The following is a 72,089-nucleotide window of genomic DNA, read 5'->3' on the forward strand; positions in this document are numbered from 1 at the left end:
AACAAACTAAGATGAAATGAAATAAATGCAAAAAAAGATAGTAAAAAATGTAAAAAAGAATGTAAAAAAAAGGAAGAAAAAATAACTAAAAATGAAAGTAAAATGGGGGGCTGTCATGCTCTGAAATTATTGAACTCAATGTTCAGTCCGGCAGGCTGTAGTGTGCCTAATCGGTAGATGAGATGCTGTTCCTCGAGCTTGCGTTGATGTTCACTGGAACACTGCAGCAATCCCAGGACAGAGATGTGAGCATGAGAGCAGGGGGGAGTGTTGAAATGGCAAGCAACCGGAAGCTCAGGGTCCTGCTTGCGGACTGAGCGGAGATGTTCCGCAAAGCGGTCACCCAGTCTGCGCTTGGTCTCCCCAATGTAGAGGAGACCACACTGTGAGCAGCGAATACAGTATACTACATTGAAAGAAGTACAAGTAAATCGCTGCTTCACCTGAAAGGAGTGTTTGGGGCCTGGGATAGTGAGGAGAGGGGAGGTAAATGGGCAGGCCTGGGAAATAATTCATTACCAGTCGTGAATATTGGTCTATGGCCTATAGTTTGAGTGCAATGGGATTATTATCACTATATATTAAAATTCTTTGTTACTAATCCTGATTGTGAAATTCGTGCCTATTGTAGATATATAATGGTAATTTCGAGTGTAGATTTTCACATTCAGCGATGGAGGATCAGCTGCATGATTTTCATCTCTTGCCCACCTGCAGATGCTTGATCTATCCATGTATATGCAGATTGTTAGCATGTTTGCAAATAACCTTGGACTGAAGGGTCAAAAGTCCTTTGTTCATACTTTTGGTGGAGGCCTACCATCTTCCTACAGGGAATGGGGTGGGGTTGGAAACCTCCCTCCTGGAGGTTCTCATACAACTCCCAGCAGCTCGATGAAGAGCTGATTTGGGGCAAACCTGAAAGGAAGTCGGAGCCTGAGAGGGAAAATGAGGTGAAAGCAGTAAAACAAGAGAAGATAAAATCAGCTAAAAAGAAAAGTAAAAAGTGCAGCAATGTGAAGGACTTGATCTGCACTGCTACAAAATGGTCCCACACTCAACAGGCTCTTTACTCTTGTCTCTGCAGGATTTTTGCAGCCAAGTGCAGTGGCTGCCTGGAGGCCATCCCCCCCACCGAGTTCGTCATGCGGGCACAGAAGAGCGTGTACCACCTGCATTGCTTCTGCTGCTGCGTGTGTGAGAGGCAGCTCCAGAAAGGAGACGAGTTTGTGCTGAAAGAGGGGCAACTGCTTTGCAAGAGCGACTACGAGAAGGAGCGGGAGCTGCTGAGCCTGGTCAGTCCAGCCGCCTCAGACTCAGGTAACCAAAATCCACCATCGGCCGCAATGCTCCAATCTTGGCTAACCCGTTTTTTGACAGTACAGCGAAGGGGTAGGGGGTGGAGGGGTAGGGGGTGGGGGTGGCAGTGGGCCTAATTGGATAGCTTTTTCAGAGAGCCAAAACCAACACAATGGACCGAATGGCCTCCTTCTGCGCTATGTGATTCTGTAAGTATGATATATTGATGAAGGAGGTTGCTGCACAGTTTAGGATTTGTGTCGGGGAGACGATATTGTCTGCAGGATGAAGTATAATTCTGAGCTCGACATTACTAACTGGGTAAGGTTATCTTTTTGTCTTACTCCCTCACTCAGCAATGACTGAAAATGTTGGTCCCAATCAGTCTGGGCCCATTATATTTGTGGGACCTTGCTGTGCATAAATTTTCTGCCATGTTTCCTACACTACAGTCGTACTACTACAGTTGATAAGTACTTCATTGGCTGTAAAGCGCTTTGGGACGTCCTGAGGTTGTGAAAGGTGCTATCGAAATACAAGTCCTCCTTTTCTACCTTTCTTTCTTGCGAGAGCTGCAGGTACTGTCAGAGGTACTTATAGGCAGGCATTGATCCACCTATTTTAGATGTGTTCAAATAACACTGCAGGAATTTGGTTCCTTGGAGTGCTGGCCCAAACAAATTGTGTGTTTGGAAATTCCCCTTAACATCTTTCTCCTGGCACGCTCATCCCTCAGTTCGACAAAGGGCAAGCCTCATCCCTTTAAAAAAAACACAATTCAGTCCGTGGTAGGATCGAGGAAACATAAATGTTGGCAGGAATGTACAGGAAGGGTACCCTGGCAGTGATTGAAAAGAATTGGCATTTTTTAATTTTGTGGTGACTTTGAAAAAAATCATTCCTTGAAGTATTGATTTATGAGACGGTGGAGTTTCCTACACACTGCATCCGAGTCCAAGAACAGTCTTGAACCCACTGTAGCAGCTTGGCTTCATGCGGCTTTATCACAATGCACTCTTGTCCAGCCTCCCATCTTGCACCCTCCGTAAACTTAAGCTCAACCAAAACTCAGCTGCCCGCACCCTAACTCGCACCAAGCCCTGTTCACCCATCATTACCAGTACTCACTGATCCACATGGGCTCCCAGTCCAGCAACGCCTCAATTTTAAAATTCCCATTCTTGTTTTCAGATCCTTCCAAGGCCTCACCCTCCCTATCCCTGTAAATTCCTCCAGCCCGACAACCCTCCAAAATCTCTGCACTACTCCAATTTTGACCTCTTAAGCATCTCCAATTTTACTTGCTCTACCATTAACGGCCGTGACTTTAGCTGCCAAGCTACCAAGTTCTGGAATTCCCTCCCTAAATCTTTTCACCTTGCTACCTCTCTATCCTCCTTTAAAATCTACCTCTTTGACCAAATGTTTGGTCACCTACGCTAATATCTCCTTATGTGTCTAGCTGTCAATTTTGTTTGACAATGCTCTTGTGAAGCACCTTGGGACGTTTTACTATGTTAAATGCACTACATAAATACAAGTTATTGTTATAAGGAGAGTTAAAGGGTTTGAACGAGTCTCTAAGCATCAGTGTGAAATAAGATAGAGCATTTCCACCCTTGGCGAGACCTGCAGTTTGATATCGCTGGATCCCTAGACCTCCTCTTGGGATGTGGAGCTGCCAACTCCATCTGACGGAAATGCTCTTGGTAAAGTATACAGAGCACCCAGCGCTAGCATGTCTTCCTTCACGTTGCCAACCCTCCAGGATTGGTATCTGGTATCTCCAGGAATTGAATGTTAATCTCCAAGACACTACTGGGCGCAAAAAACCTGAGGAAAACTCATAGGGGGCTTTAAAGAAATGGACTTTTTCACATTCTTTGAATACTTTTGTTGATTAGTTATTGGGGGAAAAAGGCTGTTTGACTCCACAGTGCTGTTGAGGTGAGCGGTCATGTGATGAAACTCTCAGAATTACATCCAATTGGAGTTGGCAACCTTGGTCTTCCTGGCGTTGGAGAGCTCCAAATTGGGTCCAGACACTACTCTTCGCAGTGACTCAGGGAATATGCTGTTTGATAAAGATAGCAGCACATTACCTTCTTGTGTGGAATGCATTGTTCAGTTGCTAAGATTAACCTGCACTAACCTGATGTGCCCCTTTTAAGTTTTAAGACTGCCAAATCTAATTGCTATAATTTCCTGAAGTCAGATATAGACTAATTGCTCTGAGGAAAATCCTGAGGTCCAACCAAAGGCTAAAAAAGCAACAGGAGATAACTGGCTTGCTTCCGCTACCCCCTCCCACACCCGCCCACACCCCCATCCCGCTCCCCCCCCGCTGCCAATCCAACACATCCTCCTTCCCCCAGTGTTATTTTGTAAGCCATTGTCCACAGCTACTCTGACACTTCTGTTCATAAAAAATATATATTTTGTTGGTGGGGGGAGTTTCTTTGTATGTTCGACCTGTCTGGTTTTCCTTTTTACTTTTTTGTCAAAGATTGTTGGGGAAATGTGCGCGAGCTAATCGAATGGGATAAATGGGCCTACGTGTGAGGGGATGGACAGAAAGCATATGCACAGATACCATTTGTGTCATATGATTTTTTTTAATTTTTATTTCTTGAACACAGCTGATTGCCAAGTCCTTTTTTTGTACTGAGGTCTCCCTAGACTTTCCCTTCCCTTTAACGAAAATTAATTTTACCTTATCAGCGACTCTGGCCCGATCTAGATGCCTGCACTCAGTGTTAAAGAAAGAATCTGCACTTTCATGACCTTCGGCCTTCCCGAAGCACTTCAGCTTTGAAGTGTAGCCACTGTTGTAATGTAGGAAATGCAGCAGCCAATTTGTACACAACAAGCGCCCACAAACACAATGAGCAGATCATCTGTTTTAGGTATTAGTTGAGGGATAAATACTGACCAAAGCACCAGGGAGAACTCCCCTGCCTCTTCTCCAAATAGTGCCAGGGAACCTTTTACATCCAGCTGAGAGGACAGACAAGGCCCCGGTTTAATGTCTTATCCAAAGAACAGCACCTCCAGTAGTGCTGCACTGAAGTCTCAGCCTGTATTATGTGCTCAGGCCTCTGGAGTGGAACTTGAACCCATAACCTTCCTCCACAGAGGCAAGAGTGCTACCCACTGAGCCACAGCTGGCACTTATTGTGTGACGGGCACTCGGATGATGCTGTTTAAATGAATAGCCTGATTGATGTCGGCATATTGCAGACTTTATTCCAGCGGGAGTCACGTACCAAAAGGGCAATCTGAGCATGAAAGGATCTCGCACATAGTGGTACTCGACACCATGTGCTTCACAGCCGAGCTGAGGGCCTTTCACGCCCCTCCGCTAAAAGCCAAATTAAGACCCACATGTTTTTGTTTAATTCTTTTCCCTCCGTCCTGCTCTCTTTTCTGATTTAAACTAAGCAGAATATCAAAGAAGGTTTAAAAGTGCGCGAGACTGCACCTCAAAGCCACTTTTTATGAGAATGTAAGAGATGAGAGGTGGCTCTCTGGTGGCCCATATGTTGCCTCTAATCCTGGCAGTCTAAGATTTAATCATTGCTTTCACCCAGTATGAAGAGACAATCCTAGGTAAACAAAGGCCTACCAGGAGGAGTACAATTTCCAATTAAAGATCACTAATGCCCCCCCTCTCCCTCTTAGTGATGTCTGTGAACCAGGTCTTTATTAATTTTTGGTGGGTGGTGGGGGGGGGTGCGAGAGTTAATCAATGGCTTCTTGTACTGGCCTCAGCCCTTTTTTATGGAGGATTGACTAAACAGGCAAGCGTATCAATGGCCTCTTTCCCCTCAGCGCTGTAGAATGGGGGGCTTCCAAAGACAACTTAATTAATGTTTGCGTTCTTTTGCATTGATAGAATAAATGTTATACGCACAGCTGGTCCCCTGTTTAGCTAAATGCAAGGCCTGTCACACACAAGGAGTAATCCTAGCTCTGTTTACCTGCCTTTGGAAATGAAACTTCTAAACCCTCTCCCCCGCAACCTACCCACCCCCCCCACCACCATTGATACAGTGAAGCTGCCCCGGCCTGTTTGGGTCTCTGTGTGTTGTCAATCTATTGCAGAAAATAAAAACAAATTGCCCTCTACATTAACAAGATTCGTCAAAGTCTAATATTGATAAGGGCTATAGAATGAATTCAAAACTCAAGGTGTGCCAAGTTGGCAGGAAGTGTTTATTTAATTTTCCTTTGCCCTCTCCCTTAATTTCCTGAAGCTGGTGACTCCTCGCTTGGACATAGTAGCATAGGTATCAGGATCCTCCAGTATCTTACCCATAATAGTGTCTGTTATTCATGCTTCAGCCTTGACAATGTGTGTTGGCTGGTCATTCAATCCTATAGGCAGGCTCTTTTTAAAGGCCTTTGTGTTCTTCCTACATCAAGAGCCACAGATGAATTTTTCCCCAACCATGAACAAGTTAACCTGACTGGAACTGCATGTGATTTACCATCTGCTGTTTATGGTTCTCTCACTAATGAAGAAACCATGTCAAGCATCTTCCCATTGCACTATTTGCTTACAGTCGAAGGAGGTTATTATAACTGTCTCACTTATTGGCGAGACCACATTTGGAATGCCATGCTCAGTTTTCGTCACCCTTTGGTGGGGTGCTCTCTCAAACCTCTGCTGTAACTGCAGCAGAAATACAATTTATGTAAACAACTGGGATTCCTCCCATCTTCCACTGAAGTTATAGGGTGAGGGTGGTGATTAGGCAACCAGGAGAACTCCCCCAGAAATTCAAACAACAAATAGTGAATGCAAGAGAACAGATAAAAAGAATTCTGAGGATAATTCCCAAAGTTAAAACTCTCAAGCTTAATTCTAAACTGAAGATGTCAACCATGTAAGATGCCAGTTGTTGCTTAGTGATAGCACCTTATCTCTGTATCAGTCCCAGTCCAGGGTGTGATGAAAACCCCACATGCCAGATGGAAAATATTAATTTCCTCATCTGGAACTTTGCCTGGGACTTTTGCTGGAAATTGTTACAAATAACTTTTTTGAACAGAAAAGCTAGCAGCTAACATGATGGCCATGACAATTTGCATATGAATCAGCAACAGAGCACACTGGAGACAAACCTGATTGACTCAGCCTGGCCAGAACAATGGGGTGCTCTCTGCTTCAGTTATCTGAATTAGCCTTGTCAATATGTGATCATCAAAAGCTATCGACACCCATTCACTTTGAAAGAGCCAACGCGCCCCACCAAGTATGTCTGGGCCGTCTGAGGCAGGAACCTTGAATTTCAGAGGAAATACCAGATGAACTGCATTAAAATGCAAAGAAGTGGTCATGTCATGTGACCACTTGTGCGCCTCTCGGAGATTGTGAATTTTTAAAAATTTGTTCATGGGATGAGGGCATTGCTGGCCAGGCCAGCATTTATTGCCCATCCCTAATTGCCCTTGAGAAGGTGGTGGTGAGATGCCTTTTTGAACTGCTGCAGTCCATATGGGGTAGGTACACCCACAGTGCTGTTAAGGGAGTTCCAGGATTTTGTACCCAGCGACAGTGAAGGAACGCGATATAGTTCCAAGTCAGGATGGTGTGTGGCTTGGAGGGGAACTTGCAGGTGGTGGTGTTCCCATGCAACTGCTGCCCTTGTCCTTCTAGAGGACAAGAGGTAGAGGTCGCGGGTTTGGAAGGTGCTGTCTAAGGAGCCTTGGTGCATTGCTGCAGTTCATCTTGTAGATGGTACACACTGATGCCACTGTGCGTGGGTGGTGGAGGGAGTGAATGTTTGTGGATGGGCTACTTTGTCCTGGATGGTGTTGAGCTCTTGAATGTTGTTGGAGCTGCACTCATCCAGGGAAGTGGAGAGTATTCCATCACACTCCTGACTTGTGCCTTGTAGATGGTGGATGGGCTTCGGGGAGTCAGGAGGTGAGTTACTCGCCGCAGGCCTCCTAGCCTGACCTGCTCTTGTAGCCACGGTATTTATAAGGCTACTCCAATTCAGTTTCTGGTCAATGGTAACCCCCAGGATGTTGATAGTGGGAGATTCAGCAATCATAATGCCATTGAATGTCAAGGGGAGATAGTTAGATTTTCCCTTGTTGGAGATGGTCATTGCCTGGCACTTGTGTGGCACAAATGTTACATGCCACTTATCAGCCCAAGCCTGGATATTGTCCAGGTCTTGCTGCATTTCTACATGGATTGCTTCAGTATCTAAGGAGTTGAGAATGGTGACGAACATTGTGCAATCATCGGCAAACATCCCCACTTCTGACCTTATGATTGAAGCAAGGTCATTGATGAAGCAGCTGAATTGTGACCCAGAAGACAGGCAGTAACTGAAATCCAACAAGGGAGCATCTGTCTCCTCTCTCCAGTAAAGTCCCAGGGAAGCCTTGGCTGCTACTACTAAGCCTCAAACCTACAGCCCAGCACAGTCAGCAACTAGGGGACAAGGATAAAGCTCTCCTTCTTCCGGAACCTGAGAAGCAATCCCAATCCATGCATGTGGCCCTGCGAGGACTTCAGGACTACAATTTCAACTAAGAACTCTGGAACCGAGATTCAGTATTTAAATATCATTTATTACAGACTCTATTCCAACCTCCCAACTCTGTTTTTCCTTCTGTAATCTATTTGTGTGTGTGTGTGTGTGGCTCTTGTGTGAATGTGGGGCATGGATGCATAGCGTATTTTAGTAATTTTAACCAGTTTGGAGTGATAAGGTTAATAAACTTACATCTTTCTTGTTTAAGCTCAAGAAAACCTGTCTGATTGGTTCATTTGCAATTATATTAGAGGAAGAGGAGCAAGTGCTCACGGAGGTGGTAAGTTAAAAAAGATAAACCCTGTTGCGGTCAAACTAGAGAAGGGGCGAAAGGGGAGCCTGAGATCCCCTCCTCATCTGCTTGCAGCAAGGGGCTTGAGTGCAAAATCCAGGCAGTGTAGTATTGAGGGAGGGCTGCACTGTTGGAGGTGCTGTTTTTCACTTGAGATGCTAAACTAAGGCCCATCCGCCCTCTCAGGCGGACTGACAAGGTCCCATGGCCATACTTGAAGAAGACCAATGGAGTTCTCCCCAATCTCCTGGCCAACATTTATCCCATTATTTAGTGACTATCACATTTATGGCCCTTAGTTTTGTTCTCCTCCACAAGTGGTAACATCTTCTCTAAATTTGCCCTATCAAAATCACTTCAGAATTCAGCTTTTTCTTTTGCAGAGAAAAGAGCCCCAGTTTGTTAACTGTTTCCTGACAGTTGTACCCTTTCAGTCCTGGTATCATCCCTGTAAATCCTTTTATGCCTTCTCCAGTGCATCTATACTCTTTTGTAATATGAAGACAAGAACTGTTCACAGTACCCTAAGCGTGGTTGAACCAAGGTTCCATACAAGTATAACACAAATTCTTTGATTCTCAATTCCATCCCTCTAGAAATAAACCCCAGAGCTTTGTTTCCTTTTTCATGGCCTTAATAATCTGTGTTGCTACTTTTAGAGATTTGTGAATCTGTTCCCCTTAATCCCTTTACTTCTCTACCCCATTGAAACTCTTATTATCCAAGGGCGGCGCAGAGGTTAGCACTGCAGCCTCACAGCTCCAGTGACTCGGGTTCAATTCTGGGTACAGCCTGTGCGGAATTTGCAAGTTCTCCCTGTGACCGCGTGGGTTTCTGCCGGGTGCTCCGGTTTCCTCCCACAGCCAAAGACTTGCAGGTTGATAGGTAAATTGGCCATTATAAATTTCCCCTAGTATAGGTAGGTGATAGGGGAATTGAGGGGATGTGGTAGGAATATGGGATTCGTGTAGGATTCGTATAAATGGGTGGTTGATGGTCGGCATAGACTCGGTGGGCCGAAGGGCCTGTTTCAGTGCTGTATCTCTAAAAAGAATAAATATTAAACACTTCTTATTCATACCTCACACCTATATATATGTCGAAATTAATTTGCCAGCTGTATGTCCATTCTGCAAGTGTATTCATGTAGTCTTATTTTTTGTTGCAATGCTCCTCAGTATTAATGACACAACCCAATTAGGTGCTGCAAATTCTTCTAATTTTTCTAATTTTACTTCTGATTCCTGAGTCCAAATCATTTATGTAAATGCTGATTAACAACGGTCCCAGCACTGATCCTTGTGGAGCATGACTTCTCACCAATTGCCAATCTGAGTAACTCTGTTCACCTCTACTCACTGTTTTCTGTTTGGTAGCCAGCTTGTATCCATTTTGTTATTTGTCCCCTAACTGCACATGTCCTGACCTTAGTTATGAACCTACTTTGCGTTACTTTATCAAAGGCTTTTTGAAAATTCAAATATATTACGTTTACTCCACTGGTTGGAGTCGTACCTTGCGCAAAGGAAGATGGTTGTGGTTGTTGGAGGTCAATCATCTCATTCCCAGGACATCACTGCAGGAGTTCCTCAGGATAGTGTCCTAGGCCCAACCATCTTCAGCTGTTTCGTCAATGACCTTCCTTCGATCATAAGTTCAGATGTGGGGATGTTCGCTGATTGCACAGTGCTCAGCACCTTCTCAAGTGTAATTAGGGATGGGCAATAAATGCTGTCCTAGCCAGCGATGTCCACATCCCATGAATGAATTTAAAAAAAGCTTGCTTACCCTTTCTGTTGCTTCTTCGAAGAATTCAATGAGGTTGGTCAAGCATGACATTCCCTTTTGAAATCTGTGCTATTCTTTGCATATTTTCCATTTCTGGATATTTTTCTATTACATTTCTCAGTGAGGATTCCACTACATTTCCTACCACCGATGTTAAGAAAACTGTTCTCTAGTTCTCTGGACACATTCTATCTCCCTTTATAAATATAGATAAAACATAAGGTGTCCAGTGCCTAGTCCTCTGGCACCATTCCCTTTTTTATTGAATTTTTATATATGTATATAATAGCGCCTCTGCTCTCTCTCCCCTAATATTCTGTAAATTTGCATGGATGCAAAGGATTCAAAGCAGGAGAATTATCCTTTCTAAGTTTGATTAGTTTAGCAATTATTTTGCGCTACCTTAAATGTCTTTATATATTTTGATCAATTTTTAATGTCTTATCCACTTTTTTAGAACCCCTGTTAAATACTGAGGCAAAGTAATCTCTGCTATTTCACTATTATTACCCATGAGTTGATCTAGTGCATTCCCTACTGGCCCAATCCCTATCCTGATTTTTGTTTTGTTACTCATGTGCCTATCGAATACTTTATTATTTAGTCGTTTGGTAGTACAGAACTTGAGTATTGCTGAAAATAGAGACATGTTGTCGAAGCTTTTCATCTTGCACTCATCAGGACAATCTGCAAGAATACCAATGTAAGGGAAAACAAGACCGGTTTTGGTGGCGTGAGGGGTGATATAATCAGGCGAGCTTTTCTTTCAGATTTCCAATGGTGGCATTTTTAGCAAAATTAAGTCAGCAGTGTGTTCTCGGCAGTCCAGTGTTCCCCCTCACACTGTGGCGGATTGCAGCTTTGCATTCATTACCATACCATGAATACTCATTACTACACCTAGTTCAAATTCAATCCTACCTGCCAGATTAAGTGAACGGCAAGCGCTATTCTCATGCCACCCGGTTCACGTTTGTTTGAACGTGACGTGCAACAGTCGGATTTGTGCAGTTGTGTCTGAGGTCAATGGTCTCCTTTCTTGAACTCATTGGCAAAATTAACGCGAATATTGTTTTGGATGTTTGGCTCCAGGCTTGGCACCAGCAAGGGCTCTTCTTAGGGGAAGGTGGCGAAGGCATGGGGGTGCATACGTGGAGTAGCAGGGGAGGGTACTCAGTTAGGACATAGTGGGGTTACCATGTGCATGGAGGAGACGCAGAGGGAGGAGGGGAGGATAAAGGGTGGTGTGATCGGGTGCATGGAGGAGCAGGGAAGGGAGAAGGGGAGTATCCAGGGTGTGCAGTGGTTGTTATTGTTGCTGAAGCTGGATGTAGGCAGCTGCGGGGGTGGTGGGTTAATCTGAGTATTACAGTCAACAGATGGTCATGAGGGGCCTAAAGGGAGGGATGAGTGCTGTCAATGTCAGGGACCTTTGTGATCATTCCCTCTGCCAGCCAGTACCCTCAATTCAACCCAGTCAATCGGGGCAAATGGATTATGTAGGGGGGAGGTCAAGACTTAGGGTTGGGAATTCTATGGCATCATAGGGAGAAGAATGGGATTTGGTAATTTTCAGGTGGATTTCAGGAGAATCAAGGGTCAGAGTGGGCATTTCGATAGTAGTGGGAGTAGGAATAGCGGGGAGTGATGGCATGAATAAATTCACAGAATCACAATTATTACAGCGCAGAAGAAGGTCATTTGGCCCATTGTGTCCACACCAGTTCTCCGAATGAGCAATTCACCAAGTGCCTTCTCCCTGTAACCTTGCATATTCTTCCTTTTCATATAACTGTCTAATATCCTTTTGCATGCTTCAGTTGAACCTGCCTCCCCCACACTCTCAGGCAATGCATTCCAGACCTTAACCACTCGCTGCGTGGAAAAGTTTTTCCTCATGTCGCTTTTGCTTCTCTTACCCATTACTTTAAATCTCTGCCCTTATTTTTGATCCTTTCACAAGTGGGAACAGTTTCTCTCTATCTACTCTGTCCAAACCCCTCATGATATTGAATATATCTATCAAATCACCTCTCAGCCTTTGCTTCTCCAAGTAAAACAGTCCTAACTTCTCCAATCTATTTTCATAACTGAAGTTCCTCATCCCTGGAACCAATGACATCACATCTTTCCTAAAGCATGGTGCCCAGAACTGGATGCAATACTCCAGCTGAGGCCGCACTAGTGTGTTATATCAGTTCAACATAACTTCCTTGCTCTTGTACCCTATGCCCAAATTAATAAAGCCCAGGATACTGTATGCTTTATTAACCGCTCTCTCAACCTGTCCTGCCACCTTCAATGACTTATGCACATATACACCCAGATCCCTCTGCTCCTGCACCTGCTTTAGAATTGTACTCTTTATTTTATGTTGTCTCTCCATGTTCTTCCTACCAAAATTAATCATTTCACATTTCTCTGCATTGAACTTCATCTGCCACCTGTCTGCCCATTCCACCAACTTGTCTATGTCCTTTTGGAGTTCCGCACTATCCTCCCTAGATCATTAATATATATCAGGAAAAGCAAGGGTCCCAACACTGACCCCTGGGGGACTCCACTACAAATCTTCCTCCAGCCCAAAAAACATCCATTAACCACTACTCTCTGTTTCCTGTCACTCAGACAATTCCGTATCCATTTGCTACTGTCCCTTTTATTCAATGGGCTATAACTTTGTTCACAAGTCTGTTGTGTGGCACTGTATCAAACACCTTTTGAAAGTCCATGTACACAACATCAACAGCATTACCCTCATCGACCCTCTCTGTTACCTCCTCAAAAAACTTCAAGTTAGTTAAACATGATTTTCCATTAAGAAATCCACGCTGGCTTTCTTTAATTAACTCATATTTGTCTATGTGACAAGCAATTTTGTCCAGAATTATTCTTTCTAGAAGCTTCCCCACCACCAAAGTTAAACTGACTAGTCTGTAGTTGCTGGGCTTTTCTCCACACCGTTTTTTTGAACAAGGGTGCAACATTTGCAATTCTCCAGTCCTCTGACACCACCCCCGAGTCTAAGGAAGACTGAAAAATGATGGCCAGTGCCTCTGCGATTTCCACCCTCACTTCCCTCAGTATCTGTGGATGCATCGTATCCAGTCCAGGTGCTTTATCCAGTTTAAGTACAGACAGCCTATATAATATGTCCTCCTCATCAATTTTAAACTCTTCTAGTGTCTGAAGTACCCCCTCTTCCACCATTGCCTGGGTTGCATCTTCTTCCTTGATAAAGATAGAAGCAAAGTATTCATTTAATACCTCACCAATGCCCTCTGCCTCCATGCGTAAATCCCCTTTATTGTCTCTAATCAGCCCAACTCCTCCTTTTACCATGCTTTTACTATTTACATATCTATAGAAAACTTTGGGATTCCCTTAAATGTTATCTGCCAGTCTCTTTTCACGCTCTCTCTTTGCTTCTCTTCTCTGCTTTTTCACTTCCCCTCTGGACATTTAGATTCAGCCTGGTTCTCAATAGTGTTTTCTACCTGGTATCTGTTATAAGCACACTTTTTCCTCTTTATCTTAATCTCTACCTCTTTTGCCATCCAGGGAGCTCTGGATTTGTTTACCCTACCTTTCCCCTTTGAGGGAACCTTGACTGTGCCTGAGCTATTTCTTCTTTGAAGACAGCCATTGTTCAGTTACCGTTTTTCGTGCCAAGTTTTGACTCCAATTTATTCGCCCAAGCTCCATACTTACCCCATTGAAGTTGGCCTTCCCCCAGTTAATTATTCTTACTCTGGATTGTTCTTTGTCCTTTTCTATAGTCAGCTTAAATCTTATTATACTATGATCACTGTCCCCTAAATGATCTCCTCCTAATATTCTCCTCCTAATCTCCTCCTAATCTCCTCCTAATAAGTCCACATAGGCACCAACGACATAGGTAGGAAGAGAGATGGGGATTTAAGACAGAAATTCAGGGAGCTAGGGTGGAAGCTTAGAGCGAGAACAAACAGAGTTGTTATCTCTGGGTTGTTGCCCGTGCCACGTGATAGCGAAGCGAGGAATAGGGAGAGAGAGGAGTTGAACACGTGGCTGCAGGGATGGTGCAGGAGGGAGGGTTTTGGTTTCCTGGATAATTGGGGCTCTTTCTGGGGTAGGTGGGACCTCTACAAACAGGATGGTCTTCACCTGAACCAGAGGGGTACCAATATCCTGGGGGGGAGATTTGCTAGTGCTCTTCGGGGGGGTTTAAACTAATTCAGCAGGGGAATGGGAACCTAAATTGTAGTGCCAGTGTACAGGATGTTGAGAGTAGTGAGGTCAGGGATAAGGTTACAAGGACACAAGAGGGCACTGGCAAGCAAGAACCTGGTTTAAAGTGTGTCTACTTCAACGCCAGGAGCATCCGGAATAAGGTGGGTGAGCTTGCAGCATGGGTTGGTACCTGGGATCTCGATGTAGTGGCCATTTCGGAGACATGGGTAGAGCAGGGGCAGGAATGGATGCTGCAGGTTCCGGGATTTAGATGTTTCAGTAAGAACAGAGAAGATGGTAAAAGAGGGGGTGGTGTGGCATTGTTAATCAAGGAGAGTATTACAGCGACAGAAAGGACGTTTGAGGACCCGTCTACTGAGGTAGTATGGGCCGAGGTTAGAAACAGGAGAGGTGAGGTCACCCTGTTGGGAGTCTTTTATGGACCTCCAAATAGTTCCAGAGATGTAGAGGAAAGGATAGCGAAGATGATTCTCGACAGGGGCGAGAGTAACAGGGTAGTTGTTATGGGGGACTTTAACTTTCCAAATATCGACTGGAAATACTATAGTTCGAGTACTTTAGATGGGTCAGTTTTTGTCCAGTGTGTGCAGGAGGGTTTTCTGACACAGTATGTAGACAGGCCAACCAGGGGCGATGCCACATTGGATTTGGTATTGGGTAATGAACCCGGCCAGGTGTTAGATTTAGATGCAGGTGAGCACTTTGGTGATAGTGATCACAATTCGGTTAGGTTTACCTTAGCGATGGGCAGGGACAGGTATATACCGCAGGGCAAAAATTATAGCTGGGGGAAAGGAAATTATGATGCGATTAGGCAAGATTTAGGATGCGTAGGATGGGGAAGGAAACTGCAGGGGATGGGAACAATCGAAATGTGGAGCTTATTCAAGGAGCAGCTACTGCGTGTCCTTGATAAGCATGTACCTGTGAGGCAGGGAGGAAGTTGTCGAGCGAGGGAGCCGTGGTTTACTAAAGAAGTTGAAGCGCTCGTCAAGAGGAAGAAGGCGGCTTATGTTAGGATGAGACGTGAAGGCTCAGTTAGGGCGCTTGAGAGTTACAAGCTAGCCAGGAAGGATCTAAAGGGAGAGCTAAGAAGAGCAAGGAGAGGACACGAGAAGCCATTGGCAGATAGGATCAGGGAAAACCCTAAGGCTTTCTATAGGTATATCAGGAATAAAAGAATGACTAGAGTTAGATTAGGGCCAATCAAGGATAGTAGTGGGAAGTTGTGTGTGGAATCAGAGGAGATAGGGGAAGCGTTAAATGAATATTTTGCGTCAGTATTTACAGTAGAGAAAGAAAATGTTGTCGAGGAGAATACTGAGATTCAGGCTACTAGGCTAGATGGGATTGAGGTTCACAAGGAGGAGGTGTTATCAATTTTGGAAAGTGTGAAAATAGATAAGTCCCCTGGGCCAGATGGGATTTATCCTAGGATTCTCTGGGAAGCTAGGGAGGAGATTGCAGAGCCTTTGTCCTTGATCTTTATGTCGTCATTGTCGACAGGAATAGTGCCGGAAGACTGGAGGATAGCAAATGTTGTCCCCTTGTTCAAGAAGGGGAGTAGAGACAGCCCTGGTAATTATAGACCTGTGAGCCTTACTTCGGTTGTGGGTAAAATGTTGGAAAAGGTTATAAGAGACAGGATTTATAATCATCTTGAAAAACATAAGTTCATTAGCGATAGTCAGCACGGTTTTGTGAAGGGTAGGTCGTGCCTCACAAACCTTATTGAGTTTTTCGAGAAGGTGACCAAACAGGTGGATGAGGGTAAAGCAGTGGATGTGGTGTATATGGATTTCAGTAAGGCGTTTGATAAGGTTCCCCACGGTAGGCTATTGCAGAAAATACGGAAGTATGGGATTGAAGGTGATTTAGAGCTTTGGATCAGAAATTGGCTAGCTGAAAGAAGACAGAGGGTGGTGGTTGATGGCAAATGTTCATCCTGGAATTTAGTTACTAGTGGTATACCGCAAGGATCTATTTTGGGGCCACTGCTGTTTGTCATTTTATAAATGACCTGGAAGAGGGTGTAGAAGGGTGGGTTAGTAAATTTGCGGATGACATGAAGGTCGGTGGAGTTGTGGATAGTGCCGAAGGATGTTGTAGGGTACAGAGGGACATAGATAGGCTGCAGAGCTGGGCTGAGAGATGGCAAATGGAGTTTAATGCGGAAAAGTGCGAGGTGATTCACTTTGGAAGGAGTAACAGGAATGCAGAGTACTGGGCTAATGGGAAGATTCTTGGTAGTGTAGATGAACAGAGAGATTTTGGTGTCCAGGTACATAAATCCCTGAAGGTTGCTACCCAGGTTAATAGGGCTGTTAAGAAGGCATATGGTGTGTTAGCTTTTATTAGTAGGGGGATCGAGTTTCGGAGCCACGAGGTCATGCTGCAGTTGTACAAAACTCTGGTGAGACCGCACCTGGAGTATTGCGTGCAGTTCTGGTCACCGCATTATAGGAAGGATGTGGAAGCTATGGAAAGGGTGCAGAGGAGATTTACTAGGATGTTGCCTGGTATGGAGGGAAGGTCTTGCGAGGAAAGGCTGAGGGACTTGAGGTTGTTTTCGTTGGAGAGAAGGAGGAGGAGAGGTGACTTAATAGAGACATATAAGATAATCAGAGGGTTAGATAGGGTGGATAGTGAGAGTCTTTTTCCTCGGATGGTGATGGCAAACACGAGGGGACATAGCTTTAAGTTGAGGGGTGATAGATATAGGACAGATGTCAGAGGTAGTTTCTTTACTCAGAGAGTAGTAGGGGCGTGGAACGCCCTGCCTGCAGCAGTAGTAGACTCGCCAACTTTAAGGGCATTTAAGTGGTCATTGGATAGACATATGGATGAAAATGGAATAGTGTAGGTCAGATGGTTTCACAGTTCGGCGCAACATCGAGGGCCGAAGGGCCTGTACTGCGCTGTAATGTTCTAATTCTAATTCTAATTCTAATTCTAATTTGATGCACTTGGCCCACCTCATTCCCAATAACCAGGTCTAGCAGTGCCTCCTTTCTTGTTGGATTTGAAACATACTGCTGTAGAACATTTTCCTGAGCACACTCCAGGAACTCTTGCCCCTCATTGCCCTTAACACTACTACTATCCCAGTCTTTCCTGAACACCATGTATCCAGGAATATTCAATACCCAGTCTTGCCCTTCTTTGTGGTAGGTCTCTGTTATAGTCACAATATCATATTTCCACATGTCAATCTGTGCCTGTAACTCACCAATCTTATTCACAACACTCTGTTCATTCACATACATGCACATTAACCCTGATTTAGACTTTATTACTTTCTCCCTTACTCTGATCCCACCTAGTAACTTACCCTACTCGAGTGCTATCTATCTCTCCCAGTATTCTGTGCACCTTGGTATTCCTGTCTGATATTTCCTCCTGGTGCTCACACGCCTGCTAAACTAATTTAAACCCTCCCCAATAGCACTAGCAATCGCCCCACAAGGAAATTTGTCCCAGCTCTGTTCAGGTGCAATCTGTCCGGCCTGTACGAGTCCCACCTTCTCCAGAATTGGTCCCAGTGTCCCAGGAGCCTAAAGCCCTCCCTCCTACATCATGTTTCCAGCCACGTATTCATCTGCACTATCTTCCTTTTTCTATGCACACTTGTGCCTGGTACTGAGAGTAATCCGGAGATTACTACTTTTGAGGTCCTGCATGCTAATTTCTTATCTAGCTCACTAAACACTTTCTGCAGGCCTACGTCCCTCTTCCTACCTATGTTGTTCGTACCAATGTGGACTATGACTGCTGGCTGTTCACACTCCCCCCCTCCCCCACAGGGTGCTCTGCAGCTGTTCAATGACATCCTTGACCCTGGCGCCAGGGAGGCAACACACCATCCTGGATTTGCTTCTGTGGCCACAGGTACGCCTGTCAGATCCCCTGACTATCGAATCTCCTTTCACTATTGCTCTTGCAGTTTTCCTTGTGCCCCCCTGTGTACCTGAGCAACCAGTGGTGTCATGGCCTTGGCTCTGGCTGCACTCCCCAGATGAACCATCACTTTCCTCAGTATTCAGAACTGAATACGTGTTAGAGAGTGAGTTGCACTCAGGGGTCTCCTGCACTGCCTGCCTGTTCCTTCTTGACTGTCTGTTGGTCACCCATTCCCTCTCTGCCTGCATACTCTTAAGCTGTGGGGTGACCATATCTATAAACGTGCTGTCCATGAAGCTCTCATCCTCACGGATGCACCACAATGATGCTAGCAGCTGCTCATGTTCTGAAACCCGGAGCTCAAGCTGCTGCAACTGACAACACTTCCTGCACATATGTTTATCCAGGGCCTGAGAAGCATCCTGGAGTCCCCACATAGCACAGGATGTGCACTGCCAAGGCTGGAGCAGCCCTGCCATTCCTCTATCTATTAGATAATAAACCTTGGTACTACAACTAAACCCTGCTACTAGTAAATGCAGCTAATACTAATACTAATACCTTACCAATAGTAATAATAACCTTACTATTGCGAATAGCCAAGCTTTACCAATACTAATCTACCTTACCATTATTAATATACCTTACCAATACTAAAACGTTAACAATAGCTGTAATCACCTCACCAATAGTAATAAACCTTATTTGAAAATAAAAGACAAGACTTACCAGCTATCCACTTGTTACTTGTGATTCATACTTATTATTTTTAACATTTTTAAATTCCCAGTTGTTTAGACAGAGTTCCTCAGCAGCAAATACTCACTGGTCAATCGACTCACTGCCTTCCTGTGATGTCACGGTTGATGTTTTTTATTTCTGTTTTTTTCAAACTCCGGCGCATAGAGGTAGGTTCCTCACAGGTCCACCGCTCCCGACTTTCTCCAGGCAAGTGGAAGGCCCCGAGCCTGGGTTTAAATTTATTTTCGCCCCGGTAGGTTCCTCGCAGGTCTGCCGCCACTCCCAACTTTCTCCAAGCAAGTGGAAGGCCCCAAGCCTGGGTCTGGATTTATTTTCTCCCTGATAAGTTCCTCATAGGTCCATCGCTCCCGACTCTCTCCAGGTAAGTGGAAGGACCCGAGCCTGGGTCTGGAGTTATTTTCTCCCTGGTCGGTTCCTCGCAGGTCCACCGCTACTCCCAACTCTCTCCAGGTAAGTGGAAGGCCCCGAGCCTGGGCCTCTCTTTATTCTCTCCACAGTAGGTCCTCACATGTCCATCGTTGCCGCCGGGACTCCTGACTCTGTCTAGGTAAGTTACACTGTGCATGGTAATGGGACAGAGGTTCAATGGGAATGGAGGGAAGGGTTAAGGTGACTTGGGTAGGTCAAGAGTGATGGTTGAAGGCTGGAAGGTGGCAAGAGGAGGTTGGAAGGTGGTGAGACTTGCCTTATGTTGTACACGCACCATTTTCTCAAACAATAATGAAAACCACGTGGTCAATGAAGGATTGCAAGGTGAGTGGGAGGAGACAAACGATAGTGGGTGGGCAAGTTTAATGCACAGAAAAGAGGATGGCACGTTGCCTTTATGGTACAACTAACTGGCAGCAGAAGGCTGAATTTGAATGTTCGGCTCATTTCATTATTTGCAAAGTTGCAGTGACATCAGTGTCATGCACCAAATTTGTGTAAACCACAGGAAGAAGAGCAGAGGGAGTGACTGATGATGGCTCTTGTCCCTCAAAGCATGATGCCTGAACACCAGAAACAGGCAGAACAAGAAGATGAGGATGCTGCAAATGACAACATCCAGGAATGGCATTATCAAAGACAGACACTGGCACATCACTGCATCCTCAGGACAAGGACAAATCACCTTCAAATGTCAGATAATACCAGAGACACCCAAGGATGTCACATGAAATGGTCACAGCAATTTGTAGCGTCCTGCCACATGAACTGCAACCGATTGGGTCTGTTGGGAATCCCATGCGAGTTGCCCTCAAGATAACTGCTGCACACAATTTTTTGGCTAGTGGCAATGTCTATGGATCAATGGGCGGCATATGTGGCAGGTCACAGTGGGTGACCCATAGGTGTATCAAATAGGTAACCAATGACCTATTTCAGTCAGAGTATTGCGAATCAGTGAGACCAGCGGGGTTATTAACTGCGAGACCAACGAAGTTATAATCAGCAAGACCAGCGGGATTATAATCAGCGAGACCGGCGGGATTATAATCAGCGAGACTGGCGGGATTATAATCAGCAAGACCAGCGGGATTATAATCAGCGAGACCGGCGGGATTATAATCAGCGAGACTGGCGGGATTATAATCAGCGAGACTGGCGGGATTATAATCAGCGAGACTGGCGGGATTATAATCAGCGAGACTGGCGGGATTATAATCAGCGAGACCGGCGGGATTATAATCAGCGGGTCCGGCCGGATTATAATCAGCGAGACCGGCGGGATTATAATCAGCGAGACCGGCGGGATTATAATCAGCGGGTCCGGCCGGATTATAATCAGCGAGACCGGCGGGATTATAATCAGCGAGACCGGCGGGATTATAATCAGCAAGACCAGCGGGATTATAATCAGCGAGACCGGCGGGATTATAATCAGCGAGACCGGCGGGATTATAATCAGCGAGACCGGCGGGATTATAATCAGCGGGTCCGGCCGGATTATAATCAGCGAGACCGGCGGGATTATAATCAGCGAGACCGGCGGGATTATAATCAGCGAGACCGGCGGGATTATAATCAGCGAGACCGGCGGGATTATAATCAGCGAGACCGGCGGGATTATAATCAGCGGGTCCGGCGGGATTATAATCAGCGAGACTGGCGGGATTATAATCAGCAAGACCAGCGGGATTATAATCAGCGAGACCGGCGGGATTATAATCAGCGAGACTGGCGGGATTATAATCAGCGAGACCGGCGGGATTATAATCAGCGGGTCCGGCCGGATTATAATCAGCGAGACCGGCGGGATTATAATCAGCGAGACCGGCGGGATTATAATCAGCGAGACCGGCGGGATTATAATCAGCGAGACCGGCGGGATTATAATCAGCGAGACCGGCGGGATTATAATCAGCGGGTCCGGCGGGATTATAATCAGCGAGACTGGCGGGATTATAATCAGCAAGACCAGCGGGATTATAATCAGCGAGACTGGCGGGATTATAATCAGCGAGACCGGCGGGATTATAATCAGCGAGACCGGCGGGATTATAATCAGCGAGACTGGCGGGATTATAATCAGCGAGACCGGCGGGATTATAATCAGCGAGACCGGCGGGATTATAATCAGCGAGACCGGCGGGATTATAATCAGCGGGTCCGGCCGGATTATAATCAGCGAGACCGGCGGGATTATAATCAGCGAGACCGGCGGGATTATAATCAGCGGGTCCGGCCGGATTATAATCAGCGAGACCGGCGGGATTATAATCAGCGAGACTGGCGGGATTATAATCAGCGAGACCAACGCGATTATAATCAGCGAGACCGGCGGGATTATAATCAGCGAGACCAGCGGGATTATAATCAGCGATACCACCGTGATTATAATCAGCGAGACCGGCGGGATTATAATCAGCCAGACCGGCGGGATTATAATCAGCGAGACCAACGCGATTATAATCAGCCAGACCGGCAGGATTATAATAAGTGAGACCATCGCGATTATAATCAGTGAGACCAGTGGGATTATAATCAGCGCGTCCGGCGGGATTATAATCAGCGAGACTGGCGAGATTATAATCAGCGAGGCCACCGCTATTATAATCAGTGAGACCAACAGGATTATAATCAGCGAGACTGGCGGGATTATAATCAGCGAGACCACCGCTATTATAATCAGTGAGACCAACGGGATTATAATCAGCGGGACTGGCGGGATTATAATCAGCGGGACTGGCGGGATTATAATCAGCGGGACTGGCGGGATTATAATCAGCGAGACTGGCAGGATTATAATCAGCGAGACCGGCGGGATTACAATCAGCGAGACCACCGCTATTATAATCAGTGAGACCAACGGGATTATAATCAGCGAAACTGGCAGGATTATAATCAGCGAGACTGGCGGGATTATAATCAGCGGGACTGGCAGGATTATAATCAGTGAGACCACCGCTATTATAATCAGTGAGACCAACGGGATTATAATCAGCGAGACCGGCGGGATTATAATCAGCGAGACCACCGCTATTATAATCAGCGCGACCAACGGGATTATAATCAGCGAGACCGGCGGGATTATAATCAGCGAGACCACCGCTATTATAATCAGTGAGACCAACGGGATTATAATCAGTGAGACCGGCGGGATTATAATCAGCGAGACTGGCGTGATTATAATCAGTGAGACCACCGCTATTATAATCAGTGAGACCAACAGGATTATAATCAGCGAGACCGGCGGGATTATAATCAGCGAGACCAACGGGATTATAATCAGCGAGACTGGCGTGATTATAATCAGTGAGACCACCGCTATTATAATCAGTGAGACCAACGGGATTATAATCAGCGAGACTGGCGAGATTATAATCAGTGAGACCAACGGGATTATAATCAGTGAGACCAACGGGATTATAATCAGCGAGTCCGGCGGGATTATAATCAGCGGGACTGGCGAGATTATAATCAGTGAGACCAACGGGATTATAATCAGCGAGACCGGCGGGATTATAATCAGCGAGACCGGCGGGATTATAATCAGCGAGACCGGCGGGATTATAATCAGCGAGACCGGCGGGATTATAATCAGCGAGACCGGCGGGATTATAATCAGTGAGACCAACGGGATTATAATCAGTGAGACCGGCGGGATTATAATCAGTGAGACCGGCGGGATTATAATCAGCGAGACCGGCGGGATTATAATCAGCGAGACCGGCGGGATTATAATCAGCGAGACCACCGCTATTATAATCAGTGAGACCAACGGGATTATAATCAGCGAGACCGGCGGGATTATAATCAGCGAGACCACCGCTATTATAATCAGCGAGACCAACGGGATTATAATTAGCGAGACTGGCGAGATTATAATCAGTGAGACCAACGGGATTATAATCAGCGAGACTGGCGGGATTATAATCAGCGAGACTGGCGGGATTATAATCAGCGAGACCACCGCTATTATAATCAGTGAGACCAACGGGATTATAATCAGCAAGACCGGCGGGATTATAATCAGCGAGACCACCGCTATTATAATCAGCGAGACCAACGGGATTATAATCAGCGAGACTGGCGAGATTATAATCAGTGAGACCAACGGGATTATAATCAGTGAGACCAACGGGATTATAATCAGCGAGACCGGCGGGATTATAATCAGCGAGACTGGCGAGATTATAATCAGTGAGACCAACGGGATTATAATCAGCGAGACTGGCAAGATTATAATCAGTGAGACCAACGGGATTATAATCAGCGAGACTGGCGGGATTATAATCAGCGAGACCACCGCTATTATAATCAGTGAGACCACCGCTATTATAATCAGTGAGACTGGTGGGATTATAATCAGCGAGACCACCGCTATTATAATCAGTGAGACCAACGGGATTATAATCAATGAGACTGGCGAGATTATAATCAGTGAGACCAACGGGATTATAATCAGTGAGACCAACGGGATTATAATCAGCGAGACCGGCGGGATTATAATCAGCGAGACTGGCGAGATTATAATCAGTGAGACCACCGCTATTATAATCAGTGAGACCAACGGGATTATAATCAGCGAGACTGGCGAGATTATAATCAGTGAGACCAACGGGATTATAATCAGCGAGACTGGCGGGATTATAATCAGCGAGACCACCGCTATTATAATCAGTGAGACCAACGGGATTATAATCAGCGAGACCGGCGGTATTATAATCAGCGAGACCACCGCTATTATAATCAGTGAGACCACCGCTATTATAATCAGTGAGACTGGCGGGATTATAATCAGCGAGACCACCGCTATTATAATCAGTGAGACCAACGGGATTATAATCAATGAGACCAACGGGATTATAATCAGCGAGACCAACGGGATTATAATCAGCGAGACCAACGGGATTATAATCAGCGAGACCAACGGGATTATAATCAGCGAGACCGGCGGGATTATAGTCAGTGAGACCGGCGGGATTATAATCAGCGAGACCAACGGGATTATAATCAGCGAGACCGGCGGGATTATAATCAGCGAGACCAACGGGATTATAATCAGTGAGAATGGCGGGATTATAATCAGCGAGACCACCGCTATTATAATCAGTGAGACCAACGGGATTATAATCAGCGAGACCGGCGAGATTATAATCAGTGAGACCAACGGGATTATAATCAGCGAGACCGGCGGGATTATAATCAGCGAGACTGGCGGGATTATAATCAGCGAGACCACCGCTATTATAATCAGTGAGACCACCGCTATTATAATCAGTGAGACTGGTGGGATTATAATCAGCGAGACCACCGCTATTATAATCAGTGAGACCAACGGGATTATAATCAATGAGACTGGCGAGATTATAATCAGTGAGACCAACGGGATTATAATCAGTGAGACCAACGGGATTATAATCAGCGAGACCGGCGGGATTATAATCAGCGAGACTGGCGAGATTATAATCAGTGAGACCACCGCTATTATAATCAGTGAGACCAACGGGATTATAATCAGCGAGACTGGCGAGATTATAATCAGTGAGATTGGCGGGATTATAATCAGCGAGACCAACGGGATTATAATCAGCGAGACTGGCAAGATTATAATCAGTGAGACCAACGGGATTATAATCAGCGAGACCGGCGGTATTATAATCAGCGAGACCACCGCTATTATAATCAGTGAGACCACCGCTATTATAATCAGTGAGACCGGCGGGATTATAATCAGCGAGACCACCGCTATTATAATCAGTGAGACCAACGGGATTATAATCAATGAGACCAACGGGATTATAATCAGCGAGACCAACGGGATTATAATCAGCGAGACCAACGGGATTATAATCAGCGAGACCAACGGGATTATAATCAGCGAGACCAACGGGATTATAATCAGTGAGAATGGCGGGATTATAATCAGCGAGACCAACGGGATTATAATCAGTGAGAATGGCGGGATTATAATCAGCGAGACCAACGGGATTATAATCAGTGAGATTGGCGGGATTATAATCAGCGAGACTGGCGGGATTATAATCAGCGAGACTGGCGGGATTATAATCAGCGAGACCGGCGGGATTATAATCAGCAAGACCGGCGGGATTATAATCAGTGAGACCACCGCTATTATAATCAGCGAGACCAACGGGATTATAATCAGCGAGACTGGCGAGATTATAATCAGTGAGACCAACGGGATTATAATCAGCGAGACCGGCGGGATTATAATCAGTGAGAATGGCGGGATTATAATCAGCGAGAACAACGGGATTATAATCAGTGAGATTGGCGGGATTATAATCAGCGAGACCACCGCTATTATAATCAGTGAGACTGGCGGGATTATAATCAGCGAGACCAACGGGATTATAATCAGTGAGAATGGCGGGATTATAATCAGCGAGACCACCGCTATTATAATCAGTGAGACCAACGGGATTATAATCAGCGAGACTGGCGGGATTATAATCAGCGAGACCGGCGGGATTATAATCAGTGAGACCAGTCGGCCTCGATGTTGCCTGTAACCAATCAGAGCCAGCATTCGGAAAGAGAAAAAAGAGGTAGGTGATTGGCTGGTGAGTATTGCAGTTTAGGCACTTTGTCTCAAAAACTGGCAGAGAAAAAAATTAAGTATTAATTCTAAGGAACAAGTGAGTATCTGGTGAGTATTATCTTTTTTTGAGTAAGGTTGGAGGCAGAACAGAGAAGGTTTACTAGACTAACAACTGGAATGGGCGAGTTGTTTTACGAGGAAAGATCGGACAGGCTAGGCTTGTATCTGCTGGAATTTAGAAGAGTAAGAGGCGACTTGATTGAAACATATAAGATCCTGAGGGGTCTTGACAGAGTGGATGTGGAAAGGATGTTTCCCCTTGTGGGAGAATCTAGAACTAGGGGTGACTGTTTAAAAATAAGGGCTTGCCCATTTAAGACAGAGATGAGGAGAAATTTTTTCTCTGAGGGTCATGGGTCTTTCGAATTCTCTTCCTCAAAAGGCGGTGGAAGCAGAGTCTTTGAATATTTTTAAGGCAGAGGTCGATAGATTCTTGATAAGCAAGGGGGTGAAAGGTTATCGGGGGTAGGTGGAAATGTTGAGTAATCAGTTCAGCCGTATTGGGCTGAATTTTATTCGGGCGCCGTGCTCCACATTCAGCGACCGCCAAAGAGCCCCCATGATATTTCGCGCCAGGACTCATTTCAATAGTGGGGGCGGAGTACCACCCTGATGAAGTAAGGGGGCGACCTCCGTGTCCCCTGCAATGGCATCCGGTGCCACTGTGCTGGCGCCATTTTTAAAGGGCTTTAAGCCCTTACAATGTAATTTTAATTTTTAAAGGTGCAGTCATTGGGAAGTTTTATTAGCAATAAATAAAGATGTTGAGGCCCTTCCCTAACCCCCCCGAATGGTCATTTAATTGGCATTTATTCTTAAAAAATAATTTGTTTCCTTCCCAAACTTGCCTCTCAAACCTTTAAGCATTTGGCCTCTAACTCCTTCCCACCATCCCCACATCCAGTAAAAAGTGTTCTCCCCGCTCCTCCACCCGTTATGCCCTGACAATCTTAGTATTCCCCCCTACCTACCAGGTTCTTCCTGGGAACTCCATACGGAGTTCCGAAGCTGCACAGAGCACGAACGGCGGCCGTAATATCTGAGTGGGACGGCCGCGACCTGCAGTTAGGTGAATTTGCATTTCATTAGGCCTTATTTTAATATGGAGGTGAAGGGCCCACCGCCTGGTAGCAGAGGGCCGCACCAAGATCCCGCCGCCACCGGTAATATGTGGCGGGCCCTTCTCGATGTCGCGGGTCGAGGCTGGCCTCCTCCCGTAGCATTTTACCGGCCCCCGTACCGCGACCCGCGGCATCGAGGAGCCGGTAAAATTCAGCCCATTGAATGGCGGAGCAGGCTCGAAGGGCCGAGTGGCCTATCCCTGCTCCTAATTCGTATGCTCATATCTAAGGTTTATTTTAATTGGTGAACAGCGGCACAGTGAGTGGCGCAGTGGTTAGCACCGCAGCCTCACAGCTCCAGCGACCCGGGTTCAATTCTGGGTACTGCCTGTGTGGAGTTTGCAAGTTCTCCCTGTGTCTGCGTGGGTTTCTGCCGGGTGCTCCGGTTTCCTCCCACATACCAAAGACTTGCAGGTTGATAGGTAAGTTGGCCATTATAAATTGCCCTTAGTATAGGTAGGTGGTAGAGAAATATAGAGACAGGTGGGGATGTGGTAGGAATATGGAATTAGTGTAGGATTAGTATAAATGGGTGGTTGATGGTCGGCACAGACTCGGTGGGCCGGAGGGCCTGTTTCAGTGCTGTATATCTAACTAAATAAATAAATAAAATAAAAATTTGTAGTAGGATTTATCAGTACCAGTAAGGTTTTATTAATAGTTCTAAGGTGTTTTAGTATTGGTAACATTTCTTTATTTTAGCATTAGCTAAGGGTCAACCAATAAATAAAGGAATGGCGGGGTTGCTTCAACCTCGAGCGTGCACCTCCTGTGCTATGTGGGAATTCCCGGATGCTTCCCGTATCCTGGAGAACCATTTGTGCAGGAAATATTGTCAATTGCAGCAGTTTGAGCTCTGGGTTTGGAACTTGAGCAGCAGCTAGCGACACTGCGGTGCATTTGTGAGGATGAGAGCTTCGTGGAAAGCACGTTTATAGATGTGGTCACCACACAGCTTAAGAGTATGCAGGGTGACAGGAAATGGGTGACAGCCAGGCAGTCAAAAAGAAACAGTCCGGTAGTGCAGGAGACCCCTGAGTGCATCTCACTCTCCAACAGGTATTCAGTTCTGAATACTGAGGAAAGTGATGCTTCACCTGGGGAGCGCAGCCAGAGCCAAGTCCATGACACCACAGGTGGCTCAGCTGTACAGGGGGTACAGGGAAAACTGGAAGAGCCATAGTGGTAGGTGATTCAATAGTCAGGGGATCAGACAGACGTTTCTGTAGCCGCAGACATGAATCCAAGATTGTGTTTGGTCTCCCTGGTGCCAGGGTCGAGGATGTTACTGAGCAGCTGCAGAGCATTCTGAAGGGGGAGGGTGAACAGCCAGCAGTCGTGGTCCACATCGGAACCAACGACATAGATGGAAAGAGGGACGTAGTCCTGCAGAATTTAGAGAGCCAGGGAAAAAAATCAGCAAGCGGGACCTCAAAGGTAGTCATCTCCGGATTACTCCCAGTGCCACGTGCAAGTGAATAAAGAAATAGAAGGATAAGACAGAAGAATGCATGGCTGGAAAGATGGTACAGGAGGGAGGGCTTTCGATTCCTGGGACATTGGGACCGGCTGTGGGGGAGATGGGACCTGTACAGGCCGGTTGGGTTGCACTTGAACAGAGCTGGGACTGAGTTCCTTGCGGGACGTTTTGCTAGTTGGGGAGGGTTTAAACTAGTTTGGCAGGGGGATGGGGACCTGAGGGTAGACTCAGATGGGACAAAATCAGATATGAAAATGGAAGGCAGAAAATTGATGGATGAGTCTGGAAGACAGAGGAAACAAAGGTTAGAAAATAAAAAAATAACTTGGTAGTGCTCAAGGGTTTCTATTTCAATGCAAGGAGTATAGCAAATAAAGCAGATGAGCTGAGGGCACATAGCTATTACAGAAACATGGCTTAAGGAGGGTCAGGAATGGCAGCTCAACGTTCCTGGTTACAGGGTTTTCAGATGCTATAGGGAGGGGGATAAGAAAGGAGGGAGATTAGCAATTTTAGTCAAAGAAACTATTACAGCTGTGAGGAGGGATGATATGTTGGGAAGTTCATCAAATGAGGCCATATGGATTGAGCTAAGGAACAAAAAAGGAGCAATCACACTGCTGGGAGTGTACTATAGACCCCCAAACAGTCAGAGGGAGATAGAAGAGCAGATATGTAGGTGAATCTCAGAGAATTGCAAGAACAATAGGGCAGTAATAGGGGATTTTACCTACCCCAATATTAACTGGGATAGTTTTAGAGTGAAAGGAATTGAGGAAGCAGAATTCTTGAGGTGCATTCAGGATAACTTTTTTGTCCAGTATGTAGCAAGTCCATAGAGAGAGGGCGCAGTTTTAGACTTAATTTTAGGAAATGAAGATGGGCAGGTGGAAGGAATGGCAGTGGGAGAACATTTTGGTGGTAGTGATCATAATTCTGTCGGTTTTAACATAATTATGGAAAAGAACAGAGATAGAACAGGAGTTAGAGTTCTCAACTGGGGCAAGGCCAATTTTACTGAACTGAGGAGTGATTTAGTGAAAGTGGACTGGAAACAAGCAACTTGAAGATAAATCAGTGTCAGAGCAGTGGGAGACATTCAAAGGGGAGATTCAAGGGGTTCAGAGTAAACATGTTCCCATAAAAAAAAAGGTGGGACAGCCTAATCTAGAGTTCCATGAATGTCAAGGAGCCTATAGGGTAAGATAAGGCAGAAAAGGAAAGCTTATGTCCGACACCGAGAACTCAATACTACAGAAAGCCGAGCGGAATATAGAAAGTGGAGGGGTGAAATCAAAAAGGAAATTAAAAAAGCAAAGAGAGGCCATGAAAGAATATAGGCAAGCAAAATCAATGTGAACCCAATGATGTTTTATCAATGCATTAAGAGTAAGAGGATAACTAAGGAGAGAGTAAGGCTCATAAAAGACCAAAAAGGTAACCTATCTGTAGGGGTGGACGATGTTGATATTGTTCTTGATGAATACTTTGCATCTGTCTTCACAAAAGAGGGGGACGATGCAGATATTGTAGTGAAGGAAGAGGGGTATGAAGTATTGCATGTGATAAACAGAGGGAAAGAGGAAGTATGAATGGGGTTAGCATCCTTGAAAGTTGATAAATCACCAGGGCTAGATGAAATGTACCCCAGGCTGTTAAAAGAAGCAAGCGAGGAAATAGCGGAAGGTCTGACCATTATTTTCCAGTCCTCACTGGACACAGGTGTGATGCCAGAGGATTGAAGAATTGCTAGCATTGTATCTCTGTTTAAAAAGGGAGTGAGGGATCGACCAAATAATTAGAGGCCGGTCAGTCTAAACACAGTTGTGGGCAGATTATTGGAATCTATTCTGAAAGAGAGGATAGACTGTCACGTAGAAAGGCACAGATTAATCAAGGATAGTCAGCATGGATTTGTTAAGGGAAAATCTTGTTTGAACAACTTGATCGATTTTTTGAAGAAATAACAAGGAAGATAGATGAGGGTAGTGCAGCTGATGTGGTCTACATGGATTTTTGCAAGGCTTTTGACAAGGTCCCACATGGCAGACTGGTTAAAAAAATAAAATCCCATGGGATCCAGGAAAATGCAGCAAGGTGGATACAAAATTGTCTCAGTGGCAGGAAACAAAGGGTAATTATTGATGGGTGTTTTTGCGATTGTTTCCATTGCATTCCGCAGGGTTCGATACTGGGTCCCCTGCTTTTTGTGGTATATATTAACGATTTGGAGGTAAATGTAGGTGACATGATCAAGATGTTTGCAGACAACACAAAGATTAGCCGTGTGGTAGATAGTGTGGAGGATAGCTGTAGGCTGCAGGAAGATATTGATGGTCTGGTCAGATGGGCAGAAAAGTGGCAAATGGAATTCAACCTGGAAAAGTGTGAGATGATGCATTGGGGGAGGTCAAATAAGGCAAAGGAATACATGATTAATGGGAAACTACTGGGAAGAATAGAGGAAGCGAGAGACCTTGGAGTGAATGTCCACTGATCCCTGAAGATAGCAGAACAGGTCGATAAGGTGGTTAAAAAGGCAAATGGAATCCTTTCCTTTCTGAGCCGAGATATAGAATATAAGAGCAGGGAGGTTATGCTGGAATTGTAAAAATCATTGGTTAGGCCACAACTTGAGTACTGTGTGACGTTCTGGTCACCTCATTACAGAAAGGATGTAATTGCACGAGGGAGGGTACAGAGGAGATTTACAGGGATGTTGCCAGGACTGGAAAAATGCAACTATGAGGAAAGATTGGAAAGGCTGGGGTTGTTGTCCTTGTACATCTCAATCAGATCTCCCCTCAGTCTTCTCTGTTAGAGGGGAGATCTGATTGAGAGTTACAAAGTTTTGAGGGACCTGGATAGAGTGGAGGTGAAGGGTCTATTCACCTGAGCAGAGAGGTCAGTGACTAGGGGGCATAGATTTAAAGTGATTGGTAGAAAGATTAGAGGGGAGATGAAGAAAAGATTTTTCACCCAGAGGGTGGTGGGATTCTGGAACTCACTGCCTGAAAGGGTAGTTGAGGCAGAAACCCTCAACTCATTCAAAAGGAGTCTGGATGTGCACCTCAAGTGAGGTAATCTGCAGGGCTACGGACCAAATGCTGGAAAGTGAGATTTGACTGGGTAGATTGTTTTTGGCTGGCAGATATGATGGGCCAAGTGGCCTCTTTCCATGCTGTAAACTTTCTATGATTCATTGTGCCAATGATTTCATCTACTTACCTGTAGATGAGGGCAGCCAGCAGAAAGATCTGCAGCCTTCGCTAAATTTGCTGATTCTCTAGAGTGCAAGGGGTGATCGACTGCTCTTCCGACCAGGTGAGAAAGAGGTCTGGGGGTTCCCTCTCAGCCTTTTCCTGGTTTGACCGCAACAGGGTTTAATTTTTAAAACACCGTGTTTTTACCTTCCCCTTAGTGAATCCTAGTCCACTGCTCTCCAACTGTAATGACAAAGAAATCAACCAGACAGGTTTTCTTAGATTTAAACAAGAAAAGTCTAAGTTTATTAACCTTAAAACTCTAACTCAGTTAAAACTACAAAAAATATGCGACGCGACCATACTAACATGCATACACGATAAACACACATGCAGATAGAGACAGAAAAGGAAAAAGAATCAAGGGAACAGTTTGAAGCAATAGCTGGAGTTCATTTATTGACTTTTGTGTTTGATGTTCTTTGATTGCAGTTCGCCCTTGCTGCTCCGTTGGGGCCCAGCTCACTCTTTCAAACTTGTTTTGATGGTTTTCTGTCTTCTTGAAATCCAGTTCCAGTTTCTTCTTTTCGTGAGAGAGAGAGCAAGACAGGGAGATGCTGTCTTCCTTCAAGTTCAGTTGCAGTATGACTTCAAACTGTTCTGTGAACACAATTCAAACCAAGCCTGGGCCAGCAGGCCAGTCATGTGACTAGCTTTTTTTTTCTACAACCCGCCCGGCAAGGTTTTGCGGATTCTTTCAGTCTTAGTAGACATGCTCAGTGAGGGGCTGGAATGCTGGCTTTCACACAGTCAATGTCTTGTGATCAAAATCCATTTGGTTAATTGAATCAGGGAGCAGTTCCATTGTCTTCTCCAGGCAACTGTCTCTTAGAATGCAAGTATTTCCAGCCACTGTCCTATTAGAATGCAGGTGCAGCCATGTTTTCAGTCCAGTAAGAGTTTAAACTTAATGTTCCATATGACAAAATTAATATGCCTCATTCTTGGCAGGTGTGGTTTTCATCACACTGCACTCATGTGGCCATCAGAGCTCCCTGGGACCAGCGTGCTGAATTTGTGAATCACAAAGGTTTGCAATCTTTGAACGTACAACTGGCTGATAACCGCAGGAGAAAAATAATGCAGTTTTGCACACATTTCCCAGGGAGCTGCCAAGGGTCGTACATCTCCCATTTTAGCATGCTCATGCTGGTTGTGAGTGTGTTTATCCTGCAGGAGATAGTGCAAATTTAATGACATGTCAAAAGATGCATCACAACCATTGCACACATGCAACAACATCACTCATTCCAGAGTGGCTTTCACACAACACATCCAAGTACATAAACAATGGCAATCGTCATCTTGGCGTACAAGTGTATGACACCAAGGCTGCTCAGGCATTCCACTGCATGCCTTGTCTACTCTCTGTCCTAAAGAGACGGAGCCATAGAGAACAACAATGGAACAGCTTCGCCAAGACCACTTACCCTCGCCGATCTGAGCAAGTCATTAATATGTTTGGGATACTGAACTCAGGTTCTGCGCATCACCTCATGTTTTGACTCCTCCTCTGCTACCTCCATCTAGGCGGATGAGGCGGTAAGGTCTTCTGGCTCCATCTGTAGGGAAGAGGACCTCCCGCCTTCCGCTGACGAGAATTTGCAGGGAGGCATCACCGAACCGTGAGGCAGGACGCTACCTGCTGACTGACATCTGCTTTGCTTATGTTGCAGGGGAAACAAATGTGAAGTTGGTGCTGGGTTTTATAAATTAAGGGAGGAAAAAGCATTTTGAAACAAGTTAAAGATTTAATTTTATTAACTTTGAAGAGACTTACATGACAGGAACGCTGCTGCTCCTTGAGGCTGCAAGCACAGAACACTTTATATCCTTGGCGATCATGGTGCTTGGGGCAGTGACGGTGGGTTCCACCGATGAAAGGCCGCCCCCAGTGCATCATCACACATGTCTCCTGTATCTGTCGCCACTCCACTCACATCAATATAGAATTGTGTGTGATACGGGAAAAATGGCAGAAGCAGAAGTTATGCCAACTTCCGGTCCTGCCATTGGGAATGCCACAGGACTCATAAAATCCTGGCCATTGTTCCCTCCACCTCCCTTCCATTATTAGGTGGTCTATTAACATGATTGATCACTTATCTTTTAAATCAATCCATATGGATCCTGTTTTTCTCTCTCTGATGCTTGTGCCCCTTATTACTACTGCTAGCGTGTTATCTCTAATTAGTATAGTTACTCCACCCCTCTTGTTTCTTCCTTCCCTATCCTTTCTAAATATGTTATAACCTGCAATATTTAATTGCCAATCCTGCTCTTTATTTAGCCATGTTTCAGTTATTCCTACTTTAGCCGGTTCCTTGCTGAACATTATTGCCTCCATTTCCCGCTTTATTTTAGACACTATGCACACATTGCTGTACAGCCAATATAATTGATTTTTAATGATTATTCATCCCATTTTATTTTTTATCAGCCTTTTTATACTTCTGTTCTATAACTGTATTTGTTCCCTGCCCGTTTGTTACTTTTATTCCTTCCCTGCGTCTGATCTTTACTCTCATTTCCTCATTTCTTTTATCATAGAATCATAGAATTGTTACAGCACGGAAAGAGGCCATTTGGCCCATCATGTCCAGGCTGGTTCTCTGCAAGATCAACTCTGCTCGTCCCTCTCCCCTCCCTTTTCCTCATTGCCCTGCAAATAGTTTCTCTCCAAGACAATTTTGAAAGGTACAATTGAGCCTGCCTTCAACGCTACGGGCCAAGTGCTGGAAAATGGGATGAGAATAGATAGGTGCTTGATGACTGGCACAGACATGATGGGCCGAAGGGCCTGTTTCTGTGCTATATAACTCTATGACCCCAGCATGCTCTCAGGCAGTGCATTCCAGATCCTGAGCGCCTTCTGCATAAAGAAGTTTTTCCTCATGTTGACTTTGTTTCTTTTGTCATTCACCTTAAATCGGTGTCCTCTGGTTGTCCACCTTTCCACCAATGGGAACTTAAGGCTTATGCCATTCTTAGCAGATCCCTAGCTCCCGCTGTCTTATTAAATCTATCCCCAGCCCTGTTTATACTTTCCGCTAGGACTGGTCCCATTCTGGTTCAGGTGGAGCCCATCCCAGCCAAACAGCTCTGTCCTATCCTCGTGCAGGTGTCAATATCCCATAAAATGGTATATAAGTACAAGTTCTTTCTTTAGCACAGTTTTTAAAAGCAGCTGCACATTCCTCACCCCTTCCTCCCCCAGTCGCAACTCTCCCCATCTGAGTACTTGCCTGACAGACCTGTTGGCAATCAGTGTACCTCCCAGTCACACCCCCATTTAACACAGCTCTTCTGATGTGTTCAAGTTTTACAGTGCTAGGATATCCTGTGACGTGCAATCGACCCTTGCACCCACTGGCTGTTGTTGTTCTTTTGTGCTTCACTCACTGCTGGCAGCTATTTTAATTAAGGGGGTGAATTCTTCAGAGAAGAGTCAAGCAAGTTCTCAAAGGCTGAACATTGAAACACTCTGTCTCTTGTACAAGGCCCATTCTATGACGGGCCTCCAGGGAACTGAAATTCCAGTAGTGCTGCCACCTGTGATCATTCAAAGCTTGCCTCCCTCAGGTAAGCAAGATACCTGAGTGTTACCTGAGAGATCCATAGCAGCGAGGAATGAAGTCCTTTGCAGGCAATTAACCTGCTGGGTGACACCAGCAAGCTGTGACTCTTCACCCTCTTCTGGTATTACATGTTGCCAGTACAAATAAACATGGGCCTGACTCACCAGTGCTTCTAGACATTTTTAGAAAAGAATAAGGATTAATTTGATGCAAAGTGGGTGGGGAGTTGGTGGTGAAGGAGGGGAAAGGGTGGAGCACAGTGGACCAGATGTATGTGCAATTGTAAAGATGACATCCACGTCTGGGAAAACTTGAGCGAGAGTTATAGCCTGGAGTTAAGACGCCAACCAGTTAGTGTACTCAAATCTGCCGGCTGGTCCAGTGATGGTGTCAAGAAGATCATATATGTAGAGTTTTATTTTATCAGCTCCATTTTATTTATAACATGTTTCCCACTGGCTTCCTTTCATCTGGGCTCTACGCTGTCAGGCTGCAAGGTGACAAGGATCCTTCACCCATGCACTCAGGTCCCTGATGCAGTGGCTGCCTCCACAGCTAACCCTACACAAATTCAATGATTGCATCCGCTTTCTGAATCAAACATTAAACATCCAGTTGTGTGATTTTTAACGTGCTAGTGCTCCAGTCAGAGTCCAGCTTTCAGTCCTTATGATTAATGACTGTGTACAGTGCATTGCTTTCCAAATGTCTCCCTCCTTCCTCTCCTGAAGGCATTGATTCTAGCTGGGAGACAGTTCCATGCCCTTCCAGTGAGACGATCAAAGCAGCAACGCATTAACTTTAATGTAGAACAATGTCCCAAACTGCTTCATAGATGGCCAATCCGAAAGAGGTTGGACACTGCGCCAAAGCAGGAGATATTAAAGAGTGAGAGGGACATGGGGAACTTTCCTGAAATAGTTAGATTGACCTGCATGAATCCAAATTAAGAACTGCATTTAAACAGCACTTTTGATGACTTCAGGACACCCCAAAGCACTTTACCACCAATTTTGAAGTCTAGTCACTGTTGTAATGTAGGAAATGTGGAAGCCAATTTGTGCGCAGCAAGATCCCACAAGCAGTAATGTGATAATGAGCAGATAATCTGTTCTACTGTTGTGAGGAATCAATATCTGCAATAACTCCCCTGCTCTTCTTTGAAATAGTGCTATGGGATTGTTCACATTCACCTGAGAGGGAAGACAGGGCCTTGGTTTAACATCTAACCTGAAAGGCAGCACCCTCTCAGTACTGTACTGGGAGCACCAGCCTGGATTATTTGCTTGGGTCTCTGGAGTGGCACTTGAAGCCACAACCTTCAGACTCAGAGCTGAGTGTGCTACCCACCTAGCCACAGCTGACAGCTATGAGGGCGTAGAGACACCAAAGCTAAGCCCAATGCTGTTTTCACCCCAACATCCACATGTACTTTCCAACATGGGTCAACTGATAGGGATCAGGCACACAAACCCTGTCTAATTCCCAAACTGCCTCCCCACCCCGACATACTACTAGAGCTCTGAGGATAGTTGCAGTGCCCCCCATCCTCTGCCAATCCACGTTTTTTACACAATAATGAGATGTGGAAAAGGCCCATGCTCTGAGGAATGACAATATTTCTCTTCATTACTGACAGCCCTTCTGGTTCTGGCCTTTAGGGCCACTCCAATAATAAATTACATCATTATTTGTGAGATTGACTTTTCACTTAGTTACAAGACTTCCGGACTGTGTGTTTTTTTGAAATCTTCATCTTGTTTTTTGCGGCTGATCTGAAAAGGGAAAGAGTTTTAGATTGTGCAGGAGCGTGGGGGCTAAGGTGCTCACTGTTGAGGACTTGAAGACTTTAGGATAAGGACTTAGTTCTTCAGTGAGGTGTTGTGTGAAAAAGCAGCTCCACAGTTCTAGCTTAAGGTTGATATATTCGTCAAGGTTTCATCTCCTGCCTTCAACCACCCCACCCCCTTCCACTCCTGCCGTTGGTTAGCCGACATGCCCACCTTTGCATGCCCCACCTCCTCACGGTCAATTTGAAAGTGGTTAGATGATTCTTGACTGTCAGTCAAAAGAACTTTTATTTTACCATCTTCTTCACTTGTAGAACTAAAAAATGGAAGTGTTGAAAGAAAATGGAAAACAGAACACAGTTTTTTGAATAACCCTTTGATTTTTCTCCTGGGTTGCTTGCAGCAGTGTCCTGGAAAATAATCTTCAGTTTCTGGAGGCCCAGGATAATCCGAGAGAGTTTGCAACTCGAAACTAGTTGCTAGGCTGAAGCCCTGTCCATCTCTTCTGCTGGATCCTCTGCTACTCTTCCTTGTTCACAAGGACTTCTGGCCAAAATTCGGGCTTTGTTCTTGGGATCTGGGGAAAGCATCCCTAGTTTCCCCGAGGGCATTGAAAACCAACCACATGATGTGGGATGAGAGTCATGTGTAGGCCACGAGAGGTTCCCTTCCTGAAGGACATTCAGACCTTACAGGGTCATTTTTTGAAATAAAGGAATGAGGAGAGATGTAAAACAGGTGCAGGCTCTCTTTACACTATCACAAAGTCAAGATCTACCCCAGTGTGTGATAAGAGTGTGTGTATAAAGGTATAAAGAGACTGATGGTTTATATTTTCGGAAAGATTAGCCTGAATCCAGGTACATGTGGCCATCTTGAAACACATTCCTATTAATTGGATAATTTTCATTATACATAGAAAAATTGCTCATGAATTAGGCACTGGGGCTCATCAATGACTAAATCAAAATGATCAAAGTGAGTGTGTAGACACTGTGTGACTGGTCTGGGATTGATAACCATTCTTGGTAAGCGAGGCTGAGTCTGAGTTGACACCAAGGAAGGACACTGTTCTCGGTGTGTAATGCAACATTGGTGATCGTTCACTTGGCCTGTTTGACTTTTCCCTGCAGCTAAGAGTGATGACGAAGATTGCATTGGCAAACTGGGACAGTTGCAGGGCAAAGGAGGAGATGACTCCAAAGACCCGAAAAGACCCAAAAGGCCGCGGACTATTCTGACCACGCAGCAGAGGCGTGCCTTCAAGGCATCTTTTGAAGTGTCTTCCAAGCCCTGCAGGAAGGTAGGAAAGAAACGGAAACAAAAATTAAAGGCAGGAAGGGCTGAGTCCTGTGATATCATTGCCTCTTCCTGTGCTCCTTGTTTATATTACACTCACCTACCTGTCACCACCCCTACCTAGCTGGCAAGGTGACACTGGCAGCATCAGAGACTGCAGGCTTCTGGCCTACCTGCTCCGGGGCAGGGGGCAGAGGTCAGCAGTGTGAGGGAACCACTATGCTGACTTGTACAGACTTCCCTGAGATCCCAGGAGTAAATATCCATTGGTGGAGCCTGACGATTTAAAGTTAAAGGACGCTTTCAAACCTACCAGAGCAGCAGGCTGAATGGTGCCAGTGTGACCAGATCCCTACATCGATGCCCATTGTTTCTCATGGATCCTACACACATGCTCTTCTCTCTCCTCGGCCAAAGTTTGCGAGTGATCCACCGAGATAGAGTGGGGGAATGGGACTGACTGGATTGCACCACAGAGAGCCAGCATGGATTCGATGGGCTGACTGTCCTTCTGTTATAACTCTATGAACAGCTTGAGGGGGAAAAGGAGGGGGGGGGGGGGGGTGGTGGGAAGGGGGTAGGAAAGAGCCAGATGGAGTGAAGCCCATCCAGGCCTGTCTTTGCTCACTCCTGTTTAGATGTGGGTCTGTTGATGTCGGCTCTGTGGGGGCCCTTGCTGATGGTCGGCTTTTCCTTTCTTTCCAAGGTCAGGGAGACGCTGGCAGCAGAGACAGGCCTGAGTGTCCGTGTTGTCCAAGTTTGGTTCCAAAATCAACGAGCCAAGGTAAGTAGGTGGCAGATAGGCTGCCAATCTTCCAGGATTCTCCTGGAGTCTCTGGGATTAATCTCCTAGACACTGGGAAAAAGGGCTCTTTGGCCAAGTGTGGCAGCTGAAGGTCATGTGATGAAAGCTCCAAGAATACGTACAACTAGAGTTGGCAACCCTCATCAACACGGCCCATCGGGGAGTGGGGAAGGGTGACGCCATGACACTTTTGCAGCCTTGCCCACTGACCCACATATTTGGGCAAAGACAGTGGGCGCACCAGGGTTTACCCACCCCGCTGGACCGGTTCTTATTGGCCAGCACTGCCAGTCCCCCGCCACAGGCAGTGTATGGTGCCTACCTGGCCCAAACGTCCAGTGAGCATTTTACAGGCCCCGCGTTCAGTTCTACTGGACAGACCTGCCCTGTAGAGCATGGGTTGAAGGAGAGTGTGGGATAACCATGCTCATGTCCTAACTCGGGGGATCGGGTACTGTTCTGGTCACCTGATGCCATTGCCCTCAACATGGGGCAGCAGGGTCAACAGTGGCGCTGATTCCAGATGCCAGGAATTTAAATTCCAAGGAAAGATTCAGGGAATTGGGTTTGTTTTCTATGGATTTTGAGGCGACGGAGGAGCAGCGCCAGTGTTTGATGCAAGTAAGTTGTTTGTTGTAGTGAAGGTGTCAAGTTCCAGAGGAGTGCAGATTAATGAGCAGGAGGTGAGGAGGAAAAAGCGAGGATGGGGAGAAAGTTTACAGCCAGTGAGCATTGTGTTGGGGCTCAATGATTAGGTGTAAGGGACTGAGGGTAATGGTGGCACCGTGTTGAGTGCAGAGTGACTCCATGCTGTACTGGCTGCGGAGTGACCCCACGCTGCATTAGGGACGGAGTGACCCCACACTGTGTTAGGGATGGAGTGACCCCCACACTGTGTTAGGGACGGAGTGACCCCACACTGTGTTAGGGACGGAGTGACCCCCACACTGTGTTAGGGACGGAGTGACCCCCACGCTGTGTTAGGGACGGAGTGACCCCCACACTGTGTTAGGGATGGAATGACCCCACGTTGTGTTAGGGATGGAATGACCCCACGTTGTGTTAGGGATGGAGTGACCCCCACACTGTGTTAGGGATGGAGTAACCCCACACTGTGTTAGGGATGGAGTGACCCCACACTGTGTTAGGGATGGAGTGACCCCCACACTGTGTTAGGGATGGAGTGACCCCACGCTGTGTTAGGGATGGAGTGACCCTACACTGTGTTAGGGACGGAGTGACCCCACACTGCGTTGAGTGAGCAGTGACTCTACCCTATGCTGGATGTGGAATGACCACGTGCCGTTTTGGGTGTCAAGTGACCCCATGTTACATTACGGATGCTCTCTCTGTGTAGAGTAACGCCCTCTTTCCTCTCTCGGCAGATGAAGAAGTTGGCTCGCAGGCAGCAGCAACAGCAGCAGGACCAGCAGAACACCCAGCGACTGAACACAGGTTAGAATAGGAAGGGTCACAAACACAGCACGTCTGACATGGTGTGAAAGAGAAAGATTGCTTCACCACTCAGTGGCTGACATTTCACCTCAGGGTCACCATGTCAACTCAGGGCAGATAAAGCAGAGCCGGCCTGTCTGATTCTGAAACAGAGGGGCCAACTGGGCGGCAAACAAATGAGGGGACTTTTGTTGGGGGCCCAGGAGATTTTAACTGGCAGGTATCGTTTGACTACTGGGAAGTGGCGGCTGGATAGTGCGGGGTGGGAGAAGCAGGGATGAGGGGATGGAAGATCGGGTGGGCCAACAGAAGGCTGACAATGGGAAGCTAAGTCTGGGAGAGGGGATATTGTATGGCTGTTGAGATTTGGGCAGAAGGGACATTTCCTGTGGGGTTTGGAGCAGGTTAAGGTGCCACAGGGATATCAGGAAGTAGTCTGGAGGGAACCTCAACCACCCCCAAAGTCAGTGATACTCAACTGAGGAATAGGTGAGAACCAAAAGCCGACATTGTAACAGCTTCCACCTATCGGGGTGGGGGGGGTGGATGGGGAGGCAGACAGGGGAGCAAAAACTCAAACTTTATCAAGGCTCCCTACCTCTCAACGTAATACAGATACCTAAACTCCTAGACCCCCACCCTGAAGTGGGGGTGAGGGGATAGGGGCTTCTCACCCCATTCTTGAGCCAATTATTCAAATTCATTTTCTAAAATTCAGGCAGGGACCAAAGAATTCTGCAACAACCTTTTAATCTGGTTACTGCCGCCCCAGTCAGGTTCCAGTTCAACCCTGGTACACTATGTGCCAGTAAGATGGGACCAGAAAGACGAACTGTTCGTGTAAAATCAATTTTATATACTCCTGTGGCCAAATAGTGACCCTCATAATTCTAGAGCTAACTCCATCTCCCCTCAGCACCTTTCTCTCCCACCTCTCACTCTATGTGCTAAGCGGATACTACTTGCAGGGACATCAGCCTTTAACTGCAGTATGATTCCGCTTCTTGCCGTATTTTCATCAGCTTGGCTGTGTCTCAGTGTGGGAAGTCTGGATATGCAAAGACTGGGTGAAGGGAGTGTGAGCGATGGGAGTGTGGGTGAGGGGAGTTTGGACGAGGGAAGTGTGGGGGGAGCCTGGGCGAGGGGAGTGTGGGCATGGGGAGTATGGGGTGAGTCTGGGCGTGGGGAGTCTTGGAGGAGTGTGGACATGGGGAGTCAGGTGGTGGGGAGTCACGGTGTGCAGGGACTGGGCGTGGGGAGTTGGGGGGTGAGTCTGGGTGTGGTGGATTCTGGGCATGGGGGAGTCTGGGCAGGGGGAGTCTGGACAGGGGGAGTCTGGACAGGGGGAGTCTGAGCATAGTGGGAGTCTGGGTGTGGAGAGTCTGAGCAGGGGTAGTCTGGGCGTGGTGGGAGTCTGGGCAGGGGGAGTCTGGGCGTGGTGGGAGTTTGAGCATGGGAGAGTCTGGGCAGGAGGAGTCTTGGCATGGTGGGTGTCTGGGGGTGGGGAGTCTGGGAGCAGTCTGGGTGTGGGAAGTGAAAGCGGGAAAAGTCTGGGCGTGAGGAGTCTGGGCAGGGGGAGTCTGGGCAGGGGGAGTCTGGGCGTGGTGGGAGTCTGGGCGTGGTGGGAGTCTGGGCATTGGGGGAGTCTGGGCATGGGGGAGTCTGGGCAGGAGGAGTCTTGGCGTGGTGGGTGTCTGTGCGTGGGGAATCTGGGCAGGTGGAGTCTGGGCGGGGGGGGTTTCTGGGGGGCAGTCTGGGTGTGGGAAGTGAGAATGGGGAAGTCTGGGCGTGAGGAGTGTGGGCAGGGGGAGTGTGGGCAGGGGGAGTGTGGGCAGGGGGAGTGTGGGTAGGGGGAGTCTGGGCAGGGGAAGTCTGGGCGTGGTGGGAGTCTGAGCATGGTGGGAGTCTGGGCAGAGGGAGTCTTGGCATGGTGGGAGTCTGGGCGGGGGCAGTCTGGGCAGGAGGAGTCTGGGTGCTGTGGGAGTCAGGTCGTGGGGTATCTGGGTGTGGGGGGAGTCTGGAGGCAGTCTGTGTGCGGCGAGTGTGGGCGGGGGAAATCTGGGCGTGGGGAATCTGGGTGGCATCTGACTCTTTTGGGAGCTTTTGAACAGGGGTGTCGGTTCTTTGAAAGAGCTATCTAATTTGACCCACTCCTCTGTTCTTTCCCCACAGCCCTGCAAAGTTTTTCCAATTTAAATGTCTATCTAATTCCCTTCTGAAATTTATTACTGAATTTGTTTCTGCCATCCTTTTAGGCAGTGCATTCCTGATCATAATAACTCATTGTGTAGTAATATTTCTCCTCATCTCCCCTCTGATTCTTTTCTCGCAGTAAAGGAAGAGATAGTAGTGAAATTGGACAGGCTAAAAATAGACAAAGAGGAAGAACTTAAAAGGTTGGCAGTCCTAAAAGGAGAAATATCACCTGTTCCGAATGAGATGCATCCGAGCATACTGAGGGAAGCAAGGGTGGAAATTGCAGAGGCTCTGGCCACGATCTTCCAATTCCCCCTTTGATGTGGGAGTCGTGCCAGAGGTCCGGAGGACTGATTATGTTTCAACCTGTTTAAAAATGAGGAGAGGGATACACCCAGTCAGTCTGACATAGGTGGTGGGGAAACTTTTAGAGACAATAATTAAAGACAAAATTAATTGGCACTTGGAAGAATATGGATTAATAAATCAAGTCAGCACAGATTTGTTAAAGGCAAATTGTATTTGACTAACTTGATTGCATTCTTTTTTAAAGTAATAGAGAGGATTGACAAGGGTGATGCAGTTGATGTGTCTCTGGACTTTCAAAAAGCATTTGATAAAGTGCTACATAATAGACTTGTTAGCATGAGATTAAAGGGGCAGTAACAATATGGTTACAAAATTGGCTAAGGGATAGAAAGCAGAGAGTAGTTGTGATTGGACTGGAGGAAGGTATAGAGTGATGTCCCCTTGGGGTCAGGTATTAGGATCACTGCTATTTTTCTTGGTGCACTAATGCCATAGACTTGGTATATGGGGAATAATTCAAAGTTTGCAGATGGCACAAAGCTTGGAAATGTAATAAACAATGAGGAGGATATAGCAGACTTCAGGAGGATATAGAATGACGAAAGGGGCAGACACATGTCACGTTGAAGTTATTATAGAGAAATGTGAAGTGTTACATTTTGGAGAAATGAGGAGAGGCAATATAAACCATATCATACAAATTTAATGAGGGTGCAGGAACAGAGAGACCTGGGGTTTATGTGCACAAGTCTTTTAAAGGTGACAGGAGAAGTTGGGAATGTAGTTAGAAAGGAATATGGGATTCTTGGTTTTATAAATAGAGGCATATTTCTTGCTTTTGTCTATTGACCCCTTCCAGCACAATTTCAATTCTCTTTTAAAAGTTACTGTTGAATCTGCTTCCAACACCCTTACAGGCAGGGCATTCCAGATCATAACACACTGCGTAAATGTTTTATCCTCCATGTCATAGAGAGGGGGCAGGGGAGATTTACTAGAATGGTACTGGGGATGAAAGACTTCAATCATGTGCAGAGCCTGAGAAATGGGAGTTGTTCTCCTTCGAGCAAAGAGTGTTAAGAAGAGATTTGATAGAGGTGCTCAAAATCATGAGTGGTTTTGAGAGAACAAATAAGGAGCAATTGTTCCCGGTGGTGGAAGAGTTGGTGCCCAGAGGATGGAGATTTCAGGTAATTGGCAAAAGAAGCAGAGGCAACATGAGGGGAAATAATTATGTAGTGAGTTGTTATGAACTGGAAGGGTGCCTGAAAGAGTGGAGGAAGCAGATTCAGTAATAACTTTCAAAAGGGAATTGAATAAATAATTGAAGGAAGAAAAATTGCTGGCTTATGGGAAAGAGCAGGGGAATGGAACTAATTGGACAGCTTTTTCAAAGAGCCAGCACAGGCACGATGGGCCAAATGGCCTACTTCTGCACTGCATCATTCTACTTCTATGACTCTATGTATTGCCTTAAATCTGTGCCCTCTGTTACCAACCCTCCCACCAGTGGAAACAGTTTCTCCTTATTTAACCTGTCGGAACCCCTCAGTATTCTGTACACTTCTATTAAATCTCCCCTTAACCTTCTCTGCTCTCAGGAGAACAACCCCAGCTTCTCTTGTTTCACCAAATAACCAAAGTTCCCCATCCCTGGTTCCATTCCAGTAAACCTCCTCTGCACCCTCTCCAAGGCCTGACATCCTCCCGAAAATGATGCCCAGAATTGGACACAATTCTCCAGATGAGACACAGGCACGATGGGCCGAAGGGCCTGTTTCTGTGCTGTATAACACTATGACTATGAGGACTAACCAGTGATTTTAAAAAGGTTTAGCATAACTTCCTTACATAAATACCGAGTTGGATAGAATGTGCTACTGTGTGACATTCATTTCATTTTATTTCTTTTTCTCACACAGTCCCAGTGAATACCTCCAATAACTCAGGAATGGAGACGATGATGAACCCTTATACCACGCTGCCTCCACAGCAGCTCCTGGCTATTGAACAGAATGGATATAACACCGATCCTTTCCGACAAGGCCTCACTCCTCCTCAGATGCCAGGAGACCACATGCACCCTTATGGTGACTGCTTCTTTCTCCTTGAAATGTTACCCAATCAAAAAATCCAGAAAGACAGTTGTAAGCCTGGAGCAGGGGTGGGGTGACCGAGCACCCCCAATCATGACAAATCCTTGGATGGTGTCTACCTTTCCACTTTTACAGCATGCATGGTCTTACTGGTAGTTGGGCTACAACTGGCATTGAGGTGTACAATCTCCTTCGCCACATCTAGGTTTGCTGTCAAGAAGACAGAATAATGGATGCAGAGCAGAATCCCAGCAAAAGCGGTCGATCATAGAATCATACAGCATAGACGGAGGCCATTTGGCCCATCATCTTTGAAAGAGCTATCCAATTAGCCCCACTCCCTTTCCCAATGACCTTGCAATTTTTTCCTTTTTAAATAAAGACCCAATTCCTTTGTGAAAGTTAACATTGAATCTGCCTCCACCACCGTTTTCAGGCGGTGCTTTCTAGATCATAGCGACACGCAGCTTAAAGAAAAATTCTCCTCATCTTCCCATCATTCTGGCTTTTTTGCCAAGTATCTTAAGTTTGTGTCCTCTGGTTACCAATCCTCTTGCCAGTGGAAACAGTTTCTCCTTATTTACTCTGTCAAAGTCCCTCATAATTTTGAACACCTTTGTTAATTCTTCCCAACCTTCTCTGCTCTAAGGAGAACAATCTTAGCTTCTCTGGTCTGTCCACATAACTAAAGTCCCTCATCCCTGGAGTCATTTGAGTAAATCTCCTCTGTTCCCACTCCAATGCCTTGACATCCTTTCTAAAGTGTGGTGCCCAAAGGTCTAACCAGTGATTGACGCTGACACTTAACTTCTTCAAAGAGGAGCTGGACTGACAGCTGTCCAAGAATGGGACTGAAGACCTTGGGATAGGGATAGGTTGAAATGACCAAGTATAATGAGTCTTGTGATGCCAGGGCTGAGTGGGGAAGGGAAGCGATGTTTGTCCAGTGCAGCAAACTTTGGAGATGTGAAGCTGGATGACTGCTCTGGCATCTTGCTTCACTATCTTTGAAGATCAAGGTATGTCTGTGCAGAACTTTCCCCCAGGAGATCAAACGGGTTTGGTAGAGTACAAACCATACAGCGAGGTATTTCAAATCACCAAACTGGTGCAGTTGAATCAGGTGGAATGTAAAATGTCAAACATTTCAAACCTGCAATCAGACTCCTGACCCATAAATGGACAACCACCTTGCCCCTGGCCACCATAATCAGAATCCCCTGTGATAACGGACCCTCCCAGTGATCATAAACCCCACCCCCAATCACTGATCTGCCCACCCAGTGATCACTGACCTCCCCCCAAACACGCACCTCTGTCTCTGATCTGTCTCTGACCCCTCGCGATCACCCCGCTGAACCTCTGAACCAGATTGTGCCCACCCCACCTCGGTGATTTCTAACTCAGCAGCAGGATATTTGCCTGCTTGTCGCTGTGGCCTCTACTGCAGTGCTCCTTGCCCGACACGAAGCCAAGCCTGTCAGTCAGGCTGGATTCCGGGCAGGGCTCCTGTGAGAAAGAAAGCGCGCAGGCTGTGGAATCACAGCATTTGGGGAAACCTGGACTTTGGGGTTTCTGACCACAGCATCATCATCCACCCCCACTCCTCCCCACCACCACCCCCCACATTGGAAATCCCAGTCCAGTAAAGATTGGGACCACTGTCTTTTGGATAAGATATTAATTAAAAGGTCTGCCCTTGCAAGTGGATGCAAAAAGGCATTTGACGAAGGGTAGATTTCTCCCTGGTCTCCCAGATTAACTGGGCAGTTATCTTAGTTGTGACTTCTTTTTGGAAAAAATAATTAATGAGCCATGAAGAACCTTGGACAACTTGAAAACGTGCTACATAATCTCTTTCTTCCTCTTTAATGACAGGGTAGATTGTGTGGGCTGTAGCTCAGTGGGTAGTACTCTTGCCTCTAGGTTACACAGGCTTGTGGGTTCAATTTTCACTCCAGGGCTTGAGCACATTACCCAGGTGATGCTCCAGTGCAGTACTGAGGAAGTGCTGCACTGTTGGAGATGCTGTCTTTCAGATGAGACATTAAACTGTGGCCCCATCTACCCTCTCAGGTGGACAGAAAAGGTCCTGTGGTACACTTCTGAAGAAGAGCTGTTCTGGCTAATTTTGATCCCTCAATCAACATCACTAAAAAAAAAGATTATCTGGGCCATTATCAGATTGCCATTTGTGGGACCTTACTGTATGCAAATTGCTGCCATGTTTCTTACATTGTAATAATGACTACACTTCAAAAAGTACTTCATTGGTTTCAAAGCACTTTGGGATGAACTGAGGTCACGAAAAGAACTATATAAATGCAAGTCATTCTTTTCTTTGTAGTAGATGGGTTGTGCTTGATGGGCCAAATGGCCTTTCCTCATTCCAGGCTTTTGATGTTCTCACGTCTTGTGGCCGGCAGATTACATCATTCATTGCTGATTAAATTACTGATAGATTTTTATTTTCTCCTCTTCACTCTGCAGGCAATGAAGCCCTTTTCCATGACATGGATAGCGACACATCACTCAACAGTTTAGGAGACTGCCTCCTGGCAAGCAACGAGGCAAGCTCCATGCAGGCCAGGATAGGAAACCCCATTGACCGGCTGTACTCCATGCAAAACTCCTACTTTACCTCATGAAGTAGTGCTCACAGCCATGTTGGAAGGAGCAGAGCTGCCCAGGTCCAGTTTAACAGTTGTTCAGACCAATGTCATTCACAGCTCTGCCCCATAGCACAGAAAGCAACTGACAAAGCCTGGGGTTCTACAAATGATTAGATTGAGATACCTTTTTTTAAAACTGCACTCCTTGCAACACTATCAATAAGTAGCTTAGATTTTACAGACTGTTCTGATGAGCCACATGTAGCAGTTAATGTGTCTCGGATGATCAGTCTAAATGCTCGTAGAACATTTCAGAGTGCAGCCATTAAAAAGTCAGACAACTCATTGAGACAGCGCACGCAAGCCTGCAAGTTGTCGTTTTTATTTCAATGCCCCTTAGAAAGTCTTAATCAGCTAGCCTGTTCTGATTCCAAAGGTTGATTAGCTATAGATTTAAAATAAATACCCAAACTGAGTCGCTGCACCTCGCTCCTACAGAACTCTGACTTTTCTCACAGAGGGGTTCACCCCTGACCGTGCTCCCCATCCCCCTCCTCGCCCCAGATTAAAACAGAGCCGACTTTTCAACATGAAATTGTTAGAATTGGACAGAAAAAGGTGCGGGATCGGTTTGAAGCTTTGAACCAGGGAGCGTTCAAACACTAACAGACCACTCTGGGCCAAGGATTTGCTGCATCAAACAGAAAACAGGATCCCGGCCTGGAAAACACAAAATAGAACTTTATCGACACAATCGGAACAGTTATGATTTTACAAAGGTGGCTTTTATTCTATAGCTTTTATTATTTAGTGAAGCACTCGGTGTACTTAAGTTATAAGATTATCATTAGCCTGTATTTTTTTCTTTCCAAACTGTTTGACGAAAAATCCTAATACTGAGTTCTTTTTGGGACACAATTGATAGCAATTGGTCAAAACTATTTGAACTGCTGTCAGGTACAAAGACCCCCAGCCCAAAAGACTTGCATTGTAAATATAACTGCTGTTAAAGGGCGTGTGTTTTTTTTTCAAAGTGCTGGTTATTTAAATGTGAAAAAAGCTATGATAATGTATCAACTGAAAAATCCCTGCTGCACAGGCACTATCTCTGGTGCCAAACAGGCCTCAACCAGTGGCACAGAAAAGTTCACAGATTATAGGTCAAAGGTCTCTTCATTGTATGCTGTGTACATGTTCCTATACTAAAGGCTGAATATATATTGTGCACCTTTTATAGAAGTGACATTATTGATGTTTGAATGACTAGGACCCAGTAGCACTACAGTTTAAGAGACCCTTCTTGCCTGTGGTTATAGGTGCTATATGTGCTAGGTTGATAGCGGAATCTCACAGCTACACTTGTGATAAGCAGCAATATCTCCTTTTGGCTAGTAGCTCAATGCCTGCCATGAAGAAGAACACCTCACCCTAGTGTTAGGATAAACTGCTGTTGTCAATCTCGCTGTGAGGCACTAGTCTGTATTAGCTACTAACTGTGTGGATAAAGTAGCTTTGGGACCTTGCCTTAGTGGGCAAGGCACTGCTTGATGTAATACTGAGCCATGCAGAGCAGAAGGTCCAAGTTCAACTCCTGGTCTTTGTTGAGTTCGCTAATCTCTGCCGGCCAATAGTTGGGCTGCTACAGTGTCCCAGGCCTGGAGAGAAAAGCAGGCAGAGCTCCTGCTCCTGGCCACTCGCCAGTAACTTCCACTGGAAAGTGTGGGATTGGCTTTGACTTTGATGCCTTCCGCTCTCGAGCAGGAGAGAAGCCTTTCATTAGGTACGAAAGCCATCTTTAGAATGGGGAGAGACTGGGTCTTCAGATTGGGAGAGAAGTGTAGGGTGGGGGGAGGAAAGCTCCTCTGAGGGAAGGCTGCGGCCTTTTCTGCTTACGATGTCTGAAAGGCAGATACAAGAAGGAAGGGGTGAGGGAAATGGCAAGAGACCTGAGTGATTTATGTCAGGAACTCCTTTCGCAGGCTTGCATTGTGCCAATGGCCATCTTGTCATTAGCTGTCATTAGCAAGCCTAGTAAATACTGTATGGTAGCATTGTGTATGAAGCAGGCTTGTGACACCAATGGCAGTAACAGGGTATTGGGTAGTCTGAATCTCTGCGACCAAGAGACTCCAACACCCATCTTTAGAGCTGCCAATGACAATGCACTTTAAAGTCACGTGATGACCTCCCCACCCCCACCCCCACAACACACCCCCACATTTCTTATTGTAGTTTAAAACAACATTGAAATTAGAAATCAGCTCCCAGATCTAGTTAGGTGCTGATAATAAGGCTCGATCTTGTTTGGAGGTTCTATTAGAATCTGTCAATCAACCAGGTGAGGCAGTGGGGGACATGTCACTTAGGATGCTGCCGCACCTAGAGGAAGGCTAAATGACAGCTCTAAAGGTAAACTAGTGCAAAAAAACCCATTGATCAAATGCTGGTTACATTCAAGATAACTTTGTGATGATAAAATAATACCAGTGAGGTAGTGTGCCGGCAGCGGGGAAGCAGGGGTGGACTGTCAGTTGAAAGGGATGGTGCTGGCATTTTTCCAGCTTTAAAAACTCCACTACCCAGGTGTGACATTGGAAACCGTGACCAATTCACCCCAAGTCGACAGCTTCTATCTGAATCCCTGTTGGGGCAATCTTCATATCTCCAATCTCTTGTATTCACTCAGTTGCCACAGCAGACCGACATTCCCCATAACCCAGCTCAGGGTAATGGGGCCAGGGTCGGGTTGTGTGTGCCATTCCCTTCACAGTGGGCCTCAGGAGCTGTTGCTGCTCTGTAGGCCTCATAGCCTGACCAATTAGGCAATGCCGCCAGAGCTTGAGACCAGAAAAAGCAAGCAAGGCTTTGGGCGGCAAAGCTAGCACACCCTCCACAGAGCAAGTGCAAGGGGCCCTGTTTTAACTACCGTCTTGTCACTCTTCACCTCCCTATGCTGGAGCACTATTGGAAGTGGCTATTGACAAACAGTTTGCTTGTCTCTGGTCTTTGAGGAAATAGAAGTTAATATGTCTTGCTGCACTTAACTAGGGAACAGAAGCTTAGTGGTTATGATATTGGACTCAGTAATCTGGAGACCTGGACCAGTAATCCAGAGAACTTGAGTTCAAATCCCACCACGGCAGTTTGGCCATGTGAGTTCAGTTCAAAACATGTCGAATAAAAATCTGTTATCAGCACAAGCGACCATGAATCTGCCCAACTGGGTCACTGATATCCTTTAAAGGAAGGAGTCCTGCTGTCCTTGCCCAGTCCGGTCTGTATGTGACTCCAGTCTGATATCTGCATGGCTGATTTTTACCTGCCCTCTGAAATAGTCCAGCAAACTGATCAGTCCTAGGGGATGGGCAATCAATGCCGGTCTTACCAGCAACGCCCACACTTTCAGAATGAATCTTTATAAAACTGGATACGATTCTAACTCACTGGCAGCTGCGTCATACACTCTCTGTGATAAAGTACCTACTGCTTGTTGTTCCCCTCCCTGCCAGGTGGCTCAGTGCATAAAACCATCACTGGGTGCAATACCCACTCTATTGCATCAGGAATTCTCCCATCTTCAATTCCTGGTCTGCGGTGAGATGTTGAGGAGCTGCAGTTGGCCTCAGTGCCACATGGAGGGAGAAACAGCCCCAGGGTTCCTGACTTCAGATCATTATCGGTAACCCTCATCTCCCCTCCCCTCCCTTCCACCTCACTTTCCTCTTTTCTCCCCCTTCCCCCTCTCTTCTCCCCTCCCCTCTCTCCTCTCTGCCCACTCCGTTACCCCTCCCCATTCCCTCCCCCTCCTCTCCCCTCCATGTCACTCCCCCCTCCCCCTTCCCTATCCCCTCTCCCCTCCTTTTCCACTCCATTACCTCTTCTCTCCATCCCACTCATTCCCTCCCCCTCCTCTTCCTTCCAGGTCATTCCCCCCTTCCCCTTCCCCATCCCCCTCCCCTCCATCCACCTCCCCTCCTCCCTTCTCCTCCCCTCTCCTGCTCTTCCATCCCAGCTGCTGGACCTCCTTCACCCTCCCCTCCCCCACATCCTCCACTCCCCCTCCTTTCCCTTCACTTCCCCTCCCCTCTACACTTCCCTCTGCCCCCTCCGCTCCCCATTTCCGCATCCTCCCCTCCCCTCTCCTCCCCACTCCCCCTCTCCTCCCATTCACATTAGGCACCAAAGTGCCCGTTAGCCTCTCTTTAACTCCTCCCCAGCAATGGTTGGTACATTATGAGGAGATGTGGCGGGGGGCAGCAAGTGGAGGTGTAGGTGTCGGCTGTAAATCAGGGACAGGGACAAGGAAGTCTTCCTTGGCAGCATGTTCCCTTGAAGAAGGAGATTATTTTTGTTGATATAGAAAGGGTTAATGCAGAGCGGTTAAGAAAAGATTATGTTAAAATGGTTTGAGTGATTGTGTAGTGGGATAGAGAATAGTTTTGCTACATAGACCATAGTTCATCTCTGCTCTGTGATTCCCAGTCACTGTCAGTACCCCATAGTTTAGTAGTTGTCATGTTTATGTGATGCCGTGTCCTTAATAAATCTTTTAGATGTTAGGAAAAACCCCATGCGTGTATACTGACGTCTCTCAGTGTTTCTTGTGACAGGGAATTCCCTTGGCTTGTGGAAGGTTCCAGAACCTAAGGGAATTTTCTTGGCAACATATTTAATGTAACAGACTGTTATGTACCAGTGGCTTGTAGAAAGAATATCTTCTGTATACCATAAAGAAATATCAACCAATCTGGCGGATCCTTGTCTTTTTTCAGCAACACTGAACATCAAACACGATTTTCATTTCTTTATTACAAGGCTTAAAAAGAAATGGCTCAGTGGAATGACCTGCTATGTGTGCGAGTGAGTGAGGTGTCAATTGAGTCTGTCAGCGAGTGAGTGACTGATTCATTGAGTGAATCTGCCAGCGAGTAGGTTTCGAGTGAGTCTGTCAGTGACTGACTGAGGTTTCGAGTGAGTCATTCGATGAGCGAGTGAGTGAGGTGTCGAGTGAGTCCGTCAGTGAGTGAGTGACTGATCTTTCGATTGAGTCTGTCAGTGAGTGTGTGGGTGAGTCTGTCAGTGAGTGAGTGAGGTTTCAAGTGAGTATGTCTGTAAGTAAGTGAATGAGGTTTCGGGTGAGTCTGTAGCTGAGTGTGAGTGAGGTTTTAAGTGAGTCTGTCAGTGAGTGAGTGAGGTTTTGAATGAGTCTGTAAGTGAGTGAGTGAATGAAGTTTCGAGTGAGTCTGTCAGTGAGTGTGTGAGTGAGGTTTTGAGTGAGTCTGTCAGAGACTGAGTGAGACTGTCAGTGAGTGAGTGAGGTTTCCAGTGAGTCTGTCAGTGAGTGAGTGTGGTCTTGAGTGAGTCTCAGTGAGTGAGTGAATGAGATTTCGATTGAGTTTGTAAGTGAATGAGTGAGGTTTCGAGTGAGTCTGTCAGTGAATGATGTTTTGAGTGAGTCTGTCAGTGACTGTGAGATCTTGAGTGAGTCTGTCAGCATGAGTGAGTGAGGTTTCGAGTGAGTCTATTGGTGAGCAGTGAGGTTTTGAGTGATTCCATCAGTGAGTGAAGTTTCAAGTGAGTCTGTCAGTGAGTGAGTGAGGTTTTGTGTCAGTCTGTCAGTGAGTGAATGACTGAGGTTTTGAGTGAGTGTCAGTGAGTGAGTCAGTGAGTGAGTGAGGCTTTGAGTGAGTCTGTCAGTGAGTGAGGTTTTGAGTCAATGAGTGAGTGAGGTTTTGATTGGGTTTCAGTGAGTGAGTGAGGTTTTGAGTCAGTGAATGAGTAAGGTTTTGAGTGAGTCTGTCAGTGAGTGAGGTTTTGAGTGGATTTGTCAGTGAGTGAATAAGGTTTTGATTGAGTGCCAGTGAGTGAGTGAGGTTTTGAGTGAGTGAGGTTTTGAGTGAGTCTGTCAGTGAGTGAGGTTTTCAGTCAGTGAGTGAGTGAGGTTTTGAGTGAGTCTGTCAGTGAGTGAGGTTTTGAGTGAGTGTCAGTGAGTGAGGTTTTGATTGAGTGTTAGTGAGTGAGTGAGGTATTGAATCAGTCTGTCAGTGATTGAGGCTTTGGCTGGATTTGTCAGTGTGAGTGAGGTTTTGATTGAGTTTCAGTGAGTGAGTGAGAGAGGTTTTGAGTGAGTCAGTGAGTGAGGTTTTGAGTGAGGTTTTGAGTAAGTCAGTGAGTGAGGTTTTGAATGAGTCTGTCAGTGTGTGAGGTTTTCAGTGAGTCTGTCAGTGAGTGAGGTTTTGATTGAGTGTTAGTGAGTGAGTGAGGTATTGAATCAGTCTGTCAGTGATTGAGGTTTTGGCTGGATTTGTCAGTGTGAGTGAGGTTTTGATTGAGTTTCAGTGAGTGAGAGAGGTTTTGAGTGAGGTTTTGAGTAAGTCAGTGAGTGAGTGAGGTTTTGAGTCAGTGAGTGAGTGAGGTTTTGAGTGAGTCTGTCAGTGAGTGAGGTTTTGAGTCAGTGAGTGAGTGAGGTTTTGAGTGAGTCTGTCAGTGAGCGAGGTTTTGAGTCAGTGAGTGACTGAGGTTTAGAGTGAGTCAGTCAGTGAGAGGTTTTGAGTGAGTCTGTCCGTGAGTGATGTTTTGAGTCAGTGAGTGAGTGAGGTTTTGAGTGAGTCTGTCAGTGAGCGAGGATTTGAGTGAGTGTGAGGTTTAGAGTGAGTCAGTGAGTGAGTGAGTGAGGTTTTGAGTGAGTCTGTCAGTGAGCGAGGTTTTGAGTCAGTGAGTGAGTGAGGTTTTGAGTGAGTCTGTCAGTGAGCGAGGTTTTGAGTCAGTGAGTGACTGAGGTTTAGAGTGAGTCAGTCAGTGAGAGGTTTTGAGTGAGTCTGTCCGTGAGTGAGGTTTTGAGTCAGTGAGTGAGTGAGGTTTAGAGTGAGTCAGTGAGTGAGTGAGTGAGGTTTTGAGTGAGTCTGTCAGTGAGCGAGGTTTTGAGTCAGTGAGTGAGTGAGGTTTTGAGTGAGTCTGTCAGTGAGCGAGGATTTGAGTGAGTGAGTGAGGTTTAGAGTGAGTCAGTGAGTGAGTGAGTGAGGTTTTGAGTGAGTCTGTCAGTGAGCGAGGTTTTGAGTCAGTGAGTGAGTGAGGTTTTGAGTGAGTCTGTCAGTGAGTGAGGTTTTGAGTCAGTGAGTGAGTGAGGTTTTGAGTGAGTCTGTCAGTGAGTGAGGTTTTGAGTCAGTGAGTGAGTGAGGTTTTGAGTGAGTCTGTCAGTGAGTAAGTGGGCTGAATTTTCTTCGGCCCTTGGAGACGCTGACAGAGTACGGGGGTGGAGGGGTTCATAAAATTGGGACCTCGTGACCTCAATTTATTGATGGCGGCAAAGATGGAGGGCGGATATCTGACATCAACATGGCAGGCAGGCAATTACGGTAGTTAAGAGGACTATTGACGGAGATTTTATTCTTAGCTTTTAATTTTATTAATGGCACTCTGGAAATACGGGGTTTCAGATCAACGCCTGGTTGAAGGAGGCAATGTGGAGGTGAGAGCTCAGTGCTGGCCACATAGAGAGGCCATTGGGAGAGGCAGTATCAATTGCCAGGCAGGGTGAAGAAAGGAGGGCATCAGGAATTGACTGAGGAGTGGGGGCAAAGGTGCCAGCTTTACCGGGGGATATCGGGCAAGTGTCACCTCATGAGAGATGACATACGAACATACGAATTAGGAGCAGGAGGAGGCCACTCGGCCCTTGGAGCCTGCTCCGCCTTTCAATGGCTGAACTGATTACTCGACATTTCCACCTCCCCCTGATAGCCTTCCACCCTCTTGCTTATCAAGAATCAATCTACCTCTGGTTTAAAAATATTTAAAGACTCTGCTTCCTCTGCCTTTTGAGGAAGAGAATTCCAAAGACTCACGACCCTCTGAGAGAAAAAAAAATTTCCTCATTTCTGCTTTTAAACAGTGACCCCTGGTTCTAGATTCTCCCACCAGAGGAAACATCCTTTCCACATCCACCCTGTCAAGACCCCTCAGAATCTTATATGTTTCAATCAAGTCCCCTCTTACTCTTCTAAACCCCAGCCAATAGAAGCCTAGCCTGTCCAATCTTTCCTTATAAGGCAACCCGCCCATTCCAGGTACTAGTCTAGTAAATGTGCTTCCAACACATTTACATCCTTCCTTAAATAAGGAGACCAATACTGTACATAGTACTCCAGATGTGGTCTCACAAATGCCTTGTATAGCTGAAGCATAACCTCCCTACTTTTGTATTCAATTCTCCTCGCCATAGAAACATAGAAAATAGCAGGATTAGGCCATTCGGCCCTTTGAGCCTGCTCAGCCATTCATTATGACCGTGGCTGATCATCCAACTCAGTAGCCTGTTCCCGCTTTCGTCCCATAACCTTTGATCCCTTTAGACCCAACAGCTATATCTAACTCCTTCTTGAAAACATACAATGTTTTGGCCTCAACTACTTTCCGTGGTAGCGAATTCCACAGGCTCACCACTCTCTGGGTGAAGAAATATCTCCTCACCTCAGACCTGAAAGGTTTATCCCATATCCTTGGACTATGACCCATAGTTCTGGACTCCCCCACCATCGGGAACATCCTTCCTGCATCTATCCTGTCAAGTTCTGTTAGAATTTTATAGGGTTCTATGAGATTCCCCCTCACTCTTCTGAACTCCAGCGAATATAATCCTAACCGACTCAATCTCTCCTCATACGTCAGTCCCACCATCTCAGGAAACAGTCTGGTAAACCTTTGCTGCACTCCCTCTATAGCAAGAACATCCTTCCTCAGATAAGGAGACCAAAACTGCACACAATATTCCAGGTGTGACCTCACCAAGGCCCTGTATAATTGCAGCATGACATCCCTGCTCCTGTACTCGAATCGTCTCGCTATGAAGCCAACATACTGTTTGCCTTTTTTACTGCCTGTTGCACCTGCATGCTTACCTTCAGCGACTGGTGTACGAGAACACCCAGGTCTCGCTACACATTCCCCTCTCTCAGTTCATAGCCGTTCAGATAATAATCTGCCTTCCTGTTTTTGCTACCAAAGTGGATAACCTCACATTTATCCACGTTATACTGCATCTTCCATGCATTTGCCCACTCACTCAACTTGTCCAAATCACCCTGAAGCCTCTCTGCATCCTCCTCACAACTCATCCTCCCACCCAGTTTTGTGTCATCTGCAAATTTGGAGATATTACATTTAGTTCCCTCATCTAAATCATTAATGTATATTGTGAATAGCTGGGGTCTTGGAACTGATCCCTGTGGTACCCCACTAGTCACTGCCTGCCATTCAGAATAAGACCCATTTATCCCTACTCTTTGTTTCCTGTCCGCCAACCCATTTTCTATCCATCGCAATACACTACCTCAATCCCATGCGCTTTAATTTTACATGCAATAACATTCGATTAGCTTTTCTAGTTACTTGCTGAACTTGCATACTAACCTTTTGCAATTCATGCACGAGGACACCCAGATCCCTCTCCATCTCTGAGCTCTGCAATCTCTCACCATTTCGATACTTTTTTATTCCTCCTGGTAAAATGGACAATTTCCCACTTTCCCACATTATAATCCATTTGCCAGATCGTTACCCACTCACTTAACCTATCTATATCCCTTTGTAACCTCCTTATGTCCATTCACAACTTACTTTCCAACCTATCTTTGTGTCATCAGCAAATTTAGCAAGCATACCTGTGGTCCTTTCATCCAAGTCATTTAGAAATTGTAAAAACAAGTGCGTGAAAGGAGTGGATAGAACGTTGACAATGAAGACCTTGCACTTATTGGGTGGCCATCAAGCATAAGCCCCATACATCCAGGTTTCGCGGACCCAGTCATGAATGGTGGTGGACAATTAAACAACTAACTGGAGGAGGTGGCTCCACAAATATCCCCATTCTCAATGATGGGGGAGCCCAGCACAGCAGTGCGAAAGATAAGGCAGAAGCATTTGCAACAATCTTCAGCCAGAAGTGCCGAGTTGATAATCCATCTCGGCCCCCTCCTGCAGTCTCCAGCATTACAGATGTCAGACTTCAGCCAATTCGATTCACACCGCGTGATATCAAGAAACGACTGAAGGCACTGGATACTGCAAAGGCTATGGGTCCTGAAAATATTCCGGCAATAGTACTGAAGACCTGTGCTCCAGAACTTGCCGCACCCCTAGCCAAGCTGTTCCAGTATAGCTACAAAATTGGCATCTGCCCGGCAATGTAGAAAATTGCCCAGGTATGTCCTGTCCACAAAAAGCAGGACAAGTCCAACCTGGCCAATTACCGCCCCATCAGTCTACTCTCAATCATCAGTAAAATGATGGAAGGGGTCATTAACAGTGCCATCAAGCAGCACTTGCTTAGCAATAACCTGCTCAGTGATGCTCAGTTTGGGTTCTGTCAGGGCCACTCAGCTCCTGACCTCATTACAGCCTTGGTTCAAACATGGACAAAAGAGCTGAACTCAAGAGGTGAGGTGAGAGTGATTGCCCTTGACATCAAGGCAGCATTTGACCGAGTATGGCATCAAGGAGCCCTAGCAAAACTGGAGTCCCTGGGAATCAGGGGGAAAACTCTCTGCTGGTTGGAGTCATACCTAGCGCAAAGGAAGATGGCTGTGGTTGTTGGAGGTCAAACATCTCAGTTCCAGGAAATCACTGCAGGAGTTCCTCAGGGTAGTGTCCTAGGCCCAACCATCTTCAGCTGCTTCATCAATGACCTTCCTTCTATCATAAAGTCAGAAGTGGGAATATTCGCTGATGATTGCACAATGTTCAGCACCATTCGTGACTCCTCAAATACTGAAGCAGTCCTTGTAGAAATGCAGCAAGACCCGGACAATATCCAGGCTTGGGCTGATAAGTGGCAAGTAACATTTGCGCCACACAAGTGCCAGGCAATGACCATCTCCAACAAGAGAGAATCTAACCATCTCCCTTTGACATTCAATGGCATTACCATCGCTGAATCCCCCACTATCAACATCCTAAGGGCTACCATTGACCAGAAACTGAACTAGAGTAGCCATATAAATACCATGGCTACAAGAGCAGGTCAGAGGCTAGGAATCCTGAGGCAAGTAACTCACCTCCTGACTCCCCAAAGCCTGTCCACCATCTACAAGGCACAAGTCAGGAGTGTGATGGAATACTCTCCACTTCCCTGGATGGGTGCAGCTCCAACAACACTCAAGAAGCTCGACACCATCCAGGGCAGAGCAGCCCGCTTGATTGGCACCCCATCCACAAACATTCACTCCCTCCACCACCGACGTACAGTGGCAACAGTGTGTACCATCTACAAGATGTACTGCAGCAATGCATCAAGTCTCCTTAGACAGCACCTTCCAAATCCGCAACCTCTACCACCTCGAAGGACAAGAGCAGCAGATGCATGGGAACATCACCACCTGCAAGTTCCCATCCAAGTCACACACCATCCTGATTTGGAACTATATCGCTGTTCCTTCACTGTCACTGGGTTAAAATCCTGGAACTCCCTTCATAACAGCACTGTGGGTAAACCTACATCACATGGACTGCAGCAGTTCAAGAAGGCAGCTCACCACCACCTTCTCAAGGGCAATTAGGGATGGGCAATAAATGCTGACATAGCCAGTGACACCCACATCCTATGAATGAATTAAAAAAAAGGTGTGGCAAAGGGGGAGGGAGCTCTGGGCCCTGGCAATGCCACACCAGTGAGGGTCATCATCAGCCTCCAGATGGTGGAGATGGGCACAGGAGGAAAGCCAGCAGCCTCCTTCGTGCAGAGCAAGCTATCCTGCAGAGAGGGTCTACCAGTCGAGGCTCAACTCCCTACAGATGTCTGAGAGGCAACACCAGTGAAGACTCCGCCTCTCCAGGGAGGCCATCACTGACCTATGCGCTATGATGCAGAATGAGCTGAGCCCCATGGGACTTGGACACCCAATGCTAGTGGCACTGAAAGTCACGTGGCACTGAACTTCTACGCTCCTGGACCGTCCCAGGGATCCACTGGGGACATGCGTGGGATCTCACAGTCAGCGGCCCATCGGTGCATCAAGATCACCAATGCCCTGCTCAGGAGAGGCAACGACTATGTTCGCTTCCACACAGGACCCATTCTAAGGCAAAGAGGGCTATAGGATTTGGGGTCATTGCTGTATTCCCCCAGGTGCAGGGTGCCATCGACTGCAAGCATATGGCCAACACAGCTCCTGCAGACCAGACAACAGGAAAGGCTTCCACTCTCTCAATGTACAACTGGTCTGCGACCAGTGTAAAAGCATCCAGCAGGTCTGTGCACACTTCCTGGGAAGTTGCCACGATACCTATGTTTTAAGGCAGTCCCGTGTGCCAGACCTTTTCTGCACTACCCGTCCCCCCACCACCCGCACCTTCAGGATGGATTCTTGGAGACAAAGGCTATCCAATGAGGACATGGCTACTGATGCCTGTGAGGAACCCACACACGGATGTAGAGGAGAGGTACAACACCTGCCACAGTACAGCACGAGTGACCATCGAGCAGGCTATTGGTCTACTCAAGATGAGATTCAGATGCTTAGATAGGTCTGGTGGAGCCCTGCAGTATGCCCCAGCGTGGGTCTTGTGTATCATGGTGGTCTGCCGTGCAGTGGACAACCTGGTGCTACAGAGGGAGGAGGCATTGGCCAATGAGGATATCAAGGAGCTTGCTACCTCCTCGGACGATGAGGTTGTGGAGGAAGAAGCTGGCCAAGCATCGCCCGATGAAAAGCCTCAAGGACAATAGAAAAAACACATGAGATATGTGTAAGGAAGGCTCGCGACGCCCTTATACATTCACGTTTCCTATGATCCATACAAACAGTTGTAAGTTGACCAATAAAGCCGTACTTTCATGCAGTGCTGATATTGCCCTCCTTACTTTTGCAATCCATTGCCCAACGCCCAGGTGCACAGCGCTCAGCTGGCAAGGCTCCAGACCTGACCCCTGGAAGCACGATCCCTCGCCTCGAGCCACTTGACAAAGGCAGGGTTAAAATGAAGCCCCAAAGGCCATAAACAATAGGAACGAGATCTTGTGAGATAGAAGCATATCTTTATTATCTCTGACAACAAATGCTACCCTTTCTATTTACATTAAACTTTCACCCGAGATTCCCCCATGCTTCTTAGGTGCTCTTCCTTATTCTTTTGCGTGCACTCCTACGTGGTGTTCCCCCTCATTCTCAGCTGAGGTGGAGGCAGGCTGCTGACCTTGCTGCCTATTGGTTAGGTATGACCTTGGCAGTTATCCTCTGGATGCCTGAGGCCTGGAGGGCCCTGACATACTGATGGCCTCCTGCGCAGAAGCAGTACAACCCTCTGTTGTCAGTGACGAAGGAGGATCTGGTGTTACTGGCAGAGGGGTTGTGCAACTGCTGCCTGCAGCCTGAGAGGAGCCCCCAGTTGTGGAAGGCAGCCACTCCACCTTCCTTGTCATGTACACTTGTGTCTCCCTGCTGACCTGAGAGGGCAGAGGACCTGGTGGAGACTCCAGGTGCCTCATCCCTCTCTCGCCTTGCCACTGCTGCCTTGAGCTCATGGTCAAGACCAGGATATGTAGGTCTGCATGAACCTCCTGCAGACACTCAGTGCTCTGCTGGATGTGGCTCTGCGTGAGAGTGCCTCAATGGAGGACGCCACTCATTCATCAGTCATAGACAGTGCAGCACTCAAGGCCTGCACGGACTCCCTCATCATCCACACTTGGGCACGCATAGCCTCTGCATCTCTGCCAGATGTTGCCTGGCCACTCAGTCCCCTGACTATCAGAGGCCTGGTCTGTCACAGCCTGTGTCAGCTGTTCGGGCACATGTGTGCCGTGCTCACCAGGTTGTGTGACCAAGCCATGAGCGCATACCCACTGACGTGCAAGGATCTGCACTGGTAGAGTGTGCAGAAGCATGATGTGCTGTTGCACCTTCTGAGGCTCCCTCCTTCTCCTCAGAGGCGGCAGGCCCTCGGACAGTCATTGTGGCTCTTTGTTGATATTCAGCTTGACCTGCATGAGAAAACAGAGACACTGAAAGTTTAAGGGCCTCCCCTTCCAACATTCCAACCACCCCTCCGTAGAGGTCCCTGAATACAGCGGCTGCCACATGAACAGCATGGCTTCTTCGCTGCAGATGCGCCTTGTGCCTCATGACTTCCTTACCCACTGTCTTGTGAAGGTTCCCCTGTCTCTCCATCTGCAATGGAGCATCCGCCTTGCAGCCATGCCAACTTCATGGCCTCCTCCTGTATCGGGTTCAGGACATGGAGATTTGGGAGTCCACTGCCGGTCTTGGTTTGCTCTCTGCGGTTATGTGCTATCTTCTCCTGCTGACGCAAAGATGAATGTTGTTGGTCTCTCAGTGGATCAAGCCCAAGACCTATGCTGGTGACAGTCCAATGGTCAATGATGGGGACACACAGATGCCTCCTGCATGCAGCTCCTTTCCAGGGCCTTTGTGGGGGTTTTCAATGACAGACAGGTGCCTTTCAATGCTATTCAGCTACGCCTCAGGAAATGTCCCTTTATTCTCTGCTCCTTTGTCCACAACGGGGTGGCTACACCCTCCACCCAACACGCCCTCCGCTCTGACACATGCAAGGCCCAAAAGGTCAAAGTTTTATGAGGTACTCACTTTTGCGGCTCAGAGCCACTTGTGGCACTGGATCGGGTCCTGGGGGTGATCTCACAGCTACTGACCTCCTCCACCATCTGCAGCCAGGATTGCTTGGTCAGAGGGGCCGATCTCCTCCTCCCGTCCTTGGGGAAAAGGACATCCCACTATTCACTTACAGCCTGGAGAAGAACCTGGAGGGAGGCATCACTAAACTGTGGGTTTGCCCAGAGTTTTCCTTCTGCCATGATTTTGTTGCCTGTCTTCCTTGAAGCAATCTTTGCAGTTGAACATCATATATTAAATGCAGGGCTAGCAATCCTTCAAATATGGCATCAGCATCTGCCACAGTGTCAGCTGATGCCGCCATTGCCACTTCTGTGACCACCATTGTCCTCTTCATTGGACTGTCCCTGTGCCTCATTATTCGAAAATGGCTGGCAGCTGCTTGATCACATGTGACCAGCCGCTCGTGGACCCGAATGGAAGCCACGCCCGGTTCTGGATTCGATGGCGGGACCTGCGGTTTCCAAACAAAATCGAAGGAATCTGTCAGTGAGTGAGTTTTTGAGGGAGACTTAGTGAACGTATGATGTCTTGAGTGAGTCTGATGGAATGAGATCTCAACGGAGTTTGTCAGTGAGAGGAGTATGGAGTGAGTGGCTGCTCACTATTCCAGGATGATCCTGGTATGCAAAGATAACATACGGATTAGGGGCACGAGTAGGCCACTCGACCCATCGAGCCTGCTCTGCCATTCAATAAGTTCATGGCTGAACTGATTACTCCACATTTCCACTTACCCCCGATAATCTTCCACACCCTTGCTTATCAAAATCCCACTTTATCCTCACTACAAACCTTAAACCCCTCTCCCCTGTCTCCTCCACCCTCACCTCCGACAATAAGTGTGAGGAGCCCATGGATTTCCTTGTCATCAAGATTGAGGCTATTCATTCTGCTTCCTCTGACACGTCCCACCCTTCCACTGAGCCAATCTTCCTCTAGTGTTTCCTAACACCGAACTCACATCTTTCTCTCATTCCTCTTCTATCTCCCCTCATGACCTAACCAAGCTCATCTTGTCCATGAGACCCATCTGCTACTCCTTCAGCCTTATTTCCACTGAGCTTCGACTACTCATCTTCCCTTCTTGGTCCCCATGTTAGCTGATGGTTCCCTCTCCTGAGGTACTATTGCCCACCCCCCTTCAAATCTGCCATCATCACCCCTCTTCTCTAAAAACCCTCCCTTGACCCCTCTGTCCTTGCAAACTACCTCAGCTCATCTGCTGCTAAGACCCTCATCCATGCCTTTGTTCCCTCTAGATTTGACTAATCCAATGCAGTCCTAGCTGGTGTCCCATCTCCTACTCTACATAAACTTGCGTTCATTCAAAACTCTATTGCCAATATCTTAACTCACACCAAGTCCTGCTCGCCTATCGCCCCTGTGCTCGCTGACCTACATTGGCTCCCGGTCCGGCAAAACCTCAGTTTTAAAATTCTCATTCTTGTTTTCACATCTCAAATGGTCCCTATCTCTCCTTCTCCAGTCGTACAACCTCTGATATCTTTGCCCTCCTTCAATTTTGTTCTCTTGCGCATTCCTGATTTTAATTGCTTCACTATTGGCGTCTGTGCCTTCAGCTGCCTGGGCACTGGAATTCCCTCTCTACACCTCTCTGCCTCACTACCTCACTCTCCTCCTTTAAGACACTCCTTCAAACATACCACATTGTCCAAGCTTTTGGTTATGTGTCCTAATTGTGTAGTTCGGTGTCAAACTTTTTTCTGATAATCGCTTCTGTGAAGCACCTTGGGATATTTTGCTATATTGAAGGTGCAAGAGAAATACAAGTTGTTGTTACTGTTCTCAATCAGTGAGTGAGGCCTTGAATGAGTATGTCAGTGACTGAGATCTTGAGAGACTCAATAAATGAGGCCTGGAGTGAGTCTATGAGTGAGTGTTTGAGGTCTCGAGAGAGTCTGTCAGTGAGTAACTAACAACTTGAGTGAGTCTGTGAGTGAGATGTGGAGTAAGTCTGTGCTTGAAAGACTGAGGTCTGGAGTGAGTCTATGAGTGAGTGGCTGAGGTTCTGAGGGAGTCTATGATTTACTGAGATCTCAAGTGGGTCTGTCAGTGAGTGAGTGAGGGTGTCGAATGAGTCTGTCAATGAGTGACTGAAGTTTCGAGGGATTCTATCAGTGTATGACTGAGATCTTGATGGAGTATCAGTGACTGATGTCTCGAGTGAGTCTGTCAGTGAGTGAGGTCCGGAACGAGTCTGACCATGAGTGACTGAGGTTTCGAAGGACTCAGTGAGTGAGTGAGTGAGGTTTTGTATGTGTGAGTTAGTGAGTAAGGTGTCAAGGAAGTCTGTTGGTGAGTGAGGTCTTGAGAGAGCCTGTGATTGAGTGTTTGAGGATTTTCCAGCCTCCTTAGAGGCAGGGGTGGGGGTTGGGAGTGTAAAATCACGTGGGGTGTCGTCGGGACAGAGATCTGACAGGTACCGATTTTATAAGGGGCGGATGGCATGTCCAATGGAAATGGCACTTGGATCTTAAAACAAGGTACTTAAAGTGCCAATTTACTGGGATTTTAAGGGCCCGTTCCAATTTTGCACAAAGTGCCTGGGGGCCACGGGATGTCAGAGCCCCAGCAGGTATATCTGAGTGGCAAGAAGGCGGCAGGTCAGGTCAATGCTGAATTTGGCAGCCGTCGGGTGAGGCAGCGTGCCTTCACAGGAAGGCTGGGGCAGTGCAGCCATATCATATTGCAGCAAGGAGGGGCAGTTCAGGAGCCAGGGCTTTGGGGGTCGAGTCTCCATAGTACCATGCTGGTACTTGGTGCATTGAAAGGGAGCTGAGAGAGGGTAGGCTGGGGTGGTTGAACAAAGCATCTGGGAGAGTGGCCCTTGAGACTGGGAGTGCCCACCTGCCATGGGCATCATCCACTCAGGAGGTGAGTCCTCCAGTGAGGAGGAGAACCTGAGAGGGAGGGAGCTGCAGCCACAGGGTTCCAGACCGCAGTAACCTCATGGTCACCTGCAGGGTCTGCCTTGGGATGAGGAAGCAACAGAAGGCCGCAGAGGGACCCGCGAGCAGTCTCCAGCAAGGAGAAGAAGGTACCCTGTAGCATTGATGTACAGACAGAGGATGAGCTACCTCCAGATGTCGGAGCGGTAGTGTCACCGAAGGCTGCCCAAGACACCATCACAGATCTTTGTGCCGTGATGACAGATGAGCTGAGCCCCATCAGTATTCGTGGTCACCCAATGCCACTGGGGGTGAAGGTCACTGTGGCGCTGAACCTCTACACCTCTGGTTCTTTCCTGGGACCCACTGGAGATATATGTGGCATCTCCCAATCAGTGGCACACCATTGCAAAGTGGTGACTGATGCCCTCTTCAGGAGCGTGGGTCAATACATCCATTATTGCACCGATTCAGACAGTCAATCTTAAGATCCAACAGCTTCGGGGCCATTACTGGATTGACCCAGGTGCAAGCTGGGATCAACTACATGCATGTGGCCATCAAGGCTCCCACAGGCCAGCCACTGGCCTTCATTAACAGGAAAAGCTTCCATTCCCTCAAAGCCCAACTGGTCTGTGACCACTGCCAACGGTTCCTGCAGGTGTGTGCTAGGTATCCTGAAAGCCACAACACCTACATTCTCAGGCACTCTCAAATGCCTGAGCTTTTCACCACTGCCCCCACTACCCCGGCCCTGGTGCCTTCAAGGTAGGATTCTTGGTGACAAGGGCTACCCATGAAAGAGATGGATACTAACTCCAGTGAGGAACCCTAGAATGGAAGCAGAGATACACCATCAGACAGCGGCAACCCAAGACACCATCGAGCAGACCATAGGTCTCCTGAAGATGAGATTCAGGTGCCTGGATTTTTCCAGAGGGACACTTCAGTATGTCTCAGCAAGGGTCGCCCGAATGTGGTGGTCTGCTGCACTTTGCACAATCTGGCGGTGCAGAGTGGGGAAGCCCTGGCCTATGAGGATATAGTGGAGTGCGAAGCATCCTCAGATGAAAAGGATGATGAGGAAGCAGATGATCAGCCACAGCATCCTGAAGACATGAGGGGCCGCATAGAAGACACAATGACATAGGCAGAAGGGAGGCTCAGGAGGTGCTTATACATACACGATTCAGATGACCCTTCCCATATCATCCTTCCAGCCAAATAAAGGTCAATTTAAACCTCCATTGTTGCCGTTTACCTTGGTTGCAAACCCAGGCTCCTTCACCCAGTGTCACTTGGCGCTTCTGCACAGTCAGTACGAAAACCACAGGCACTCTGGTGCCTCCCAAATAGTCCTTGAGGTGAACCATGAAGCTCCTGCACTTCCAGAGAGCCTCCAGTAATAGATGGAAATGTTGTCATACACATGGCACCTTTATTACTAACAGTGGTAAACACAAGCAGTAACTTCTTAACAATTTATTCACTCGTGAAGCCCAAGTGCATCAAATGGGTTTTCTTTATTCTTCTACAAGTGCTCCTACGTGGTCTGGTCTGTCAGCTTCACTGTCAGCTGGAGGTAGGCGCTGACCTTGCGTGCATCTCTGACATCCGTGGTCTGGTCTGCTGGATCTGGCTCTCCATGAGAGTTCACAATCTCTTGATGGAGGAAGCCATGGCAGCACTCATGACCTGGATGGACTCCTTCAGTGTCCGAGCCAGGGTGCACATACCCTCTGGACTCGCCATCAGATCTTCATGCACCTCACATTGTATGTCCGACATCTGCCTCCTTAATTGTGACTCCAAAGGCATGGCATCAGCCTGAGGCTCAGCATCAGCCTGACATCCCAGACTCCGCCGAGTGTCAGTGGTCCCGGCTGTCGCAGCCTCCCACAACTGGTCAGGCATGTGTGCGGTGCTCTCACCAGCTTGTGACCCTGAATCTAAGCCTGAACGCATACCCACTGACGTGAGAGTATCTGTGCTGGTGGAGGGTGTGGGGGAATGATGTGTCAGAGCACCCTTTGAGGTACCCTCCTCCTCCTCCCCCAGAGATGGCAGCTCTCTGTTCTTCTGGTTGAGTTGTATGAGAGAACAGAAAGGTCAAAGTGTTTTGCCCTTCCAAACACAAGCCTCCAGAATCGGCTGACGTTCAGATTGATGTGTGTGCCTTGGAGGACACGGGAGCACCATCCCTTGTGCTCATCTAAGGCTCCCTTGTGCCTGGTCAGGAAGCTACTTGCCCTCTTGTGTCTGCACTCCTGTCTCACTGTCCACGATGGAGCGGCCACCATGCTGCCTTGCCAGTTCCAGAGCATCCTCTTCCATGGGCATGAGGATAGCGAGAAACGGCACCCAGCTGCCAGTCTCGGCCCTTTCTTTGGCACTGTGGGCTCTCTTCCCCTGCAGGACAAAGAAGAGGAATGTTAGTTGCTCCACAATAACAGGCACAACGCCTAAGTGGGTTGCAGCCTAGCTGTTTATTTTGGGGGCATTCAAATTCATCTGTCATTTGTCCACGCTGGAATCTCACTGCAAGGGTTGTCACTGGCAGACAAGTGCCCGTTGATCGAGCTGCATCCATTTCTTTTATAGGAGCTGCTGGGACTTGACCCCATTGCTACCAACTGGGTGGGCTCTCCTCCCCAACAACCGTACACTCACACTTATCCATTTGTTAACCCTTAAGAGGACTGTGGAGTACTCACCTTGGCGGAATGTTGTTGTTTATTGCAAGGAGCGTCGAGTATAAAAGTAAAGAAGTTTTGCTACAGTTGTACAGGGCGTTGGTAAGACCATGTCTGGAGTATTGTGTGCAGTTTTGTTCTCCTTACTAAGAAAGCATATAACTGCAGTAGAAGCAGTTCAGAGAAGGTTCACTTGACTGATTCCTGGGATGAAGGGGTTATCTTGTGAGGAAAGGTTGGGCCTGTATTCATTGGAGTTTAGAAGAACAAGAGGTGATCTGATTGAAACATATTAGATCTGGAGGGGACTTGACAGGGTGGATGCTGAAAGGATGTTTCCCTTGAGGGAGCGACTAGAACTAGAGAACACAGTAGAAAAATAAGGGGTCTCCCATTTAGGACAGAGATAAGGGGAAATTTTTTCCCTCGGAGGGTCGTTAGTTTGTGGAATTCTCTTCCCCAGAGAGTAGTGGAGGCAGGGTCATTGAATATTTTTAAGACTGAGTTAGATAGATTCTTGATTGTCAAGGGAGTCAAAGGGTATAGAGGGTAGACAGGAAAGTGGAGTTGAGGCCACAATCAGATCAGCCACGATCTTATCAAATGGCAGAGGAGGCTCGGGCGGCTGAATAGGCTACTCCTGCTCCTAATTCGAATGTTCATATGTTCGTATAAAGAAGGTCATTCACACACTTGCGGCAGTGCAACCAGGTTCTCCAGACGACCCCACGGCTGCTGACCTCCTCTGCCACCTCCATCCAGGCTTGCTTGTTTAGGCAGGAAGGTCTCCTCCTGCAGTCCCTGGGGAAGAGGACTGCCCACCTTTCCCAAGTGGCCTGGAGGAGAACATGCAGCAAGTCATCACTGAGCCATGGGGCTACCCGGGAACTTCCTTCTGCCATGCCAACAAGCGTTTCATTCCTCTGGTCTTCTTCGCTGATCTGTTGGCCTTTTCCCGCTGGCAGACCTGGACTGCTGGCTGGGTTTTCAGGGAAGGTTTGCTTCAGGGGAGGGTTAAGTCAGGGAAGCCTTCAATCAGAGAAGGTTTCATTCAAGGAAGGCTTCAACTGCTTTCCAGTGCTGGCAGCCCTTTAAATATGGTGCCAGCACATCCACTGGCATCAATTAATGCCATGGTTGCTGCCTCAATGCCCGCCTCCATCCCTGGAATGGTTGGCCCCCACCTCACTCCCTGCCAACAGTTAATTAGCCGGCCAGTATGAGATGGCAGTGTAATCGGGGATCGGGTCAGGAGCTCCACTGCCACCTGCTTCTGGCCCCAATGGCCATGCCTCAGATGTGCAGGTAAAGTCCCGGCCATTGAGTGAGTGACTGATATCTGAGTGAGACTGTCACTATGTGCGTCTGTAATTGAAAGTTTGAGGATTGGAGTGAGTCTATGAGTGAGATTGAAGTCACAAGTGAGTGAGGTTTAAACTGAGTCTGTCCGTCAGTGCATGACTGAGTCAGATAGACAGTGATGGGACTGAATCCTTCAATGAATCAGTGAATGACTGAATGATGAATTGTTTGAGCTTATGAATGATATAGTGAAGTATTTTTATGATTGAAAGACTAAGTGCAGAGAGGTGTAGATAGCAGCACGGTTGAATATAGGAGGAAGGAAGACTTGCTAATGAAGATAATGAAGAACTGGGAAATAGGTGACACCAAGCTCGAGGTTTATAGGCTGTAAGGTATAAGACAGAGGTAAGGAGATCTGAAGTTTTGGGATCCTGCATAAATGGGAGTTAGAGGCGGAGTCACTGCTATGCGTTCAGAATTCAAAGCAATGAAGTTGTAGGGAGGAAGAAGGATAGGTACAGTGGAGTGTTTGGAGCAAAGAAATGAAGTCCATAAGCTTTGGCATAGCTAGGATATTGTAAAGTTGCATTGGAGAGAGGGCTTTGAGGCTAAAGCTGCAGGAAGGATTGCTTGCTTGATATGCAGTGTTATTGTGAACTTGCATCTTCAGAAAGGTTTTATCAAGGTTCTACTTCTGCACTAATACTGAAGCATGGTCACAAAACTGATGGTAAAGGATGACACTGGACAACCAGATAGAAGGAAAGAGATAAGCAATTTTTCCATGGGAATGTTCTTGGAACCCTTACTGTTTTCCAGATGTACTAATGATTTGGACTGAAGGTCTTTTAAATAAACCTCCATACAGGAGATCAATCCATTATAGGAGGTGGAGCAGGAAATGAAGAGCAATCCCACCAGGTTTGGAAGGATTTAGATCCTGAACCAACTGGGCTAGTAGGTGGCAAATGCCATTCAATAAGGAATCAAAACATAATAGAGAATAAGGAACCTAAAGTGGAAATCTGTGTTAAATGGAAGAGAATGAATGCAGCATTTTGATTAGAAAAGATTCTAGCCTGATTGTGAGGAAATCAATGAAACATTCAACACAGCACTTAACTCTAATACTTCATTAAAATATTAAAAGAAGGATTGAGGGACACTGTGAGACCTTGAGAGAGGGCTTTGATACAACTTTAGCTCTCAAATGATAAATTTGTTGCACATAATGGCTTTCTCCTGATTCTAAAGATTATATTCTTAGGCCCAATTCATGACAGGAATTTTCTAGCAGTGAAGGAGAGGTGTTTATTTTATTTATTTAGAGATACAGCACCGAAACAGGCCCTTCGGCCCACCGAGTCTGTGCTGACCATCAACCACCCATTTATACTAATCCTACATTCCTACCACATCCCCACCTTCCCCTACCTATACTAGGGGCAATTTATAATGGCTAATTTCCCTACAAACCTGCAGGTCTTTGGATGTGGGAGGAAACCGGAGCACCCGGCGAAAACCCATGCGGTCACAGGGAGAACGTGCAAACTCCACACAGGCAGTACCCAGAACTGAACCTGGGTCGCTGGAGCTGTGAGGCTGCGGTGCTAACCACTGCGCCACTGTGCCGCCCAGTCAGCGTTTGTGTCTTGGACGCATTTGACCTTCATAGTTTCTTTAGCAATTTTAAGGGGAAAAGAACGGAAGAGGTAAGCAAAATATATTAAGGCAGCTTTAGTAATGGAAGAGATGTGGGACGTCAGAGAAGATTGTGTGGCCAAGATTGTTGATGGATGAAGAACGCCTATTGATGGAGCCATCAAAGGTACGAAGTTGATTGAGATTGTGAAAGACATAAAGAAGACATGTCTTTAAAGGATTTGTTGATAACAATATCATAATTTTCTGCTGAATGACTTGGAGATTGACATCAGGATGTGGTGATGGGAGGACCAAAGCTGTTGTGAAATTGGTTTGAAGTGTTAATTCAAAAGGATCAACAGTGAATCAGCATCCCATCTTACAATGTGCTTGATTTCCTTTGAGTGTAAAATGCTAATTTCAAATTCCCCTAAAACCAATTTCACCCACAATACTTTTGCCACTTTGCCACTGACTCCATCCCTAGTATTCTAGTCAACCCAAAGCTGAGCGTCTGCCCATCATCAAGACGAGCTACTTGGTAACATTGCTTGCTTCCACCCGAACCTCCTCCTGCTGCTGCTGAAACTCTTTGGTTTGCTTTAGACTTGTTTTTCCAACATCCTCCTTGTTGGCCTTTGGTCTTCCACCCACTGTTAACTTCAACTTGTACAGAACTGAGCTGCCCACACCATGAACCACATGATGTCCCACTTGCCCATCACCCTACCTCACTAACCTACAAAGGCTCCCTGTTTGCCGATTACATTGTATTTAAGATCATTATCCTCATCTCCATAGCAACATCCCACTCTGCCTGCTGTTTGTGGACACCCTCAGGTCCTCTGATGCTGGCCTTCTATATACTCTTCCCTCCTGCACAAATCCTGTGGGGTCTGCATGATATGTCATGGAACAATAGAACTCTGGACTTGAACACATTGGTGATTCCCTGCTATCCAGTGTCCACAGCTTTTCTGCTTTAGACATGCTGTAGGAATGTAGGT

At 46.8% G+C, this 72,089-nt stretch overlaps 1 protein-coding gene across 1 annotated transcript; it reads left to right on the forward strand.

The window, feature by feature from the left end:
* The first annotated feature begins 836 nt into the window (after positions 1-836).
* Positions 837-47,919, forward strand: LOC137373237 (LIM homeobox transcription factor 1-alpha-like). The gene is made up of 6 exons (XM_068038088.1): positions 837-1,320; positions 38,245-38,414; positions 39,117-39,194; positions 40,601-40,670; positions 45,098-45,265; positions 47,762-47,919. The coding sequence occupies exons 1-6, from the start codon at positions 837-839 to the stop codon at positions 47,917-47,919; spliced, it is 1,128 nt and encodes a 375-aa protein (XP_067894189.1).
* The last annotated feature ends 24,170 nt before the right edge of the window (positions 47,920-72,089 follow it).

The sequence above is a fragment of the Heterodontus francisci genome, chromosome 8, assembly GCF_036365525.1.
Source record: "Heterodontus francisci isolate sHetFra1 chromosome 8, sHetFra1.hap1, whole genome shotgun sequence".
Classification (NCBI taxonomy): domain Eukaryota; kingdom Metazoa; phylum Chordata; class Chondrichthyes; order Heterodontiformes; family Heterodontidae; genus Heterodontus; species Heterodontus francisci.

What these genes read in the sequence shown, in the direction of transcription:
- LOC137373237 (XM_068038088.1), top strand. Translation starts at nt 837, where the DNA reads ATGGGGTGGGGTTGGAAACCTCCCTCCTGGAGGTTCTCATACAACTCC. An exon ending in TCCAGCCGCCTCAGACTCAG is followed by an intron (nt 1,321 to 38,244) that starts GTAACCAAAATC and finishes TTTTCCCTGCAG; the next exon opens with CTAAGAGTGATGACGAAGAT. An exon ending in AGACCACATGCACCCTTATG is followed by an intron (nt 45,266 to 47,761) that starts GTGACTGCTTCT and finishes TTCACTCTGCAG; the next exon opens with GCAATGAAGCCCTTTTCCAT.